Raw genomic sequence first — 72,089 nt, forward strand, 5'->3', positions numbered from 1 at the left:
AGGAAAGCCTAAGTTTAGATCCTATGTCACATAATATGCAATAATATATCCCAGACAGATTTCAGAAATTATTTTTTTAAGAATACTTTTGAAGTATTGAAAACACAAGGGGAACTTCTTTTGCTTCTAATTGGGGTGAAGAAGTCTTTACTGATAAAGAGCAACAACTCAACCATAAAGAAAGACTACAAGGCTGATTACATTAATATTGGGCAATTCTGTTTAAAAGCAGCTATAACAGAGTTAAAAAGCACGTAACAGACTGTAATACAATACTGCCAACATACCTAATCAACCAATAGTATATGTAAAAACAAAGTTGTCCATGACATACAGGAAAAGATTGCCCACCCAACTTATATTCAACAAAATGTAAAGCAATGCTACTGTTCACTGATAATTTCGACCAAAACGAAATTTTGACAAAAATGAAGTCCCCTGTGTAACCTCTTATTCCTAGTGTGTTTTTTTTTTTTTGTCAATTGATAACTTTATATTTCTTGTATAGAAACTGATATAACTAAACTTTCTTTTAGAGATTGATCTTGGGAATTATATTTTTATTAAGAAACCATCTATTACATTATGTTTTCAAATTTAATTAACGCTACAAAGTAATTTCTTTAAAAGTTTTAAACAGGGATCCCTGGGTGGCGCAGCGGTTTAGCGCCTGCCTTTGGCCCAGGGCATGATCTCGGAGACCCGGGATCAAATCCCACTTTGGGCTCCCAGTGCATGGAGCCTGCTTCTCCCTCTGCCTATGTCTCTGCCCCTCTCTCTCTCTCTCTGTGTGTGTGTGACTATCATAAATTTTTTTAAAAAGTTTTAAACAATTTTCTGACATTAAGTGGATTATTTTCTTATTATTTTATACATATGTTTCCTTCCCCTTCTTCTTGATTCAATTTCTCTAGGATTTTACATTTTAATGATTTTAAATTATTTCCGTTCAATTATTGGTTTGTTATGTTTCTTTTCCTAATATTTTATTTTTTATCATCTGTTTTGCTCACTTTTTATTTCTTTTAAAATATTTTATTTATGCATTAATCCATTTATTCACTTTTCCTATAAGCACTTAATACTATTGGTTTTCTTTTGTATTCTGCTTAATTGTATTCCCTAGATTGTGACACAAAGGCTTTCACTGTCATTATCTTTAGAACTTCCTCAATGTCGGTTTCTTTGATGCAAGCCTTAATAGACAGTTTCAAAGTTTTCTAGGGAGGGTTTGTTATCTGGTTTTGTTACTAATTTATGGTTTTATTACCACTTGGTCAACTCTCATTCTTAGTATTATTTCTACTTTAAAAAAGAATACTTGTTCTGAAAACTGAAAAAAAAAAAAAAACAGTTGGGGGAAATAAGAATTTTTTTTTTTTAAAAAATCTACTTACCTTTCATCTCCTCTACCCTCATCAGTGTATTAACACTCTAGCACCCCTCCATAGAAATATACACAAAGGGAAGCTAGAATCTTGTTTATTGCTTTAGTTTTTGTACTTAAATATTTGTAAAATTTTTACAACAATGGAGAATTTATAACCATAACATGATGACACTTTGTCTTGGAATATTATACAACTTTTACAAAGAGTGACATAAACCTCTATACTGGTAACAGTCCCCAAGCCACACTGAGAAAGTATTGAAAGCAAAATCTCAAGAAATATCTATACTAAATTTCATTAAATTTTAACAACATACTTACAAATACATACATAAATACAGCTAACAGAAATTAAGATTTCTTCACACCCCACCCTTAGTAGGAAATTGATGGATAGATGAGTGGGTAAAAGGCACAACTCTGGTTCATGGTCTAGTATCCTCTCCCTGCAGACCAGACTAAGGCTAGACTTTATCTGAAAATCATCATTCTTCAGTGTACATTTCCTTCCTTGCTTTACTGCTTCTTTACCCATTTTTCCAAAGAGTGTATCTTACTCTTAATATGCCACAGACCCTTGAATTCAAGTCTCAGTAATGTTGTAGGGACCTAATATGTCCTGACAGAGAGGAGTGTAAAGAGATATGGCTAAAGGACATTAAAGAGTCAAGTTTAAGAGAAGGATGAAATGTGGTTTGTAGAAGTTGTGCTTTTTGTTTTGGGTTGCTTTTTTGGTGAAATCAAGGGACACTTCCTCAATCATAAAGATTAGAAACAGGTTAGTTAATATTAGCTATAATCTCACAGACTGTTAATCATTTAAAATATTTTTATTTCTAGTATCTTTTAGAGAATGCATGAGCCTTACTAAATCAAATGTTTGTTCTCAGATTCCAGCTATTCAAATTGCCTTGAGAATTACTATAATTCTTTTGTGTAGCACTTTTCTTGTTAAAATAGTATCTTTAAATAGCTTGCTATGATAATTAACTGCTAGTCATTTTTTAAAATTAAAAGAATATGAATATCTCATTAAAAATATTAGAGAAAACTTCTGAAAGCTGAGACTTAGAAAAACAGTATAGTAATCCCATGTTTCTCTGGTTGTAAATGGGAATTGTTTTATTTTCCTTTTAAACTAAATGGAATAAAAATTTAATCAAATGGTGAGATGTCAGATAGAACACACACACACACACACATACACTGCCTGAGTGAATGCACTGAACAAGTTCTGATCACATTTTATTTTTTTAATTTATTATTCAATTTTTTAGAACTTCTAGAAATCACTAATAAAGGGTACTTAGTCCTATGGAAAAAGACATTAAAGGATATTTGCCATCGGAGATTACCTACCAGAACTATAAATCACATGTCACTTAGTGATATATCTATAACTACTTAGTTGACATGACAAAATCGGATAGTGATTACATGATTTATGAGGTATAGAGGAAGAGAACCCCTCAAGGGGAATATTCAGAGAGACCAAAATATTTGAACATGGAAAGAATGTTTTACTTCTCCTAATATCAATTCAGATTTACATAAGGGGGAAAAAAATCTAGTGAGTAATTTAAGCACAATTTTATGAAGTTAGATATAAAAAGGAATAGAATTTTATCAAGATGTTAAGAATAAAAATGCTTGCAGTATAAAAACAGGGTATAAATACTTTTCCATCTCAATATATTAAAAAAATAGGATCCAAAAGAAAAATATCCAGGATATTTTAATAGATAAAATATGAACATGTAGTCCTGGCTTAAATTCAAACTCTATAATTTATTATTTTTTAATCTTTGCACTATTATTTAACTTATCTGCACCTCAACTTATAAAATGGAGATTAACACACCCATTTCAAAAGGATGATCTGATCTGAAAATTAAACAAATTATCAAACATAAAATCTCTCAGAACCATATCACACACAGTTACTCAGTTTTAAATTGATAGCTCTCATTATTATTAGGAAATAGAAAATACTGACCAGGTAAAATTTGTTTTTCTGCTAAAATGGCTTTCATTTCAGCACAATTTCTGTTTAAAAGAATATGTGGGGTTTTCTAAATGAGGCACAGGTTCATTAGCAGTACTGTAATTCATGCAAATAGACAGTGACCTACAGAACTGATACTCTGTTCAATGCACTCCTATTTCCATTAGACTGGTTAAGACTAGGGAAGAAAGGGAAAACAAAAACCTTTTCAAACAGCTCTTTACATAGTAAACTCTTTTTTTTTAAGATTTTATTTATTGAGAGACAGAGAGAGAGAGACAGAGACACAGGCAGAGGGAGAAGCAGGCCCCGTGCAGGGAACCCGACATGGGACTCGATCCCAGGTCTCCAGGATCACACCCTGGGCTGCAGGTGGCACCAAACCACTGCGCCACTGGGGCTGCCCCCATAGTAAACTCCTTCATGAAGATAAAAGTTTCAATATGGTCAAGCAATCTAGGGAGAAGTGGATTTTGGACAATTCATCAGTTCTTTGTGGTCTAGTCAAAACAATGGCTAACCTTTATTAAGGTTTATGAGCCTCATATTATTCAAAATATGTTAAAGGAATTAATTTATTTAATCCTTACAACAATCCCAAAAGATAACAAATCTTCTTGTTCATAGTATAGAGATAAATGTTATATGACTCCCAACTCACAGTGTGTCAGAAATAGAGGCAGATGTGTGTAACAATAAACGAGCAAATAAATAAACCAATAAAAAGAACTATATAAAATAAAATGATACCATGTGTAAGTTTCAGAGAGGAATAAAATTGTAGATACTCCAGTCTACCTGAAGCCTCATACTATTTGCTTCCTATCTTGGAAGCTTATGCAAATTTCCACTTTGGGTCCAGTGTATTTTGGGATGTCTTTCAGGACACAGAATAGGAACTCAAGACGAGGTAGATATAAGGAGTCTCCTCTTTATTAGAGGAAAACGATTCTTGCTCAGGGAAAGTGGAGCAATGGCTCCACTTTTGTTTCAATGGCTTTAATTTCAGTTCATAACTTCCAAAGAGTGGACAGCAATTCTAAGCCATCTTTCCACCTTTCCACCCCAACTTTTACCTATGTATCTCTTACCTTCCCAGTACACTCGGCAATCAGTAATATTTGCTGGGACAAATAAGCTCTGACTTTCCCAACTTGGGGCATGTTGCATGCTGAGACAAGTCTGAATTCTGGGGTTAAGAATGAGAAGAAATTAAGATGAACTCTTTTCTGCCCAAACTATAGGGAGAAAATGGGCCATTTCATGGAAGGTAGGAAGTGCGGAGATATGGTTTGGAGAGAAACAGACAGGCACCAAATTTCATGAGTTTTGTAACAGGAAGGATAAAAGACTGGGGTTTCAGAGGTCTGAGGGCTTGACTGGCATAGAGACCTGAGAACACTGCTTTACTCCAGGAGCAGAGGAATGCAAACAATCCCGGAGCAGATTGTGCCATCTGAAAATTACCTAAACCTAAGTGACACAGGGAGAGAGTGTTTTTTTGTTTGTTTTATGAATTTTTGTTTTTGTTTTGTTTTGTTTTTTTTAGCACATCTGTGAGAGGTAGCTTTGCCTCTCCTGGGACAGAGGAACTGGCTGCAATGATTTCTCTCCCCTGCTTCTCAGCATAGACATAGAGACACCTGCTTAGAGTAGTTAACTGGGACACTGGCTGGTTAGCCAGCTAGCTCCAAATCTCACAGCCCTGAGCTCTGGCACATATGTTCTTCTGGGTAAGATCAGAAAGACTCATTCCCAAGGTACCATGGCAGGTGCCCCCCACACCAAGTCCCTGAAATTTAGAATTTTAAAAGGCAGGAGCTGGCTGCTCCAGGAAAGCAAGAGATGCAGAGACACACAGTGTGAAACCCACTATCTGAAAAATTCCTGTGATACACCAGGGGAAATTTTTCACTCCTCTGAAAGCACTTCCCTCAGAGCAGCAAGCGTGGACTACAGGTCCTCTATTAGTATAAAGGAACACACTGGCCCCACTTCCTCTCCCACCCCTCAGCATAAACCAACTTAAGTAGAAACACAGAGCCAACACTGGTGCCCTCACCTGGTTACACCAATCCAGGTGCTCTCTGCTGGTACCACTTTCCTCAGGCAAGTGTGCCTCACTACCAGTGCAGCAGGCCCCTTCCCCAGAAGACCAACACAAACCCCCACATCCACCACATCTACTGATGAGAGTTTTGCAACCTCCAATGTTAGTGGAAATAGCAACAGGTATCTCTTCCAAGCAGACAAGAACACACCCAGTTAAAACTTACCACATGCTGGCCAAAGGCCAAACACTGCCCACTGCAGACAAGGAGAAACTTTGCAGAGGACTGACTTGAGGGATAGAGCACCCATAACTCAGCAGCAGAGAGCATGCACCAGAGACAATTCCTGAAGTGCCAGGCCCTGAACAGTATATGACTTCTTCATAAAAAATATTACTCTCAGGATCAGGAAACAGGCTTTCCTAACACAGAGAAGAACAGAAACCTAGACAATATGCCAAGACAAAGGAATTAATCCCAAAAGAAAAGAAATGGTCATGGCCCAGTATCTAATCAAAACAGATACAAGTAATATGCCTGACCCAGAACTTAAAGCACCAACCATACAGATACTAGTTGGGCTTCAGAAAAGCATAGGAGACACTAGAGAGTCTCTTACTACAGAGATAAAGATCTGAAACTAATCAGGCCAAAAGGAAAAATGCAATAACCTAGATTCAAAACAGAATGGATATAATGACCACAAGGATGGAAGAAGCAGAGGAGCAAATAAGTGATACAAAGGACAGAACTATGGAAAATAATGAAGCCGACAAAGAGGGAAATAAAAGTATTGGATTATGAAAATAGGCTTAAGGAACTCCGTGACTGCATAAAGCATAACAACATTCATATGATACAAGTCTTGGAAGAAAAAGAGGGCAGAAGGTTTACTGCTGAAAACTTTCCTAATCTTGGGGAGAAAAGAGACATTCAAATCCAGGAGGCACAGAGAAATCCCATCAAAATCAACAAAAGCTGGTTGACACCGAGACATACTGTAGTTAAATTTATAAAATGTAAGGAAAAAAATCCTAAAAGCACCAAGGCAAAAGAAGTCCTTAACTTATAAGGGAAGACAAGTAAGGTTAGCACCAGATTTCTCCAGAGAAACTTGGCAAGCAAGAAGAAATGGTATGTTGTATTCAATGTGCTGAATGGGAAAAAAACTAGCACCAAAAATACTCTATCCAGCAAGGCTATTACTCGAATAGAAGAAGAGATAAAGAATTTCCCAGGCAAATAAAAACTAAAGGATTCTGTGACCACTAAACCATCCCTGAAAGAAATATTAAAGGGGACTGTTTCAGTGGGAAAGAAAGACCAAAAGTGTCAAACACTAGAAAGGAATCAAGAAAGTCTCCAGAAAAAAATGACAAAACAAGTAACAAAATGGCATTAAATACTTATCAATAATTACTCTGAACGTAAATGGAATAAAAGCTCTAGTCAAAAGACACAGGGTCGGGGCGGCCCCGGTGGCTCAGCGGTTTAGTGTCGCCTTCAGCCCAGGGCGTGATCCTGGAGACCCGGGATTGAGTCCCGCATCGGGCTCCCTGCATGGAGCCTGCTTCTCCCTCTGCCTGAGTCTGTGCCTCTCTCTCTCTCTCTGTGCATCTCTAATGAATAAATAAAAATCTTAAAAAAAAAAAAAAAAAGACACAGGGTGTCAGAATGGGTTAAAAAAAAACAACAAAACCCATCTATAAGCTGCCTAAAAGAGACTCATTTTATACCTTAAGACACCTGTAAACTGAAATAAGGGGATAGAGAAAAAGACACCATGCAATGGATGTCAAAAGAAAGCCAGAGCAGCAATATTTTTTATCAGACAAACTAGATTTTAAGCCAAAAGTGTAACAAGAAATGAAGAAGGACACTATATGATAATAAAGGGGTCAATCCAACAAGAAGATCTAACAATTGTAAATATTTATGCCCCAACTTGGAAGCACCCAATTATATAAAACAATTAATAACAAACATAAAGGAACTCAATAATAATAATACAATAATACTAGGGGATTTCAACATCCCCACTTACACCAATGGACAGATGGTCTAATCAACAAGGAAACAATGGCTTCGAATGACACACTAGACCAGATGGACTTAACAGATATATTCAGAACATTTCATCCCAAAGCAGCAGAATATACATTCTATTCAAGTGCACATGGGACATGCTTCAGAATAGATCACATACGAGGTCACAAATCAGGCCTCAACAAGTACAAAAATATTAAGATCATACTCTGCATGTTTTCTGACCACAGCACTATGAAACTTGAAATCAACCACAAGAAAAAATTTGAAAAGACCACAAATACATGGAGGCTAAAGAAGATCCTTCTAAAAAATAAATGAGTCAGCCAGGAAAATAAAGAAGAAATTTAAAAATTACATGGACAAATGAAAATGAAAAAATGATGGTTAAAAACCTTTCTGATGCAGCAAAAGCAGTCCTTAGAGGGAAATATATAGCAACATAGGGCCTCCTCAAAAAGCAAGAAAAATCTCAAATAAGCTACCTAAACTTACACCAAAAGGAGCTTGAAAAAGAACAAGTTAAGCCTAAAGCCAACAGAACAAAGAAAGTAATAACAATAAGAGTAGAAATAAATGATATAAAAACATACAAACAAAAACCAAGTACAAAATATCAATGAAGGGATGCCTGGCTGGCTCAGAGGTTTAGCGCCACCTTCAGCCCAGAGTGTGATCCTGGAGACCTGGGATCGAATTCCACATTGGGCTCCCTGCATGGAGCCTGCTTCTCCCTCTGCCTGTGTCTGTCTCCTCTCTCTCTGTGTCTCTCATGAATAAATAAATACATCTTTAAAAAAAATGAAACCAGGAAATGGTTATTTGAAAAACTTAACAAAACTTATAACCTCCCAGCTTTGCTTATCAAAAAGAAAAGAGAAAGGACTCAAATCAATAAAATCACAAACAGAGAACAAAGAAAAATATCATAGAAATACAAACAAGTATTAAGAGAATATTATTAAAAATTATATTCTAACAAATTGGAGAAACTGGAAGAAATGGAAACATACAAACTATACAAACTACCAAAACTGAAAGAGGAAGAAATAGAAAACTGGAACAGACCAATAACCAGCAAAGAAAATGAATCAGTAATCATAAACTCTCCCAATATACAAAAGCCCAGGGCCAGACAGCTTCACAGGGAAATCCTACCAAACATTTAACGAAGTGTTAACACCTGTTCTTCTCAAACTATTCTAAAAATTAGAAACGGAAGCAAAAATTTTAACTATTCTATGAGGCCAGAATTACCTGAGTCAAAAACCAAAGATTCCACTAAAAAAGAAAACTACAGGCCAAATATTCCTGATGAACATGGATAGAAAAATTCTCAATAAAATACTAGGAAACTTAATCCAAGATTAAATTAAAAGAATAATTCATTACCACCAAATGGGACTTATTCCTGAGACGCAAGCATTGTTCAATACTCACAAACCAATTAACATTAATTTCAACATTAACGAAAGAAAGGATAAGAGCCATTTGATCTTCTCAACAGATGCAGAAAAAGTATCTGGGAAAGTACAACATCCATTCATGATAAAAATCCTCAACAAAGTAGTGATAGAGGAAACTTATCTCAACTTAATAAACAACATATATGAAAAACACAGCTAATATCCTCCTCAATGGGGAAAAACAGAGCTTTTCCTCTATGGTCAGGAACAAGAGAGAGATGTCTACTCTCATCACTGTTACATAGCATAGGTATAGAAGGGAAGTCCTACCCTCAGCAATCAGACAACAAAAAGAAATAAAAGGCATCCAAATCCACAACGAAGAAGCCAAACTTTTATTTTGTAGATGACATGATATTCTATGTAGGAAACCCAAAAGACTAGACAAAAAAAAAAAATTGCCAGAACTGATTTTCAAATTCAGAAGAGTCACAGGATATAAAAATCAATGTTTAGAAATTTGTTGCATTTCTCTGCACAAAAGCATCAGAAAGTGAAATCAAGATATTAATCCCATTTATATTTACACCAAAAACTATAAGATATCTAGTAATAAATCTAACCAAATAAGTGAAAGATCTATACTCTGAAAACTACACAACACTGATTAAAGAAATTGATGAGGACACAAATAAATGGAAAGACATTCCATTCTCATGGATTGGAAGAACAAATACAGTTAAAATGTCTATACTATCCAGGGTAATCTACATATTCAATGCAATTCCTTTCAAAATACCGGCAGCATTTTTCACAGAGCTAGAACAAATAATCCTAAAATTTGTATGGAACCACAAGAGACAGTGAATAGCCAAAGTAATATTGAAAAAGAAAAGAAGGAGGGGTCACAATTCCGGACTTCAGCTGTATTACCAAGCTATAGTTATCAAGGCACTATGGTACTGGCACAAAAACAAACACACAGATGGATGGTCCTGAACAGAAAACCTAGAAATGGACCCAAAAATGTATGGTCAAGTAATCTTTGACAAAGCAAGAACAATATCCAATGGAAAAAGCACACAGAGGTCCCTGGGTGGCTCAGTAGGTTAACCATCTGCCTTTGGCTCTGGTCATGATCCTAGAGTCCTGTGATTGAGCCTCGTGTTGGGCTCCTTGCACGGCAGGGAGTCTGCTTCACTATCCCCTATGCCTCTCCTCCTGCTTGTGCTCTTTCTCACTCTGTCTCTCTCAAAAAAAAATATAATCTTTAAAAAAAAAAGGAAAAAGTACAGTCTCTTCAACAAATGGACAAATGGTGTGGGGAGAACTGGAAAATACAACCAGAAGAATGAAACTGGATCATTTCCTTACACCACACACAAAAATAAATTCACAATAGATGGAAGACCTAAATGTCAGACAGGAAACGTAAAAATCCTAGAGGACAACACAGGCAGCAACCTCTTCAACCTCGGCCACAGCACCTTTTTTTCTAGATACATCTCCAGAGGCAAGGGAAACAAAAGCAAAATAAACTGCTGGAATTTCATCAATATAAGAAGTTTCTGCAAAGGAAGAAAACAATCAACAAAACTAAAAGGCAGCCTACAGAATGGGAGACGGTATTTGCAGTGATATATCTGATAAAAGGTTAGTATCCAAAATGTATAAAGAACTTATAAAACTCAACGTCCAAAAAACAAACAATCCAGTTAAAAGATGAGATGACATGAATGGACATTTCTCCAAAGAAGACATACATCTGGCTCATAGACACGTGACAAGATCCTCAATATCATGTACCATCAGGGAAATACAAATCAAAACTACAATGAGATCATCTCACATATGTCACAATATCTAAAATGAACGACATGGGAAACAACAGATGTTGGCGAGGATGTGGAGAAAGGGGGACACTCTCAAACTTTTTGTGGGAATGTAAACTGATGCAGCCATGCTGGAAAACAATATGGACATTCTTCAAACAGTTAAAAATAGAACTACTCCATAATCCAGCTATTGTAATGCTAGATATTTACCCAAAGGAGACAAAAGTGCTGACTCAAAGGGACACATCCACCCTGATATTTATAAGCAGCATTATCCACAATAGCCAAATTATGAAGGATTCCAAATGTCTATCAACTGAAGAATGGATAAAGAAGAGGGTGTGGGGACGCCTGGGTGGCTCAGCGGTTGAGTGTCTGCCTTCAGCCCAGGACGTGATCCTGGAGTCCTGAGATCGAGTCCCACATCAGGCTCCCTGCTTGGAGCTTGCTTCTCCCTCTGCCTGTGTCTCTGCCTCTGTGTGTCTCTCATGAATAAATAAATAAAATCTTGTTTTAAAAAAAGAAGAAAAGGGTGCATGTGTATTATGGAATATTACTCCATGGAATATTACTCAGCCATAAAATAGAATGAAATCTTGCCATTTGCAAAGATATGGATGGGACTAGAGTATATTTTTCTAAGCGAAATAAATCAGTCAGAAAAAGACAAGCACATGTGATTTTACTCATATGGGGAATTTAAGAAACAAGACAGATGAACATAAGGGGGAGAAAGAGAGAGGCAAACCATAAAACAGACTTAACTATAGAGAGCAAAGTGAGAATTGCTGGAAGTGGGGGGATAGGTGAAATGGGTGATGGGGATTAACTTGTGATGAGCACTGCTGCTGTATGTAAGTGTTCAGTCACTAAATTCTACACCTAAAACTACTATTACACTCTATGTTAACTAACTGGAATTTATTTTTTAAATATACATTTTTTTCTTTAAAGGTTTTATTTATTTGAGAGAGAAAGCCAGAGTGGGGAGAGTGCACAAGCAACAGAGTGAGAGGGAGAAGCCAAGGTGGGGCTCAACCCCAGGACGCTGGGATCATGACCTGAGCCAAAGTCAGGCGCTTAACAAACTGAGCCACCCAGGCTCCCCTAACTGGAATTTAAATAAAAACTTGGAAATGAAAATAAAATAGTAAGTTTATTTTTCTATATCTTTTTTGAAATATTTTTGTATGTTTTTTAAATCTTAATTGCAAAATATTGACAATCTCCAAACATACTATAAATTGAAGAACAGATGACTATTACTTTTTTCACAGAATGTGTGCTATGCTTGTTGACATCATTTATAGAAGAGGTCAGATATTGTTCAAAGACCCACAATGTAATACCGCCTGTAGTTAATGAGGAGTATTTAAAGAATGTCAAGGCCAAGGAAGCTTTGCATCTTAAGTTCTTGAAAGAGACACAGTGTTTTCTAATATCTAATATGACTATCATGGATGACATAACATTTGAAATTTGGTACTACAAAGGTATGTTTTTTTTTTATTTGAAATAATCTTATTTAAAAATATATTGGAAAATATCTACCTTCATTTATAACACTAAATTTTAAAATAATCCATTTGAGACAAAAGTTATTAATTTAAAAGTTTAGTTAATTAAAAGTTAATTTAAAAATTATTAGAGAATAAAGTTCATAAATTTGGCAGGTGAATGAGTATAATTTGGTAAATGATGGGCTAGACAAACTTTTATCCAGAGCTGGACTGGATATTTTTTTTTATTTTTTATTTTTTGAGATTTTATTTATTCGTGAGAGACACAGAGAGGGAGGGAGGAGGGGAGGGAGGAGGAGAGAGAGAGAGAAAGAGAGAGACAGAGACAGAGGGAGAAGCAGGCTCCATGCTAGTTAGGTTGCAAATAGACAGATGAATGTAATTTCAGATTTAGAGATTAAAAATCTGCCTTTATGTTGCTATTCTCCAAACATGCACAGCTAACATTTTAGTGGCTACCAGGCAATGCCAGTTTTCTCATTTAACTTTTCTATTAAGTCAGCTATCTAAGTGGTAAGCATATACATTATCCTATCAAATAAAAATGATCTACCATTTTTGCACTTTCATTTTTGTCTTAATTTTACTCATTCAAAAAGTTTCTATTTTTATTTGGAGGAAAGCAAAAAGGTGCTGGAAAACTCTATATTCCTTAAGTGGATTACAGTAGCAGACATCTATCATTATGCCTGCTCTGAAATCTTCCCTGTTTGTCTTGTGCTTTTGGTGAGACTCAGTCCCTGCACCATTCAGATCATCACTGGGGTGGGCACATGATCTATGTCTGGACAATTAGAGCACTCCATCCCTCTGGCCACTGAGAATATTTCAAGCTGGATTTGAGAAAGTTATTTAACTTCTCTTATTTCAATTTCCTAACCATCTGTCTCATTGAAAATTAAACCTTAGAAATTAAGTAGTCAGAAATGCCCAGAAAATTGCCTGAAATACTCCGTAAGCACCCATAAATATTAGCTGTTATTATATTAGATATGAATTGGTATGGAGTTACCAACATATGGTAAGATTTGAGTCTCAGCTACTAGTATTCCCCTGAGCTCAACATAGAAACTTTTTTAGAACCCGCTATTCACAGTTAAGAAAGTCAATTAATTGTTCCTAATGCACTGATATTATTTTTTCCTAATGCATTGATTTTAAAGTAATATACAGTTTTCTACTCTTAAAACTAAGAAAAAGTCTTCACTGACACAAATGCTTAATCAACTCCTTCGATATATATTGTGATCCAACAATATCACTCATGCTTCAGAATAATGAAGCACAAGGATGCCTGGGTGGCTCAGTGGTTGTGCATCTGCCTTTGGCTCAGGGCATGGTCCCGGAGTCCTGGGATTGAGTCCCACATCGGGCTTCTCGCATGGAGCCTGCTTCTCCTGTCTCTGCCTCTCTCTGTTTGTCATGAATAAACAAATAAAATCTTAAAAAAAGAATAATAAATCTCATTTAAATATTAGGACATATACTAACTGGCATTGCCCTATTAGGACATATACTAGATCTTATACGTGTGTGTGTTTAAATGTGTGTATAAACATAGATGTATATATACACATATGTATTTACGAGATTCAGCATATAACAATTCAGTGACTTCAACTGCTGCATAGTATAGCAAGAGAAACATGCCACAGAGTGCTCAACTAACCAATAGTTTAAGAGTGATTTTTCACATTATCATAATGATAAAAATAGTATATTTCTCTGTGGATAAATGCTTGATAACGTAAAAGATGATAAAATAAACATTCATGACTAGAGTGGTGAGATTTCAGGTTAATATTTTCCATTTATATTAATTTTACCCGGTATACTTCTGTTAGGATTACCAAATCAGAAGAAAGAATATCAAGTTACAGTTATTTGCACTTTTCTAACACTATACCTCTATTCATGCCAATGCATTCACTTCATATGCCCCCTCCTTTCCTTCTTTCTCAAAATTCTATTCATCTTTAGGGCTTGCCTCAGACCCCTACTCTTTAATAAAGATCTATCTTAACCTGGAGTGAATTCTCCTAGCTCTGAGCTCTCCTGGATATTCTTGTCTGTACAATATATTTAGAGATTAATCATGGATTGTCTGGAGACACTGAAAACAGAGCCTGGACTTTGAAGTCAGATAGACTGGAGATAAATCCTGACCGTACTATAAAATAGCTATAAGACTTTGGGCAAGTTACTTGTTCTATAATAAACACAGTAACTATCTGGTCCTTACCATGTGTCAAATGCTGTTTAATAAGCTTTACATTTATTAACTTATTTATTCCATACAGTGGCCCTGTAAAATAGAGGGTGCTTTGAGTCCTTCCACCTGAAGGACTGATGCACAATACATGTATCTCTATCTCTTTCTCTTTAGCTCTTCAGTGAAGTGTGCAAGGTCACATCATATGTGGCATAAACAGGATTCCAACTCCAGCTTCTTGGCTTCAGAGTCTCTGTTCTTATACAGTATAGTATATTGCCTCTCGACTTCTGTGCCAGCAGTTCATGGTGGTTACCAAACCCATATCCTTATTAAGTGGGTTAAATTAAATAACAAGTGCAAAGTGCTTGGCACATAGTATGTGTATAGCAAATGCTATTTGGCATTTCTCTTGCTTGATTCCCCATTTATTGCTGCCTTAAACTGCCACTTATATCTGTTCCTAACTTTTCCTATGTTTATAGCTGATCTCTGGAGATGCATCATGCACTTTGGAGGCTCCCATAATACTTTGGCTCTTTGTTGAGCATACTTCTAAGCACAGTTTTCAAACATCTTTTGAGATCTTTTGTGTACTGTCAGCTTCACCTTTGCCTACTCCCTGACTTCTTCCTCCAGGAGTTTCCTGCAAAATTTGTTTTACCCACTTTAACCCTGAACCCCAACCCCCCCCCCCCCCCGCCCCGCCACCTACAATGCTATTGCTACTCCCACATGGCTAATGCCTACTCCTACACACTCAGGTCTTCCCAAAGCTATCGCTGAACACCCAGCTGGGCAAAGAGCCTCCTATCTGGGCTTCTAAAGCATCCTATGCATACTTGTGCTTATAGTACAGTAAACCACGTAAGCAGATATTGTTTTATTTTTTATTTTTTTTTTGCAGATATTGTTTTAATGCTCTGTGGAAAAAATCTGGAAGGCAGAGATTTTATTTAAGGCATCTTTATATTACTACTTTACATAATAACTGAGCTGTAGAAATTCAATGGATGCTTATTAAATTTTCCCTACAACAGACTTTTTTTTTTAATCAATTGGCTCTAGAGGAAGTTTGGGCAAAGTATTCCTAGTAATATCAGCTCTTCTTCCATGAATTATATCAACAATAGCATTTTTCAAAGTGTGTCTGTACAGCAAAAAAAACATGGTCCTGTGGCCAAACGTGTTTGGCAATGACTGCGTATTTTCACTCTCATTCTGGAAAATCACTTGCATTTTGGTATTTATTGATTAAAATAAAATTTACTGAGAATCTCACACTAAATGTATAAAGGTGAATAAAATAAAAACAATCTATGCCCCTTGGATTCTATGATCTGTCAGATTTCTGAGGTGGCTTGTAATAAAAAGTTTATTTTACCTTGTTCAAACCAGTACATTCCAACATACTTGATCAGAATTCCTTAATATTTCTCAACATTCCAGGCAACATATTATGGAAAATTTGCACATTAATGTCACCTAGATCAGACGATTTTTTCAATTCTTAACCTAAGTTTATTCAGAAGTTATATTTCTGATTGTCATAAGAGAAAATGGTGATTCTATAGTTAATGGCATACATTATCACAAATATTAAAACAAATAATTAAAATGTTGAAATTGTATCTCTATTTAAAGGTATTTTATGTTGTTAAAATGCTATGCAATTGATGTTAAGGCACTGATACTAAAGTCAGGAAAAAAGATGTCACCGAAAATTCCTACAACAAGCAAAAATAAACAGAGATTTGCTACTTTATCACTACTTTACTGATTTGCAGTTGTCTGATTAATACATGCTGGATTTATATAGTATTTCATTGAATCTATATTCCAGCTTTTGCCATCAGCCTATAACTTGGTTTCTATAACAATCTAGAATATCTTTGCCAGACTGAAATGAAAGAATTAGAAAATGGAAAAGAAAAATCAGGCATCATTTTTCTGTCACATGTAGTTATTTCTTAGGGAGAAAATAAAGTTGTCCTAAATTATTTGGTCAATTGTCTTGATTTTTTTTAATTTTCTCCTTACTTTCATGAGTTATTAGCCACAAAAAGTGTTATTAGACTTTGTCTTAATACCTCGTATCTTTTAAACATCTGTTTCATATTGAAATTTTTCTTGATATTAACAACTTTTTATCAGTTGTCTCCATCTACTGCCATGAATATTTATTCCACATTCTCTCCAAAAGTAACACCTACTGTTTTCATCTTTTCAGTGTGGGCATTAACTAAGATTTAATTTGAGGAGCTTTTCTGTATAGTCTTTTGTCTATATTTACCTCTGCATAACCAGAGATGAATACAGTGCTTGGAATATCCCAGGTGCTCAAAAATAGGTAGTAAATGAATGCATGAGACAAAGCTGAGTAAACTATGACAGATGTAGATGGAATAAAGCAAAAGAAAAGGGGACAGCCAGGGGAACAAAAGCCCACATGAAGTGCTCCGTGAGAGCACTTTTGCCACATGAGATATTGACATCATACAGGTTTGTAAGTCACAGCTCTACTAATAGTAAATGGAACCATAACCTGGTTAGAATTTACTCCAAAATATTCATGTTAGCAAGAGGAACCATGTCTTTTTTATTTATCCCTTTATTTCCAATGCCTTGAATAATGCGTAGAGACACAATATATGCTCAATAAATATTTGCCAATTAATAAGTAAAGCCTATAAATTAGACTGATCTATGAGTAAAAATATTGTCAATATCATGCCCTCAGAATCTACCACCAGGGTGGTGTAGAAAAATACCTATTAACAGTCAATTCATCAAATCACAATCACTACTCAGAAAATTAATTTTAGCTTTTTCATGTCTACATTTCTTACATGTATATGAATTTATTTACATTAACATTCCAGTCATAACAGCATTTCATAGGGGTGCCTAGGTGTCCCAGTCAGTTAAGCATCTGAATCTTGATTTTGGCTCCAGTCATGATCTCAGAGTCATGAGTTCAAGCCCCTGTTGGGCTCTCCACTCAGTGGGGAGTTGGCTTGGGATTCTCTCTCTCCCTCTCACTCTGCCCTGCCCTACACTCACTTATTCTCTCTCAAATAAATAGTCTTTAAAAACTAACAGATCTTCATAACTAATCCTAAGAATAAGCTAAATATATTTATCTTGAGGTCTGAATTTCCAGATGGACACACGAGACTGCTGCATACTGTGTTCATTAATTCCCTATGCATAATATAATACGCTAAAATTTTAACTTGTCATTCAGATCATATTTTAACATTCTTTAAAAATAGGAATGGTGTCACATCTTACCATATACACTATCTAGTTTTTCATTATTCACATAGTTGATGTTTTATTAATATTTGTTAATTAACAAATGATGAAATATGAAGGTTCACAGAGACCTTGAAGTCATTCTTTCCAGAGTTTTTTTAAAGTTAGAATGATTTTCTAGCTTGAATCAACTTAAAAAAATGGCAACACCAGTGTTCAGCACCTCTTGACCCTTTCTGACATGGTGGGCTCCTTATTCTTTCTCCTAACTCCTTATTAAGTAAGAGTTAAACCCAAACATGCCACTGACCTAAATAAAAATACATCTCTTCCTCACTTTTCCTAATGAAAAAATCAACCATATTGTTTCATTTCCTCGAAAACCAGCTCTCTGAAATAGGATGGTGAAGCCCAATTTTCCAAAATGGTTCTGTCTTTACCAATTCTCAAGTACAAGCAAGACACTGCACATGGATATTTTGTGTATAATAATACTTGACTGGGCTACACCAAAGCAAAAAAATCAACAAATATATAAACCATGTAATTGTACCAAGTAACTGAATGTTTTGAATAGTTTTTTCCTCTTTAGAATTTTTTCTTTGTTAAATACATTATTACTCCCATAAAGTAGATTAAGACACGAAAGAGTTAATAGATGAGAAATTTCAAGGTCACATTATATAATTGCATATAAGGGCTTTTGTCAGAATTCAACATTGATTTTTGCCAACAATGACAGGTGAAAAGAAATCAAAAGTTCATTCATTATGATTCTAAAATCAGTTGTCTAAAACTTAAAAAAATGACCTCATATCCAATTTTTAAGAATTGAGCTAGCATATTATAATGTTGATACAATTGAACCAAATATGCAGCTGTCTTCTTTGTCCATCTAAAAATTTGAAATTTCAAACAAATTTACTTGACAAGTTTACACATTTTTTATGTTTAGTTATAAAACTACAAATTGTGAAATTGTGTTTGGAATGTTAACATCAACAATTGCATAAGTTAACACAACCTTCTTTCTAGTGTCTTCTCTAGCCTTCTAAAAGTTCCTGGATGGGTAATAAAAATCTCTATTAATACTTTTATAACGAGCTCTCACTGTACGAAAAAATATGTAGCATTTTAAAGCTAGCTGTCATGTAATGTACAAAATAGTGAATACATTTGTTATTCATTACCTGATACTTTATAGTTATGAATTTTTCATATCCCTGTAGTGTCATCTTACCCCAGCTGCCCTGGCATACATCCTGGTTCAAATCAGGGCCAGCCAAACATAAATAAATAAATGAAGTTGAACAGGTAGCTCTTGGAGGTCCTTTTCCATGATAGAGAGAAAAACTTCATTTTGTTTTTAGAAAGGCTGTAGCCAGGTAGGTATTGTTAAAAGGGATAGTTGGTTGATATTAATAAATAATTAAAATTTATTCATATTTTAAAACCACTGTTGGATATTAACTCTAGAAAGCTCGATTGTCCATAGAACTAAATCATTTTCATATAGCAATAGAAATTAACAAATCCTTAGCTATCCATTCTGTTGTACATTAAGATATTACCTCCTAAATTCTAGAAGTCATGGTTTTATTACCTTAAGAAATGCATTAAAACACATTTCATAAAATCCTCTCATTGTCATTTACCTGGCAAAATATTCCTATCATAACATCTCAATATTTTAAATATCCTTTTCTAAAAGATAGGCAGGTTTAGAGGCATGCCTTAAATTGGGATGTCCTATACTAACAAATGAAGTATCCTGTTCAATAAGTTGGTTCTGTTTGCACTCTTATTTTCACCATGACACCAAGAGAAATAATATTACTTGCAAGATGCACTCAATCAATGCTCTGTACAATTCCCGAGTATTTACTGTAACTTGATCATCTACTTTCTTGTTCAAGAATAAGAAATCGTAATGTGAGAATAAGGACAGTTTATTTTTTTTCAAGATTTATTTATTTGATAGAGAGAACAGGAGGAGAGGCAGAGAACAAGGGAGACAAGCAGACTCCTGGCTGAGCAGGAAGCCAACCCAGGGTTCAATTCCAGGACCCTGAGATCATGACCTGAGCTGAAACCAAGACTGGGATGCTTAATTGACTGTGCCACCCAGGTGCTCCTAGGATAACTTTTAAAAAACAAAAACACAATTTTGAAACTTTTCTTTTTATGTAAAATAATCATTGACAAATTTTCATAATATAGTTTTTGTTAGTAGCAAACAATTTGGGACTGACCATCTCATGTGAGATTTTGCCCCATGCCTCCATATTTATTAATGTAATGTAGCTGTGTTCTAAGTTAACTGGACTTTTCTGAAACTAAAATAACTTGCTCTGATATTTTACTCAAATGGCTTCAATGTTAAAGTAGTGTTAATGCTAAAGTTCCACTGGCTCCTGTGTAGAAATGGGCCTAAGCCTGTTCTATTAAAGATGATCCAAAGAAGTTTCTTATCTCAACAATTAAATCAAAATCATACAGGCTTTCTCACATTTTAATAACTTCCAGATGGTGGATGAACTAAAATAAAACTATGATTTCAACAAAATTTTGGGAAAATATTAGCATAGTACAAAAGACTAAGAACACTAAGGAAGTTATTTTCAAACTAGTTTTTCCTTGCTTTAAAAAATGCCACTGGCAAGAATAATGATGCTTCCATAATGTTACTAGAGTGCTATATTTGTAAAGCAGCATGTAAGCCTCATAAAAGGGTAATGAGTTCCTTAAGTGATAGTAAAATAAGCTTTCATGTAGAGATATGCTGAGGTACTACTGTTCGTGGCCAGCAGTGGAGTTGCATTACCTATTTTGTATTGCAATTTTCACTAACAGAAAAAAAAGGAATTACAGTAATGGTCACATTTTCCTTCCACTGACATAAAAAAAGGACTATAGTGGAGTTCAACTAAGTAGAGAAAATGGTAAAATCTTATATAAAATTTATACTTATTTGGCCATTCTTCTTTATATAACCATATTGTTTGAATAGAGTAGGAATAAATTTCTCTAGCAGATCAGAGAATTATCCCCAGATAACTATTTTCAGTTGATTTGGTTTGCTACATTTATCAATTATTGCTTCATAAAATATGCATGGGTTCTTTGACATTCATATTAACACTTGTCTTCTCTCTTCCATGTTTACATGTAAAATAATCATCAAAAGAAGGACTCATTGAATATTGAAGTATTTATTTTTAATTCAAAAATATAGGGGATCCCTGGGTGGCTCAGCAGTTTAGCACTGCCTTCACCCTAGGGCGTGATCCTGGAGACTGGGGATCCAGTTCTTCATCAGGCTCCCTGCAAGGAGCCTGCTTCTCCCTCTGCCTACATCTCTGCCTCTCTCTCTCTCTGTGCCTCTCATGAATAAATAAATAAATAAATAAATAAATAAATAAATAAATAAATAATCTTTATGTGTCTGTGTGTGTGTGTGTGTATGTATATATAAATTTTTAATAATCCTTCAATTTACCTACTCCTTATAGAGAAAAATTTTGTGTATCACATAATTGAAATTCCCCAAGAATGGAAATTCCACATTGATTTTTACTGGCTAATTGCCTATAAATCAAGACAACTATTCCAACTTCTTTCACCATTCTTAATTGGATGGATTTCTTGCTCTTTATCAGTGACAGGAAACAGATGTCTCCAGAATTCAGAAACTTCAAGTGGCAGGTACATGAAATATCTTACAATTTTGTCATATTAAGTTTGGAAAGGCAACATGTAGAGTGAGGAAAGAGATTATATCTAAAAGCTTGTGTGCATGGTTCTAAAGGATTCAGATGGAAAATATGACTTCTGAAACAGACATTTAAACACAAATGCCTTTGAATGACAGACTGCAGATAAATATAGATGACTGTGGTGAGGGAAAACTCTCATTTTGATGTCTAAAGGATACATTTCCTCCAAAAAAAGCACAATCCAAAAGCTAAAGAACAAAACTTTCTATAGTTTCACAAAAAGCTAAGCCCATTGCACCAAATTATTCAGTGCTTTCTTCCAAATAGATAAACTTTGGCATGAGTGAAATTAAGACAAATGAAAGTGCCAAAATGGACATGTTATATATATAAATTTTAAATATATAATTTATTATATTAATAATAATATATAATATAAACTATATTATATGAATACTATATAATATATATTATATATTATAAATCCTATATTATATAAATCCTATATTATATAAATTATATATTATATATAATTTATATATATTATTTATATATAAATTACTTTTTAAATTACACACTTGATTAATAGAAAAGCTAAAATGCCAGAATCCCTATAATTAAAAAAATATTAAATCTTACCAAGGAAGGTACACTCAATGTCTATTTTCTTTATAGGATAGGGACAGAGAATAAGACATCTATGCTGAGCTCTTTCTCAAAAGTATGGATTTAAAAAAAAGAAGAAGAAAACTGTTTCTGGATGCAATCATAATTCTTCATGATATTCAAAACAGATTTTAACACCTTATATCAAAAAGCATATTATAAGCAATTCCCTAATAAATCATAATTTTAAACACACAAATGGCAACAGATATGAACACCAAGTTCAAGATAACAAAATTTTAAAAACAAAAAAAGAAACAAAACATTCTATAATGACATAAAACTTTTTTAAAACCTTGAATTAAGTCACATTGGAAGGTAGATATTAAGGTTGTAAAAATAATGCAGTAAAGAATGGTTTACCTTAAGGACAGAATGACTGAATTAATATTCAGTAATTACCCTCACAAAATAGCAAATAAATATAATGAGGCCCTTGTCTCTCATTTTACTGTTACTCATTTACTCATTTAAATACAATTTATGAAATGATTGTTTAGGCAAGCAACCATATATGCAAAGTAACACATAATGCATATGTTGGTATAATATTTTAAATTGTTTAACAGTGTTGCTTCCTGTGATTTTTATTACTCTAATTCTTCTCCATAGAAGCAACCCCTTTATCTTCACATATTTGTTGCCTGGATGTGATTTGCCCAATTCTAAAATAGTCTCCATGTCCTTTATCCACTGGTTTTAATCTTGTAACTATATTATGTGGCAAAGGAATTTTGTGAATATCATTATGGTTACTAGCTAGTGGACCTTAAGATAGGGAGATTATAGAATGTGCCTAATCTAATCACACACATTGTTTAAAAGAACTGGCAGAAGAAAAAAAAATCAGACTTTGGAAACTTGAGGGGTATTTGAAGCACTGTTGCCAGTAGGGAAATGGCAGGGCTATGTGGAAAGAACTTGAGAGAGGTCCTTAGAAACAGCAACCTTGAGCTGTCAGCCAGCAAGGAAAAGGGACCTTAGTCCCATAGTTGTGCAAAACTGGATTCTTCAACAAGGAAGAGCTTGGAAGAAGATTTTTCCCAAAGTCCTCAAATAGAAGCCCAGGTTACCTGACACCTTGATTTTGACTTTGTGAGATCCTAAACAGACAATCCATGGAGCCCACCTGGACTTTTAATCTATAGATCCATAAGCAAATAAATGGGCATTGTTAAGCTATTAATTAAATGTTACAGTCTAATAAAACAATAAAATCCTAATACATTGAGATAAAGGTGCTATAGCAAGCCAAGAAAATAATTTTTAGTTTAGAAACTATAGGCCCTGAGAAGATAAAAGCCATATAGTGAATGAATGAGTCAAATGTGGTTTTCCAAGCTCCCAGTCATTCCACCATGAGGAGATGAGATCAAGTTTCTCATGAGTATGGAAAGGAGGATTTCAAAGGACACTGGTAATAATTAATATGATATTTAAGAAAGATGTCCTCTCTATTACAAATGAGAAACTACGGTACAGAGTAGTTATATACTTTCCCAAGTCCCCACAGCGAACAGCTACAAGACCAAGTTTTCCAGGTCCTTTGTATGTGCCCTTGACCACTGACCTGCAGCTTTAAAATAGGTGGAAAAAACCCAACCAACCAAATGAAAAAATATTTTCATGATGGTTTTAGGCAAAACCAGGAAGAGTCTATCACACACCTGTTGCACCTATTTCAGTACAAGCAGTTCTCAATAGCATGATGACATTACAGTGATTCTTCTGTGTCCAAATATTCAACTAGTGTAGGATCACAGGTGGATAGAGCCCCACCACTTTTCCCGTATACAACAGCATCAACAGAATGATAAAATAGAGAACTGACTTAAAGATATTTTAAAATCAGGGAACAGGACAAGAAAGACCCAACAAACATTGTCAACACTGGGATCGAACTTTGCCCTGTTCCTACTCCATCAACATAAAACAGGTCTTTGAATGCATATCTCAAGTAATGTATTTTGATATTGAGACACAATGGTTATTTTACAATATACACATAGTTGTATACACTTGAGGGTTGTATTGAGATACAATGGTTATAATAGGATTTTGTCTATTCTCTCATTAGTCACTATGCATGGTTAGAGATTTTATATCTTTCTTTGCATTTATTATGGGCTAAATTTCTGCAAAAAGTTCCAAGGATTCAAAAATGATAAATTTTATATTATTTATTATTTCAGTTACATAACCATGGATGAATTAATGAATATCATCTGATACTGTAGCATAGGAGAAATAATCTAAAGATCTTAATAATTATTCAAAGTTTTTCAGAATTGCTTTGGTACATAAATAAAATTTTAACCTACTTTCATGGTGAGTTTTATATCTGCATATTCATTTGAAATTTTATATAATATGTACATACATTTATATTTATTTCCCCCTTATTGTCAATGTTATTTTTGTATATCTGTCAGCAAAAAAAAACAAAAAACAGATCAAGAGAACAATTATTTTCTGAGAAGACTACATAGGAACTGTGTATTACATTCATACTTCTTTTTTAAAAGAGCAGTTAAGAATGAGATCATATATTATCTCCATTTAATGATAAATGATGCCAGAATGTTTCTTACATTTAGTTTTAAAGTAAAACCTAGAAATTGTGGTTAAATCTAAACTTAGCTGTGCCTCTTCAGATACATCACTTGGTACCATATGCTATGTATCTGATCACAATTCTCATAATCTGTGGAGTGGCTACAGATGTCTGCTTTTAAATAAAAAGTGATCATTTTGTTAAAGATGGACATGGGCCACTTTTCTAATTTTAAGTTGACAAATTTGTTCCATTTTATAGATTTTAAAGCATTTTATATACCTGACTATTCTATTTCAAGTAATACTATTCAAAAATCCATCCTGAGGTTTTATTTTAAATTTTTATTCAGTAGTTACTTTCACTCAATATTAAAAATTTTTTTTGAGTTTAAGTAAATTTGTAATTTCCTCTTTCCTGACCACAATCAGACACTGATGAAATCAAAACATTTTCACTCTTTACTCTCAGGTACGTAAATCTAACAATGAAGTGAAAAGGTAGATTTTATGTTTTATATTAACTCCAGGCATTTTACATTAATTCCAGGCTTTCCTAGGAATTTAATCCCACATGTTAGGAATTATTACTGATAATTTGATGATTGTTATTGAATAATTTATCCCACTTGTGGATAAAGAAACTAAGGCTCAGAAATATTGAGCTGGGTCACAGCACTAGCAAGTAACAGATACAGAGCTAAATCCAAGAAATGATCCACTCAACTAAATTAAAGAAGCTGTGTCTGGCATTTATAGACAGTGTTATTTTACACAGGCATATTTTGTATTTCCAGGTTGTCACACACTTTGTTATTCTACATATAACCTCTTCCTTGAAGCTTATCAGACATTAAGTGATGTTCCATATTTAAGGAAAACCCTCAAGTGTATACAACTATGTGTATATGTAGAATCTAATGAATCTTTCCAAAGCATAACATTCAGAAGGCATGACCCACACAGCCATTTATAGATAAAGGTTTAATGAAAGTAAATGAATGCTGTCCTATTTCTAAATACTTTGATTTTACCTAATTTTATTGGAGTTCCATAGTAGTTATCTTTTAATAATTGATTTAGGATCTCTCTTTTTGTTAAATTTTTTTTTTAATTTTTCCTTAGGAATAGATTTCCTTCTGGAAATTTCCAATTCACATTTTTTAAATGGTGCATGAATAGGTAAAAATTAACTCCAGAGGGTATATATTAACTGGTCTAGGACCTATCTAATATCCAACACTCCATAAGAAATCAAGATATGTACTAGGTTGCATTATGCTACCTGTTACTTTATATAAAAGAACTCTTGGCATGGTGATCATTATTAGCATGACTACATCATTATTATAAGAATAGAACTACGAGTAGTGCTTTTGCAGGTTCTATTTATTGCTCACTTACCTTTCTTCTTTATTTATATAAAGAAATAAAGGGCATTTGATTTGCGAATTTGTGATAATCTTATTAATGTATCACCTTGTAAACTAGGACCACATTGACTGTGAGATTTCTACTGCAGGGTTGTTTTACTAAGCTGGTTAAATAATAATTTGAAATATGCAGTAAACTTTCCTTAATTGTGCCATTTTACAATGTATGAGTTTATTGATAAAATGAAAGGCCATTAGACTCAAAACTAATTTACTATTATTTGTTACCTGTGCCATTTAATTTGAGAATCCTCCTTACAAGGTCTTTCATTTTATCAAGACAATAATGATTATGATGGTATAAGTAATATTTTTTATATTTTAAATGTAAAACTACATTGAGGTGCCCAACACTGCATTAATAATACATTATGGCAAAATTAGACATGTCCCAGAATTGTAAAAGTGGTTTAACATTAGGAAATATACCAATGTGATTTTTTTCATATTTTATTTTCATATTTTAAATAAAGAAAATTTTGGAGAAAACATTCCAAAAACTGCAATATTCATTCGTGCTAAAAGTCTTAGTGAACTAGTTCAACACAAAACTTTTTTAAATTCTTAAAAGTTGTAAGTCTAGATATAATTTATACTCATCCAATCTCTTCAAAATTAGAATCTAGTAAAAGAAACCCATTGTTATTGCTTCTACTTAATATTGAATGAAGAAGTTCTGTGTAAACAATGGAAAGTAAGAAATTTTCACATTTGGAAGTGACATGAGTGAAATAAGTTATAAAATATTATCAGGGATTTCAGCAGTAATACTGGACACAAAATCTATATAAATAATGCACTGTATTTATTATACACCAGTAATAGAACATATAATAGCAATAATACTAACAACAAATATTTTGAAGGAAAATAACATGTTTAGGAATGAAATGTCCACAACAAAATCAACTTCGCCTAGTCTGCAATCAGTGTAATTCTAAACAAAATCTCATCGACCATCACAATGTGATAAAAAAAAAAAAAAGGACCAAGAACACAAGATAATTTTGAATAACAAAATGGAGATACCAGATCCCTAACTAAGAAAACAACAGTAATTAATATTACTTACGTATTATACTTCTAATATAATTATTATATAATTAATACTAAAAGTTAATATTACTATAGTTTTAGTCATTAAACATGGAGTGCAATCAAATCAATGGAATGTAATCAAGAACCTGGAGACTGACCTATTTAACATGGAAATCATATTTATGAAAAATGTTGCCTTATGTATTGGTGGGAAATACTTAGTATTTTTGCTTCTGTAAGTGTAAGTAAAAAGATTATAACTTAGTGTTGCCCTGATCTGAACTTGCCAGAGTTACTTAAAATTAAAATTCCCTTTATTTTGCTATAAAAAGTAGGTAGATTACTTACTTTTTAAGTCTTCAATACTTCATAACAACTGGATAGAACTCATAGGCGTTGTTTATGTAAGTAGTCATGAATTATTAAATATTGATTTTATTTGTTCAATGACTTTAGGTACTTTTGGGAATTTTATTTCTGCTATGCAGAAAAGCTAATTTTTGTTCTAAAAATTATCATATTTACCTAAATTCTCCTTTTTGGAAAAAATTTCTCAAATGTTCTACTTTTCTCAATCAGTGCTTGTATCACTTTTGCCATTCTACTAACATTTGTGTCTACTCTAAATCACCTTATTTTTTTGTCAGTGATTTTTCTGTTTCATTCATTTTTTATAAAGAACTAGTTTTTTGGCCTTATGTTTCCTTTCTATTAATATATTTCCTATTTATATTCTTAAATTTTGTTCTTTTTCCCTATCAATACCTCCATTGTATATCATTTGGGCTTGTTCTGTCATATTTTTAATTCTTAGTAACTTTTTCTAGTTTTATTCTTTTCTAATCATTTAAGGTATTAATTTTCTGAAGCACCACTTGAGTTTCATTCTGTAAGTTTTTATATGCTGTGATTACATTTTTGTTTGCCTCTATCTTCCATGAAAATGTATTTTTCAGTAAGTTTAAAGGTACGTATTTCCAAATATTGAAGTGCTTAAAGGTTTTAATATATACTGCATACTAAGGTAATTTATATTGTACTTACAGGGAGTTATCTATGTGATATAGATTCTTTGACTTTTATTGATATTCACTGTATGCAACAGCATGTAATCAAAATACAGGAATATTCTAAGTGTACTTGAAGTTAATGGGTATCTTAATTAGGATGTTATTCAAATATTCTAAGTCTCATCCAAATATTGATTTCTTGATCGACAAGTACCAAAAAAGAACTTAAATCTTCCAATCTGATGGTGAATTTGTCAATATCTGTGTAATTATCTTAACCTTCTCTATATATATTGGTATTATTTGATATGTGCATTTTGTGATGCTCTCACAGGTGAGTTGTATTGTGCCTTTAATCATCAATTAAGAAGGCTTAGTAAGGTTTTCTTTTCTTGAAGTACATTTATTTTAATGCTAATATACATGAAATAATTATCTTTAGGTTAGTGTTTGCTTGGGTATTGCTTTCTCTTTTTTCCAACCTTTTTGTTTTTTAACTTTCTTGAAAGGTTTCTATAAAAAGCAGGTAAGCTGAGTTTGGAACACAGCAGGGACGTCGACTCTCACCACTGTTGTTCAACATACTACTGGAAGTCTTTGCTTCAGCAATCAGACAACAAAAGAAATAAAAGGCATCCAAATCATCAAGGAAGAAGCCAAACTTTAATTCTTCGCAGATGACATGATACTCTATGTGGAAAACCCAAAAGATTCCACAAAAAATTGCTAAAACTGACACATTAATTCAGCAAAGTCACAGGATTTAAAATTAACATACAGAAATCTGTTACATTTCTATATGCCAATAAGGAAGCAGTGAAAAGAGAAATTAAGGAAATGATCCCATTTACAATTGCACCAAAAACTATAAGATACTAGGAATAAACCTAACCAAAGAGGTAAAAGATCTGTACTCTGAAAACTACAGAACACTGATGAAAGAAATTGAAGAGGACACAAAGAAATGGAAAGACAAAAAAAAAAAAAAAAAAAAGAAATGGAAAGACATTCCATGCTCATGGATTGGAAGAACAAATACAATTAAAATGTCTATACTACCCAGAGCAATCTATATATTCAGTGCAATCACTATCAAAATACCATCAGCATTTTTCACAGAGCTGGAACAAAACATTCTAAAATTTGTATGGAACCACAAGAGACAATGGATAGCCAAAGTAATGTGTGATGGAGGCATCACAATTCCAGACTTCAAGCTGTATACAAAGCCATAAAGCTATAATCATCAAGGCAGTATGGTACTGGCACAAAAACAGACACACAGATCAATGGTACTAAACAGAAAGCCTAGAAATGGACCATAACCGTATGCTCAACTAATCTTTGACAAAGCAAGAACAATATCCAATGGAAAACGGACAGTCTCTTCAACAAATGGTGTGGGGAAACCTTGACAACTATATCCAGAAGACTGAAACAGGACCATTTACTTACACCACACACAAAAATAAATTTAAAATGGATGAAAATATCTAAATGTGAGACAGAAAAAACTCAAAATCCTAGAGGAGAATACAGACAGCAACCTCTTCGACCTTGGCCATAGCACCTTCTTTCTAGATACATCTCCAGAGGCAAGGGAAACAAAAGCAAAAATAAACTGCTGGGATTTCATCAATATAAGAAGTTTCTGCAAAAGGAAGAAAACAATCAACAAAACTAAAAGGCAGCCAACAAATGGGAGACAATATTCGAAAGTGACATATTTGATAAAAGGTTAGTATCCAAAATGTATAAAGAAAACTTACAGAACTCAACACTGCCCCCTCCCCCCAAAATAATCCAGTTAAAAGATGGGCAGAAAATATGAATAGACATTTTTCCAAAGAAGACAAATGATTAACAGACACATGAAAAGATCCTTAACATCAGCCATCATAAGGGAAATACAACTGAAAACCTTGATGAGATACCACCTCACACCATCAGAAAGGCTAAAATTAATGACTTAGGAAACAGATGTTGGCAAGGATATGAATAGGCAACTCTCTTATGCTGTTGGTAGCAATGCAAACCTGTACAGCCACTATGCAAAATAGTATGGGGGTTCCTCAAAAAGTTAAAAATAGAACTCCTGTAGGACCCAGCAATTGCACTATTAGATATTTATCCAAAGGATACAAAAATATAGATTTGAAGGCTACACAAACCCTAATGTTTAGAGCAGCATTATCACCAATAGTAAGACTATGGAAAGAGCCCAAATAGCCATCAAGGGATCAATAGATAAAGAATATGTGGAATATTACTCAGCTGGGAAAATAATGAATTCTTGCTATTTGCAATGACATGGATGGAACTAGAGTGTATTATGCTAAGTGAGGTAAGTCAGAGAAAGACAATCACCATGTGACTCACTCATATATGGAATTTAGGAAACAAAATAGATAACATAGAGGAAGGGAAGAAAAAAATCAGAGAGAGAAGCAAACCATAGGAGATTTTTTTTAAAAAGATTTTATTTATTCACTACAGTCACAGAGAGAGTGAGGGAGAAACACAGAGAGATAAGCAGGATCCATGCAGGAAGCCTGATGTGGAACTTGATCCCAGGACTCCAGGATCATGCCCTAGGCCAAAGGCAGGGTGCTCAACCGCTGAGCCACCCAGGCATCCCCCAACCCATAGGAGATTTAAAAATAGAGAACAAACTGAGGGTTGCTGGAGGGGAAGTAGGTGGGGGAGATGAGTTAAATGGGTGATGGGCATTAAGGAGGGCACTTGTGATGAGCACTGGGTGTTAAAATTAAGTGATCAATCAGTAAATTCTATTCCTAAAACCAGTACTATAGTATATGTTAACTGCCTTGAATTTAAATAAAATAGTGGAAGAAAAAAGTGAGATAAAGGGAAAAAAAAGTTTTTTTTTTCCTCCAGGTTTTTTAACCTGGAATATATAAATAGATATTTTATAGGGCATTATTATGATTCCTAATAGAGTTTTAAAACCATCTAATTTCAATCTGGTTATAGCTCATGATTTTTCTATTTATTTTCCCTTTTTAATGTCTTCTTTTGAGTTCATTTGCTTTAAAAAATATTTAATCATTTTTTAAAGTAATCTCTGCCCTCAACATGGGGCACAAACTTACAACCTTAAGATTAAGAGTTTCATGTTCTACTGACTGAGCCAGTCAGGTGCCCACAAGTTCATTCGTTTTTAATCCATTAATTCCCTATAATGGGCCAGTAGTTAATACTCTATTTTGTCCTTTTGTATAGTTACTGCTAAAATTTTTAATGCCTACCACAAAAATTAAAATTCACCCATATCTCTACATTTTCTACCCTAAAACAATACAGGGGCCTTAGAATAGTTTTACTTTATTATAGCTCTGTATTTGTGACTATTCTTTAAAATTTATTTTGCTTTATTGTGAAGTTAAAACATATAACTTCGCCATACATTTACTAATTCTATTGCCTATATTTCTCCTTGCATTAGATACCTTTTAGGGGATCATTTTACTTCGGCTTGCAGTTTAGGAATTCCTTTAATTACAGCTTGCTTATAGACTTTTTTGTTTGGTTTGCTCGAAAAAAATGTCTGTATTTCCCAAAAAATCCAGATTGCCAATCATTATCCCTCTGGTTTTTGAAGCTACTGTTTTGTCTATTGGTTACTAAAATTATTGAAGTAAAGTGGGTTATTGGGTGCTAATTATTTTTTATTTTTAGGAATTTGTATTTTTACTGCGACTTAGAGTTTAAGGTTAAAATGTTTTATGGTTTTGTGAAGAAGAATTTATGATTCTTTGCTTTTGCCCTGTTTTGGTATTTTAAATACTTCCTGAACCTAAAAAGCTAGGACTATTAAAGGTTCTGGAAAATTAGCATCATTCTATTTCCTTCCCATATAAAACTAAATACACATGTGTTTCATTTTATTCTATTATCCATGTATTTTATCCTCTAAAACTTTCCTTTCTTATCCTCCGTGAATTATATTCTGGGTAATTTCTTCAGATAGATCTTCAATATCCTAACTTTCTCTTTTGCTATGTCTAGATGTTCAACTTGTATATCGATTCTAAAGATTATTTTAATTATTTTCTTTCTACACACCTAGTTTTTTTCAAACTTTATCGTGACTAGAAAATTCCTAACAGGCATCTGTACTTTCAGCTTGAACTTACACAACAGGTTCTATCGCATTATTTACCAATGGCTACTTAGCCCTATTTGAGAAACTTTAGAAATCTTTCTAATTGCTTGAGAGCTTTATTAGGTTATCACATTTTTCTTATGTATCCAGATGTGCTCTACCATTAAAACAGTAACAGGAACATTTTGGCATTATTTAGCACATCAATTTGTCAGAAGCAAGCCTGTTATCTTTTAAGAGCTAATATCTATATTCCAAAATGGTATCAGGCCATAATTTTAATAATTTTTTCTAGATTCTGGTTTACTACTAATATTAATGATAATATTTATATAACTATCTCAAGGACTACAAACTATTTTAATTGCTTTAAGATATTTATTCCTAAAAAAAAAAAAAAGAAAAAAAAAAGATATTTATTCCTACCATACATACTATGAATGCAATTTTTTTTAACCAATTAAAAAGGTGAGGCACAAACACTAAAACAATCTGTGAATGATCATATACTTTCTAAGCAGCAGAGGCAGTATTGAAACATAGGCACTCAAGCTTGACAGTCATTATTTCCAAATTTTAGATTCTATTTTTTTAAGAGGTTTTCTATCCTGGTGATATAATACATGTCACTTATATTTGTCTTAGAAAATTATTCATCTTATCTCAAGTCTTAAATTTATGACTAAAACATCTTTCACAATATTCTTACCTAATTTTCATATCTTCCTCACTTCCGTACTATATTTATCACCTAAAATTAACTTTTTTGGTTTTTTCCTCTATTTTCCCATTACACTTGCAAAAGATCTTTTGACAATTTTACTGTTTCTTTTATATGTTGGCTTTTCTATTTTAATAATTAGATTTTCTGCTTTATAATTTTTGTTCCTGTATTTTTGTTATGTTCCTCATTCTGTTCTTTTCCAGCATTTAAACAGAATGCTTAATTTTAAATGGTTAGAAAAATGGTAACCAAAAGCATTCAACATAAATGAAGCTTATGTTCATAAATTTTTCAGACTGAGAGATACAGGGTAAGTCAAAATCATTCATATAAGTGACATGAGTAATTGGATAGAAACATTATCATAGTTAAGATTTTTAAGCCACTAATAATCCTTGATTTTAATATTCTCTTCTCTGTATCTAACTACAAAATGGACTCCGTGATAATACTGACTTTATTCTCTACTGGCTTTTTATTATAACTCCTACTCAAATCTCTTCTTTAAATGTTCAGTAAAGGTTTACAATTTTCTGAGAAGCAGTATGAAAACATTCAGAACCTGAGTAATTTGAAGCAAATTAGTTTCACACAAATTTGAACGTTAGGGCTACAGAAAAAGGAGGTTGTTTTTGTTTTTATTTTTAATGACTACCTTCTGCAGAGAAATCATTTCTAGCTAGAAACCATTTCTAGCTCAACGTTACAGGGAATTCCTTCGACATTTTGATTTTCCCCTTTTCCCCTTGATTTCTCTTTTTAAATGAAGTATAATTAACATACAGTATTAGTTTCAGATGTACAATATAATGATTCAATAATTCATTACATTATTCAGTGCTTTTCATAAGTGTACTTTTAATCCCTTTTATTTTATTCATCATTCCCACCCCAAAATCCCACCCCACCCCACCCCTACCCTGCTGCCAAACATTCCTTTCCCATCTGGCAATGACCAGTTTGTTTTCTGTATTTAAGGGTCTGTTTTTTGTCCTTTTTCCTTTATTATTATTTGTTTTGTTCATTTAATTCTACAAATGGATGAAATCATATGATATGTCTATGATATTTGTCTTTCTCTGACTTATTTCACTGGCCTTATACTCTCTAAGACCAACCATGTTGTTGTACATGGCAAGATCTCTTGAATTTTGTGGCTTAGTAATTTATCCCCCCCTCCCCCTAAAAAGGCCCACTAGTTTGCAAAGATACATGCACTCCTATGTTTATTGCAGCATTATCTATAAAAAGCCAAGATATGGAAGCAATTCAAATGCCTATCAATAGATGAATGGATAAAGAAGATATTATATGTATTTTCTTTTGATTGCTGAGATTTAGAATTTTTCAACATGGAAAGGAAAGATGAAGGAATTTTCAGTATAGGCAAATGCAACTTACATATTGCCTACGGAGATAAAGATTTCTCTTCACAGCCAGGGACCAATTTAAATCCTCTTGGGTCATGAAAAGATGACCATCGTTCTGATGGGAATAAGTAGATACAACAAGCTTTTTGTGGTACATGAGCAGTAAACTTAAGGGAAATCATTGATATATGCTTTCCTGCCCTCTGAAGCACTATGTGCCGATAGTTTTCTCCTTAGCTCAATGTAAGAAATAGTAAGATTGGTAAAACAGTGATTAAGCGCAACTGCAATTTAGTAAATTATTTAACTTGCACCCAGGTCATTAGATTTAAGAATTTGTTTAGATTGTGTGAACACTTAAAAATGTTATAAAAATGTTTTTTTTTAAGAAAAGAAATGGAAAAGAATAGAGTACTATTATTGAAAAAGGAATGTCCCTTAATTTTCTACATGATTAATAGAAACCAACATTAACTATGTTCAAAATTATATTTGTAAATTTTCTCTTTTTGTGGGAAGAACATAACATGCAATACAATCTCATCAAAATTTTAAATGTATTTTATTTTTATAATAAGTACAATGTTATATAGTAAATTCTAAAGCTTATTCATCTCAATAATTGAAACTTTATGCCTGTTTACTAGTAACTCTTCATTTCTTCCTTCTCCTAATCCCTGGCAATCTTCATCTCACTCTATGATTTTTACTATTTTAGATACCTCACATAAGTGGAATCATGTAGCATTTGTCTGTCACCAGCTTATTTCATTTAGCATAAAATCCTTGAGGCTCATCCATGCCACCTATTATAGATTTCCCCTTTTTTAAAGGCTGAATTATTTATCATTCTATGTATTTATCACATTTTCCTTGGATATTTATCCTCGATGAATATTTATTTCCATAACTTGGCTATTTTAAATAGAGCTACAGTAAACCTAGGAGTGTTAATACCTTTTCAAAATCCTGATTTCAATTATTTTGTATAAATGCTCAGAAACGTGATTGCTAAATCACATGTTCTATTTTTTAATAACTGAGGAACTTCTATACCATTTCCTATGGGAACTGCATCATTTTCCACTTCCAATAACAATGAACAAGAGTTCCACTCTCTTTACATCTTTGTCAACACTTGTTTTTTTTTTTATTTTTTTAATTGTACTAATTTATTAATTTTTATTTTTTTTTTAATTAATTTTTATTGGTGTTCAATTTACCAACATACAGAAAAACACCCAGTGCTCATCCCGTCAAGTGTCCACCTCAGTGCCCGTCACCGATTCCCCTCCAACACCCGCCCTCCTCCCCTTCCACCACCCCTAGTTCATTTCCCCGAGTTAGGAGTCTTTATGTTCTGTCTCCCTTCCTGATATTTCCCAACATTTCTTTTCCCTTCCTTTATATTCCCTTTCACTATTATTCATATTCCCCAAATGAATGAGAACATACACTGTTTGTCCTTCTCCGATTGACTTATTTCACTCAGCATAATACCCTCCAGTTCCATCCACGTTGAAGCAAATGGTGGGTATTTGTCGTTTCTAATGGCTGAGTAATATTCCATTGTATACATAAACCACATCTTCTTTATCCATTCATCTTTCGATGGACACCGAGGCTCCTTCCACAGTTTGGCTATTGTGGCCATTGCTGATAGAAACATCGGAGTGCAGGTGTCCCGACGTTTCATTGCATCTGAATCTTTGGGGTAAATCCCCAACAGTGCAATTGCTGGGTCGTAGGGCAGGTCTATTTTTAACTCTTTGAGGAACCTCCACACAGTTTTCCAGAGTGGCTGCACCAGTTCACATTCCCACCAACAGTGTAAGAGGGTTCCCTTTTCTCCGCATCCTCTCCAACATTTGTGGTTTCCTGCCTTGTTAATTTTCCCCATTCTCACTGGTGTGAGGTGGTATCTCATTGTGGTTTTGATTTGTATTTCCCTGATGGCAAGTGATGCAGAGCATTTTCTCATGTGCATGTTGGCCATGTCCATGTCTTCCTCTGTGAGATTTCTCTTCATGTCTTTTGCCCATTTCATGATTGGATTGTTTGTTTCTTTGGTGTTGAGTTTAATAAGTTCTTTATAGATTTTGGAAACTAGCCCTTTATCTGATATGTCATTTGCAAATATCTTCTCCCATTCTGTAGGTTGCCTTTTAGTTTTGTTGACTGTACAGCAATTTGGTAGCGTGGCAGGATACAAAGTCAATGCCCAGAAATCAATGGCATTTCTATACACTAACAATGAGACTGAAGAAAGAGAAATTAAGGAGTCAATCCCATTTACAATTGCACCCAAAAGCATAAGATACCTAGGAATAAACCTAACCAAAGAGGTAAAAGATCTATACCCTAAAAACTATAGAACACTTCTGAAAGAAATTGAGGAAGACACAAAGAGATGGAAAAATATTCCATGCTCATGGATTGGCAGAATTAATATTGTAAAAATGTCAATGTTACCCAGGGCAATTTACACGTTTAATGCAATCCCTATCAAAATACCATGGACTTTCTTCAGAGAGTTAGAACAAATTATTTTAAGATTTGTGTGGAATCAGAAAAGGCCCCGAATAGCCAGGGGAATTTTAAAAAAGAAAACCATAGCTGGGGGCATCACAATGCCAGATTTCAGGTTGTACTACAAAGCTGTGGTCATCAAGACAGTGTGGTACTGGCACAAAAACAGACACATAGATCAATGGAACAGAATAGAGAACCCAGAAGTGGACCCTGAAATGTATGGTCATCTAATATTCGATAAAGGAGGAAAGACTATCCATTGGAAGAAAGACAGTCTCTTCAATAAATGGTGCTGGGAAAATTGGACATCCACATGCAGAAGAATGAAACTGGACCACTCTCTTTCACCATACACAAAGATAAACTCAAAATGGATGAGAGATCTAAATGTGAGACAAGAGTCCATCAAAATCATAGAAGAGAACACAGGCAACACCCTCTTTGAACTCGGCCACAGTAACTTCTTGCAAGATACATCCACAAAGGCAAAAGGAACAAAAGCAAAAATGAACTATTGGGACTTCATCAAGATAAGAAGCTTTTGCACAGCAACACTTGTTTGTTTATAATAATAGTCATCCTGACCGGGAGTGACAATGAAGTGATAGAACATTGTAGTTTTAATTTGTATTTCCTGATTATTCGTAGCACTGAACCTTTTTTTTCATACAGCTGTTAGCCATTTGTAGGTCTTCTTTGGAGAAATATATACTGAAGTCCTTAGCTCATTTATCAGGTTTATCAAGGTTTTCTGTTATTTAAGTTTATGAGTTGTGGGATTTTCTTACATATTTTGGAGATTAAACCTTCATCGACTATACATGGTTTACAAATAATTCTTCCTATTCCAAAATTGCCTTTTTACTCTTTTGACTGTTTCCTTTGCTGTGGAGCTTTTTAGTTTGATATAGTCTCTTGCTTTTGTTTTTGTTGCCTTTGTTTTTGGTGTCATATCCATTAAATCATTGCTAAGACCAAGGTTATGAAGCTTTTCCCTTATACTTTCTTCTAGAAGTTTAAGTTCTAGGTCTTTGATTTAAATCTTCAATCATTTTGAGTTGATTTTTGTGTATGGCATCTATCAGAGCAAGTCACCATGTGTGTTCTCCTCTAAGGCAGCTATACTGTGCTGAATTCCATAGGAGCCTCAGGAGTGTCAAGACAGAAGTTGAGCCTCTAGAAGTCTCCATCAGAAAAGTTGGGTACTGTATATGCATACTAACTTTTCCTTTCCCCTGGGTGAAGCTAGGAGTTAGGGGGATTCTTCATCATATGGCACTACACGAGAGGTAGGGGCACTGGTGGGAGAGTGTCAAGAGTCTAACTACAGATCCAATGAGTCTGGTTTCATTTTTTTCCCCCAGGTGTAGGAGCCTTTTAATTAGTTTCTGATCTTTTACAAAAGGGATTTGTCTATGAGTTACTACTAAATTGGTATATTTATCAGAGAAAAAATAGTCCTTGGCTTCCTACTACACCATATCACTGATGTCACTTTTATTTTGCTTTCTACTTTTTAATACTTCTTTAACTGAATCTTCATTTCTGCTCTACATTTTAGTTATGAAAGAATGAAGGGCAACATAGTATGTCAATCAGAAAGTATTTGAATGCATCCATTGAATTTTTCAAGTAGTTAATTCCTAAGTAATCCCCTGGCTTTCTTAATATTATTCGCTGATTTTGTCTCAATGCATTCTTATCAATGTAGGAAGGAATTACGATGAATTATCAATCGCTGAAATAAATCCATAGGAACTTCAAAACCTTTTCTTCAGAATTTTGTAGGAAATACTCTCTAGAATTTCTAGACAACTCCATTTAAAGCTTTCTGCCTTACTATCTCATTATGTATTATGCCTATGAATCTAAGGTTTAATTCAAAAAAAATACAGTCACCTGTTTTGCAGAGTTAATGAATGGTGAACCATTCAATGGTGAATGAATGGCCAGGTGAACCATCCTGGCCAAATTATAGCACTCTGGTCCTATGTACACAGGGTATCAGGTCCATAAAAATGAAAGTGCTATTCAATTTTTCTATATGTATGGAATTATTTAGTTCTAATTGATATATTTTTCTAAGTTTTTATTTAAATTCCAGCTGGTTAACATACAGTATAATATTAGTTTTAGGTGTAGAATTTTGTGATTCATTAATGATATACAACACCCATTTTTCATCACTACTAGTATTTCCTTAACTCATCATCCATTTAAAGAACTTATAAACTGAACACCTAAAAAAACAAATAATCCAGGGATCCCTGGGTGGCGCAGCGGTTTGGCGCCTGCCTTTGGCCCGGGGCGCGATCCTGGAGACCCGGGATCGAGTCCCGCGTCGGGCTCCCGGTGCATGGAGCCTGCTTCTCCCTCTGCCTGTGTCTCTGCCTCTCTCTCGCTCTCTGTGTGACTATCATAAATGATTAAAAAAAAAAAAAAAACAAATAATCCAGTTTAAGCATATAGGCAGAAGACATCGATAGACAATTATTCAAAGACATACAGATGACTAACAAACCCATAAGAAGGTGCTCAACATCACTTATCATCAAGGAAATATAAATTAAAACTACAATGAGATATTACCTCACAGAAGTCAGAGTGGCTAAAATGAACATCACAGGAAACCCAGGTGTTGGTGAGGATGTGGAGAAAGGGAAACCTTATGTAGGTGTTAAGAATGCAAACTCGTGCAACCACTCTGGAAAACAGTATGAAGTTTCCTCCAAAAGTTAAAAATAGAACTACTCCTACAATCCAGTGATTGAACTACTAGGTACTTACCCAAAGGAAACAAAAATACTGATTGGAATAAATACATGCACCCCAATCGTTTTTTTTTTTTTAGTTTTCTAAAAGATTTTATGTATTTATTCATGAGACACACACGCACACAGAGAGGGAGAGAGAGAGAGAGAGAGAGAGAGAGAGAGAGAGAGGCAGAGACACAGGCAGAGGGAGAAGCAGGCTCCCTGCAAGGAGCCCGATGTGGGACTCGATTCCAGATCCTGGGATCATGCCCTGAAAGCAGATGTTCAACTGCTGAGCCACCCCGGTGTCCCAACACACTGATGTTTATAGCAGATTATCAACAATACCTAAATTATGGTTCTAGCCAATTTCTTAATGGTTTCCAAATTACAGCAACTTAAAACATTTAAATTGATGAGTTTGCTTAGTTCATGTCTTTAAAAGAAAATAAAAAGATTAGTTTATACCAAAATACAATTACTGACAAAAATAAAACTTTCTAGATTAGAAGTAAGCATTCTATTACAAGGTATTCTACTGGCATTATACACAACTATTGAGAGAATTTCTCTAATCTGAGATCTAAGAAACATATTTAAGAGTTTTATATCTTTCATGCTGAATTCTGCTACAGAATCAGATAAAGTTTAGCAGGATTTTCTAATTTCCAAGAGGAACTGATCCACTGGAAATAATTTGGAAAATTCCTGGATGATTTTATAAATTTTGAAACCATACTGGATCATCTCTTGCTCTAGGCCTTTTTGGTTTTCAGAGGAAATGTAGTTCTTCTTTGAGTGTTCCATCCTGGCCAATTTACCATATGACCTAAAAAAAAAAAAAAAACTGCTATTTTTCATCAGGTATCGGTACAGAAGGGTATGAAACAAATCTCGGCTACCAAATAAGCTACTCTGCCACTTAGGCCACACGATGCAGCTGATCGAATGGTTCTTGAAGTGTCAGTGTCAGATAGGGATGCTGTTTGTGACTTTGGTACATGAATCACAGTCTAAGCCCTTAGAATTTTGGGGCAAAGTCCTGCCATTCTCCATGGATAACTACTCTCCTTAAGAAATAGCTTTTGGTCTACTACTGGAACTTAGAAGAGATGAATACTTAATGATGGGCCACCAAGTATCATGTGCCTCGAGCCACCCATCATAAACTGGAAGGTTCTTTCACCCACTGAGCCACAGAATTAGGCATATGCGGCAGGAATCCATCATCAAATGGAAGTGGTATATAAAGATTAGGCCCATACAATCCCTGAAGGCACAAGCTACATGAAAAAGTGGCCCAAATTATTATTGTTCTCACTCCTGCTAACCTCTCTTCTCTCTCCCAGCCTGGACATATGGTCTTATGGAAATTTCCCTACAATCAACTGACAGGAAGAGAAAACTTAGACCTGGCTTACAACGGTTCTGCATAAAATGCAATCACCTTGTAAAAGTAGACAGTAGCAGCACTAGAACATCTTTTGGGGATATTCCTGAAAGACAGTGGTAAATGGGAATCCTCCAAGTGGGCAGAATTTTAAGCAGTGAACCTGGTTGCTTACTTGGGGGAAAAATGGCTGTACATGTGACTATGAGCTATGGAAAGCAGAATGCCTTTGGACTTGAACTGCAACTCTGTCTTGAGTATGCAGCCTGCTAGCCTACTACACAGATTTTGTGTTTTACCAGGTCTCCATAACTACATGAGTCAGTTCCTTAAACTCAATCTCTTTTATATATACAATATACTCACACAAATATATGCACACACATACATAAATATGTATATAACTTCTTTGAAAGATAATTGAGTATTTAAAGCAAAAATAGAAGCAATATATTTTAAAATTTACGATATACATTAGAAGTAATATGCATGACAATAGCACAGATGATGGAAGGGGAAAATGGAAATATACTTCTGAAAGGGTTCTACATTAAGCAAAATACTAGATATTACTATTACAGACTATGAAAAATCAATGATGCATATCAAAACTTTACAGAAGCCATTAAATTATCTTACAAATAATTCTAATAAGACAATATGAGATACAAAAAGAAAATACGAAAAATACAAAAGGAGAAAGTGAAAAAAAAGAAATAAGAATATGGGATGAAAAGTGCCTGGGTGATTCCGTCCGTTAAGCAACTGATTCTTGGTTTCAGCTCAGGTCATGATCTCAGGGTCCCAAGATCAAGCCCTGCACCAGGCTCCATGCTAGGTGTGGCACCTACTTAAAGTTCTTTCTCACCCTCTCCCCCATTTTTACATGCTCTCTCTCTCTCAAAAAACCACCAAACAAGCAAAACAGAAACAAAATCACATGGGATGAATAGAGAATAAAAACCAGCAGACTTAAGCCTGAGAATATTATTATGGCAAATGTAAATTATCTAATTATTCTATTAAAAGGTAGAGCTTTGCAGAATGAATGAAAGGCAAAACCCAACTATATCCTGCCTTTAAAAAACACTATAACCAAAAATAAAAAAATAAAAAATAAAAAAACACTATAACCATAAATACACAGAAAGTTTAAAGTCATGCTATAGGAAAACATGTAGCATGCAAATATAAATCATGAGACAGAATGTATTGATAATATGTAAAGCTAGTTTCAGAAAAAGGAGTATTCCTAAATGTTTAGAAGGAAATACCCTAATGATAAGGGATAAGTTAATGAACACATATCAAAACTAAATATTTATGCATGGCAAAAATACATACACACAAATATGTATTTATGTAAATGAACATATAGCAAATGCTACAAACCTAAAAGACACAGACAATTTCGTGATAATAATGGAGATTAAACTTTCCTCTCAGTACTTGATACTATAAGTAGACAAAAAAATAATAGTAAGAACATGGAAGACTTGAAGTTCAAGAAAGTGTGAAAATCATAAAATACCATATTTAGCAACAGAATATACATTATATATACATAAAATATTCACCAGGGATCCCTGGGTGGCGCAGCGGTTTGGCTCCTGCCTTTGGCCCAGGGCGCGATCCTGGAGACCCAGGATCGAATCCCACTTGAAGTTCAAGAAAGTGTGAAAATCATAAAATACCATATTTAGCAACAGAATATACATTATATATACATAAAATATTCACCAATGTAAAACATATGCTGAGCCACAAAATAACCCAAATTTCTAAAGACTGAAATTGCAGAAAGCATTTTCTCTGACCACAATGGTTTATATGAAAAATAAACCACAAGAAAAAAACCTCCACAGACCTAAATTTGTAAATTAAGCACCATACATCAAAACCCATGGTAGGAGAAATCACATTAAATTTAGAAAATATTTTAAAAAAATATTTTTACAAATGATTAGGAAAGCATGACTTATGAAATATGTGGGGAAAAAGCTATAACAATGCTTTAAGGAAAATTTTTATCTTGGAGTGATTAAAAAAGAAATGAATAAATGACAAAAAATCTATAATTCAAGAAATAATGTATAATTTTATTTTAACATATAAAATTACCTTAAGGGATTATGTAGAAGAGAGAAAAATCTCAAAGGAAATAAAAAGACACAAATAATAAAGAAAAGAGCAGAAGGCAAAGACCTGACAGTGGGACAACAGGAAAAATAAATTAAACGAAATCAAAAGTCAGTTTTTTGAAAGGAACAAACGAATGAATTTTTCATCTGAGAAGTAAAGCATAGAAACAACAAAAGTTACCATTGTCAAGAATGAAAAGGCACTATCCTAAATAGTGTGTGGATGTTACAATGATATAGGAAGAATATAATAAATAATTATCACCAATAAATTCAACAATTTAAATGGAATAGGTGAATACTTGGAGAGATACAAGTTACTAAAAATGGCAAAAGAATATTTTGAACTTATGATTTAGGAACTTTTCCACAAATAAAACCCTTGGACCACATGATGCCAGTGGTGAAGTCTGTCAAATATTAAAAGATTATTCCAGGTTTATATAGATCTGTTCAAGAAACAGAGGATAAAGCACTTTTCCAGTCATTTTTGGAGACCAGCATTACCACCTTGATACACCAGTCAGAGAAGACATGCTTGAAACAAAGAGGTGACAAAGACATTTTCTAAAAAGAAAAGTGTATAACAAGAAGCCTTATGAATGCAGATGCAGAAATTCCCAGAAAAATATTGGCAAATGGAATCAACAAAAAACTTTTAAAATATATGTCACTCCCAAATGAGTTTTACCTCAAGGTCTGCACCCTGAAAGTTTAAAAATATCATTGAGAGAACTTTAAAAATATCAATTCCACTCCTATTCACCTACCCTATGTTAATGAAGACATTTATTACACATATGCTCAATAATGCTCATAGCAGCATTATTCCTAATGACTAAAATGTGAAAAGCTTAATTTCTATTCACAGATGAATTTTGATATATGATACAATATAAACTCAGAAATAAAAGAAAAACTATGGATACATGCAACAGTTTGGATCATTCTGATCAAGTAAGGCCAAACCACCAACCAACCAGCCAGCAAACAAAAACCCTGCTTGGAAAAAAAAAAAAAAAAAAACCTGCTTGGTTTCATTATTTAAAATTTCAGAATAGGCATAAATACTCCTAAGACATCCCTGTTTGACAGCTGATTCTGAGGTTGGGAAGACTGCATGCCAAGAGTGACAGGGATGGTTTTAGTGGTGGTACAACTGTTCAGCATTTTGATTGTGATGATGGTTACCCTGATGAATATATATGTGAAAACTCATCAAACTATTTACATAAGAAGCATGCACTTTTGTTATCACATCAATAAAGCTCATGTCAAAAGAAGAAAAAATGAAATTAGTTAATTTCTTCTTTTTATTTTGGAAAAATCATTAGAAAATACTTAAGGTAAAATTCTTGAGTAAATAGAGAACTCACACATTAAAAAAAATCCCTCTCCACTAAAAAGTCAAACATGAAAAATTGTTTACTATGATTTTATCAATAAAGTCCTTCAAGTCAAAAAAAAAAAAAAAAGTCCTTCAAGTCATAAAGACAGATATGAAAAACTAATTGAATATGAACAAGTTTTATGACTCTTTTCCTTACATGACGTCAACTTTTTCTTTAACATCTGAAATTCTGGAACTAGATGAATTAACTCTCCAAAGGGGATCTGCATAAATTCTAATATTTACATAGACTTCACCAGCTTTGATTGGATACCTTAAGAAAAATGATCATCAATTCTCACTTAGAAGATTTAGTTAGAAAAATTAATGTTTAAAGTTGTCTAGATTCTTAATGGCTTTAGGGAAAACTAACCTAGTTTACAAACCGCTGTTATAAAAATCAAACATTTATTTTATTCAGACATGATATATTTTAGAAAAGCATGGTAATTTTCTTTTCAAGTTTATTTAAGACTTCCTAATCCCTAAATGAGGTTTATAGCATTAGTATGCCCAATTGAAATGTGTTTTTATGACCTGGCCTATGTTAAATACATATTTATATATATATAAACTGTTACATGTTTATGCACATATAGATACATGAACATTTACAAATTTAATACAGTCACTCTGAGGAATAGAACCGTAAGCTAGATCTTGTTAACTTAAGGAGAAAAATATACAGTATGTTTCTAGTCAACTAATGGACTTTAAATAATCCTTCTAAGACTTCTCAAATATTACAAACTTAATGAAAATTAACACAATATGAAACAGCAGAAGTGGAACCTGTCCAGCAAAAATCAATGTTAAGTCTAGAAATTCTAAAAAGATTTTATTGTAATTCTGAAAACAATTATCTTAAGAGGTCTTAATAACAAAAAGGCAATAAATCTATGGCGGTCACTCTAAGGAGTGTTCCCCTTCACCTTATTATTGAACTGTTAAAATAAAACACCACAACTGTGCTGTAAGCTCAGTGACCTCTCCATCAGTTAACACGAATGCTTTGTGTTTTGAGGCAAGGTCAAAACTCCAAGTCAACAGAAGATCAAAAAGGTCTTGTGGCATAAGTAACATATATCATGTAATTTTCAAAAAGGTTGTGACCTGACTCAATTATAAACAAGATATAAAAATGGATTTTTTATTTTCTTTCACAATATTGTGAATTTAAATATAGCAACTATAATCTCTTTTCCCTTATGTAGTCCCATCGCATTTCAATTTTCAAAATTTTTGTCAGTAAACACTTGACTCACATAAATAAAATAGTACATACATTCTAGTGATTATATGCTTAATAAAGGCCTTTCGATTGCAAATGAACATTTTCTTTTCGTTTAATTTTGGACAATTGCTATTCATGGTCCCTATTCCTCCAGATAGCACATTGCTCACTTAAAGTATCATGAATTTTCTGAGAATAAAGATCTTAGCTATTCAGGATTAATGTATTTACTACTCTTGCTTATTAAGAGTTGCTTATTTAAAAAATGATATATATATATATTCTATTTTTCTCTGAAAGATATGTGTATCTTAATAAGTTATGTTCAATTTAAGAAAAAAAACTTCACATATTAGTTTTTGGGTGTTCCGACATGAATACATTTTATTTTCAACAGCAAAATATTCAGTCCTGGTTTTACACTTTAGCGAGAAACTATGATAATGCACAGTATCATTTATAAAGTGAGGTTTAAGATGTTAGATGAGTGAGCAAAACTGGACAAATTGTGCCTAAGGAGTGCTCTTTCATACTCTGAAGCAAAATTAGCTAAAATTGAAATTTCATAAAACTTACCTCTATAAATATTAATACTGTCTTTTTTTTCCAGACCACTATTTTGCTTTCTTTCCTATGTGTCACACATATTACCTTAATAACAATCTAAAAATAGAGTAAAAATTGGCTGGTAAAATTGCCTATAAGCTGACATTATTTTGAAAGTATCAAGAATGAAATGCTGAATCAGGGGATGTGGGAGAGTGTCTTCTAGAAATTAAGTCCAGTTGAGACTTTGTGAAATCTTAATCTCATAATCCTGATTTACCAAAAATCATTCTTTAGAGAATTTAGCGCTCAAGATAACTTCTGGGAATAAAATTTTATGATAATCTTTAAGACAGGCAAAGGCAACGTAAGATGCACAAGCTTTTCCTCTCTGAGCCTCAAAAACTTTAATAATATGGTTCCAGGACCAAGAAAGTAATTTTATTTCCTTATCCACGCAGTTTGTGGCCTCTGTAAAAATTGCTAGTTAATACCAATTGAGGTTTTCTTAAGATTACCCTTTTGTTCACTGAGAAGGGCACTTTAAATTCATACTATTAACTGAAAACTCTAGTTTCCATTTACTTGGAAATTCGGGTATAAATGGACCATGGACTATGATAACCTGTTCTACTTATACTATATTGTCACCCAATTTTTCATTGGGGAAAAAAATCACATTAAGAATTAAGTCCATACACATACACAAATAGGTGACAAACTCAACAAAATGACACTAAAATTGTGATATTTCTTTTTTTTTTTAATTTTTATTTATTTATGATAGTCACACACACAGAGAGAGAGAGAGAGAGAGAGAGGCAGAGACACAGGCAGAGGGAGAAGCAGGCTCCATGCACCGGGAGCCCGATGTGGGATTCGATCCCGGGTCTCCAGGATCGCGCCCTGGGCCAAAGGCAGGCGCCGAACCGCTGCGCCACCCAGGGATCCCCAAATTGTGATATTTCTATGAGCCTGAGAAAATGCTTCTTCAGTCTCAAATATGGTTTGAACTACAGGGTTAAATATCACTTTAACAACTTAACTCACCTTATTTTACTTAATTCAGTGGTTGACTTCAACAGTTTGGGTATTTTTAAAATGGCAGCACTTTGGAAGACAATTTGTCTTCATAGAGTAGTAATGTGTGTAAAGGAAGTTTGAATAAAAATTCTTTCTTGAGGAGTAGGAACTCTTTAGTTCAGCTGGAATTATTATGAGCTTCTGGAGGTTGAGAACCTCATCTGATATAGTTGAATCTTCTTTATTGCCTAGCAGAGTATGTGGCATCCTTGGGGTACTCAATATTCTGATTTAATTTCCTTAGTTTTAGGGGGAAGGCTTTGTCTGAAATACAATACAATATCATCATCTAGCTATAGCATTTGTTGAAAAATGTGATAGGAAGCAATTTGCAAGCAAGCTACTCATGGAGAGTTTTTTTCTGGTTAGAGCTGCAACACTGCTCAAGTATGGTTTGGTGCATAGTTTGCATCGTTTTATTTACTACCGGTCTTCTTTAATACTTTCACTTCCGTTTTCAAATAGAGCAAATTCCTACTTTTCTCATTTTGTAAATTATCTCTTCTTCTCTCTGTAAGTAAGTCTGAAATTTTAAGGGCATTTTAATCTAATTTGAGAAGGAAAATATAAATAAATAAATTCCTATCTATAAGCATGTGCATATAACATACAGATCATATGCCTGTCTATACACAGGTGTAACCTTAAGTTTCCAATAGAAATCTTTTGAGAAATATACAGAATATATTAAATATAGGCATAATTACTTAAAAGCCCTACATAACTTTGGCATATAAGATCTCATCATTAGTTTGGGTAACTTTTGTGGATCGCTAATGAATTATTAAGGGCACATAAAAATGCAAATATCTCATTTGAATTCTTATTCATTTAATTTTGATTGGGAGAAAACTTCCTAACAAAAGCTGAACTTTAGGGAAAAAATGAGATAAAGACAACATATGTGTGTTCCTCACTTTGAGGAAGAGAAAAAAAAATTAAAAATCTAACTTATTTCCAAATATCTTTTAAAAGTTGGGTTATAGCTCTGCCAATATCTACTGCTTGCGGAGCACAGCTCTGGTTCTTATTTGAAATACCAGATTTCAAACTTAATATATGTAACTCAAAAGATGTGTGTATACACATTCATACATACAATATATGAAATGTAGATCTCTGTACATTCACTTTGGTATGTTTACAACGAAAATAATTTGCATAAGATTTTACAAACATAGCTAGTATTTTTTTTTTAATCTGGCAAGACACAGTATTTTGTTGACTACTATTAGCCTTTTTGGATAAATTTAACATCTATAAATTCACAAGGATGAGTTAGCCAGGAACAATTTGCCTTAAACAGTTAGATATTTGGTAACTGTCATTTTACAGAGTTGCATTTTTAATTCTTGCTATCGTCTGATGTTTCAGCGTCAAAAATTGGTGCTGACAATAACCCAGAAATCTGACACTCAATTCTACTTTTCTCTCACTTAAAAACATCAGCATTTTAAAAAATGTATGTGAATCTTTGGGTGCAATTTTATGTAAGGAGATTAATATAAAGGACCTTACTACCCAGTATTGTCAGTCTAATAGTTTCCACAGATCACTACAAACAAGAACGACTTCTATGAGTCTCATTAAAATAAAAGAGAAAATGACAAAGTAAAATATCCTAGGTTTAATATTCCTCTGCACATTCTACTATGTAATTTTGGGAAGGTTTCCATAATATTACTAATAAAATGTTAGGATTCTTCATGACATCAGAAAAAAATGGCCTACTCTTCATGGATTGCTTTGATTGTTAAAGGTGATTTGGAAGAAATAACCAAATATCTGACTCAAGGCTTTCAAAACAAAAACGGGTGAGAAATTCCATATAACACTCAAGCTTTAAAAAAATGTAACCTGCTTTTCATCCTTTCTATAGTTAAACTAAGTGTCCATTTATATTTGCTGTTACTAATATGATGTATATCTAATTGGGTAAGAAAACTTACCACGTCCAATTATCATAACAACATAATTATGGAGTTAGTTATACTGTGACGGGGGTAGAACCCTGGAGAATTCATTTTGAGAACATCAGCTCAATCACTTCCTTTGAACTACACTGCAACCCCAAATTTCAGGGAGAAGGAAGTATTTTATTCCAGAGTTTTCCTTTTTGAATGAGAGGAGAAAGACATCCCACCCACCAATTTACTGTTCCCTTAAAGTTGTTCCTGAGCATATCAGAGTATCATCACAATCTGGTATTCCTTCTTAGAAGAGGGAAAGTATCATGAGGATGTTTATTAAATTATGAATCCTGAATGATAATAAGGTATCATGATATAATAGAGATGATTTCCGGGGAGAAAGAAATATGTTGCTAGCATATTAGACAAGTGTCCTCACTCAGGCAGTGATCTCATCCCATAACACTCCTTACTTTACTGCAAAGTTTAAATGTTTCCTCTGGAGTGTTAATACTATTGTGGCATCAATTTCTAACAAATATAAAGTACCCTACCTTTAAAAAAATGGATTAATATAAGGCATAATGCTGAAGTATGTGTCAAGTGTAACCTTTATAACTTTGCTTGTCAGGTTTTTCCATTAGAGACCTCATAAGCAGCCCCTGCATATCAGTCACGGTGTTCCCTGACAGGTTTAACCTTCCCAAGTGGCTGAATACACCATCTTCACTGCAGCCTATTGACCAAGGCAATAAGCCATTCTATATAGTGTATTAAAGTCATTTTCCACATGCTACCTCAGCACGACCCATTGTTCATGCCGGCTCCTGCTGACCATGGAAAACCTGCACTCCACACTAAATTGCTACACTTTACACCGTTACACCAGTTAAGCAATAAGCCCCCAACTGAATTGTTTTTTTCCTTCATAGTCTAAAAAGCACAGCGATTATCACAAGTGCTCAAGATGCAATTTTAGACTGTCAAAAAACCCTGCAAATAATTTAAACACTTAAAATATATGCTGACTGTGGAAACTTTATTTTTGTTATAATTCACCAATTCTTTGTTCCTAGATGCCTAAGGGTGGCAGGCCATCTGTGCAACTCCGAGCAGCCCTGGGCACTCAGTGTCAAAGGTTGTGTTTCAGCCCCATGAAATTCACCCCGTCTCTGCTGAAATCAGCTTTGTTGCTAGACCCTGTGACAAATGAGTCCAATCTAGGCTGGGTGCCCTTGACTTGACCCTGGCCAAGGCAAACAATAGGGCAGACTCAGCCAGTGGAAAAGATGTTCTGCACTAATGAACCCAGCGGTGGCCACAGGTCAGTTAAAAAAGAGGGGATAATGTTCAATCTTTTCAGGTGCACATTCATAATGAGCGAAGCACACCATCTCTTTCAGGATGGAGCACATATAACAAAGAACGTATTTGTACACTCATCAAGGCTAATGGACCCTGAGGGTGCAATAGGAATATGTTTTTAATTTAATCTTTATTGAATGACCTTACACACTTCATTTTCTCTGCACGGCACCATGAAATGGACACACTCTTATCAAGTTGAGAACGGAAAACAGATGAATATATAAATGACCGATACCTGCTGGGTATGTAGATGAATTCTCTTCCCTGATTTTCACCTCTGTCCATCCTGCTGCTGGCTCTCAGCACCTCCTAGGGACAGCTGCCCTAAACTCTTGTCTAGATCAGCTAATCATGTAAATAAGAGAAGAGCCTCCCTCAAAACCTGGCCAGACTAATCTTGAAAATATTAACTGATGAAAGAACGAAAGAGCTACGATCATTATACTAAAAGAAAATACCTTTTTTTTTTCCTTCCAGAGCAAAGGCTGCCTATGATTAAGTCTCAGGGATGGAGGGACAATTGTATGTCCTGTCCAGGTCCAAAACACTTTAGAGTAACTAGCATTCACAATTAGAAATGCTTTTTTAGCCGAACAACAAAGAGATCGATTTGAACCTTCCTCTAGAAACCTGCTTCCCAATCCATTTTGTAATTTTTTTTTTAGGTGAACAGAACAATAACAAAGCACATTCTGTATTCCCCTTTTAAAATAAAAGGAACCACTTCCTGCAGGTTTCTGATGCAGGCAACTACAGTGTAAAAACTTGGGGCTCTAAGCATTACTCTGCAAAACTGGGCAACAGTTTAAATGGAAAAGATAAGCTTTTCTTTAACATATCCATGGGAGCGTAGCTTCATGAAAATATTCAGAATAGTGTGATATGGATACCAAAACTCTCCTAGAATTTTATGATACTTTCATTTTATTTTCTTATTGCTGGTAATAATTCATAAAGAAAACCAAATCAATCCTTTGATTAACAACAAAAGGAGGGAGATAAAATGCTTTATAGATTTCTATTTTCATCTCCTTAGCCCCTGCTAAGGGACTACAAAATCTCATTTGTAGGATGCATCACATTTCAAACACACAATTAGAAAATTGTCTTCAGTGATGCAGGTGGTGGTACAGGTAGGTAGGTAGGTAGGCAGGCAGGTGTGACAAAAATCAAGTTTGTGATTTGTTCCTCCTACTAAAATGATACCTCTTATTTATGGTCTTCATCAATCTTACAGCATGTTTCATTCATATTAAACACTCAGGCCTTGGCCAATGGTTAATTGCTAGCCCAAGGCAAGTAACTTCAAGCTAGCTAGGCATATAGAAGTTCAGTTTACCCTGTTGAGAAACTAATGGGTAAGTTGTAAATCATGGCAAGAGTTATTTGCATCCTATTCCTTTTTGCTCAACTGCCAGTTGATGAGAAACTTTAATAGACCTCTCTGCAAAAGTGCTTTAGCTTGGATGCATTCAGAAGCAATTCAGATACAGTTTTAGAAATTGTTATAGAAAGTTTAAAATCATATTTATTTTTTTAAAAGGGTTAGGTATTTGGTTAGGAGATAAAATCAAATTGAAGTTATTTAAAAAGTTATCATGGATCATGTGACAAATTTTATATTTTATGTTTATATGTAACATTTCAGGGTTAGTTAATTGGCCATGGTAACAAATGATCTATAAGAAGAAATTTAGCTATTTTTCTCCAAACTTATAAATACCAACATATTTATCCTTACAAAACCTATGACAAAGTGACTGTTACTGTTGGAAAATTAAAGTCACATATTAGAAAGAAAAAGGGTAACGGAATTCAGATAACCCTACTAATTTTTTTTTTACCACATTTAGAAAACTCATGTGTACTTAATCTGGGATACCACCAAGTTCCCACAGCATATGTCTCTGTATTGTTTCACTTTTTCATCTTAACATAGGAAAAAAAAGTCTGGAGACTAGTGATCAATAAATGACAACCTCGAAAGCCATGTTCTTTGGCACAGGGTCCTGTTCTCTAACAGATCCATGGTTTTCAGAGAGTGCTTCCAAACTTACAGGCCTCCTTCTATACACTGTGCCAAATGTGAAGGCCATTATTTCCATTTCAAAACTATGGAAATAATGCTTCTTCTCTTGGCAAAAGTTCAGATAATCTACACCTGTGGGCTGTAAAAGAGCATGATTTCTCCAGTAAGGAATAAGGGCCTGGGTGACAGGAGAGCCTCACAACAGGTAGTCATAATGCCCTGGATTTGCCTCAAGCAGAAGATGTGAGCTTGGTTGGGTACTTGTATTACATGCTCTGCCAGAAAGGAAATAGCCGTATGTCAGTTTAGTTATTCACACAACCCAGCAATCTCTCACACTCCCAGCAATTTCTCTACCTCCTACTACTCGGAGGAAAAAAGTCAACAGACACTCTTCAATCTACCTTTTATGGTTTCTATCTGTATTATCCCATGGCAGAAACATCTTGAACTCAAGTCCCTAATGACTTCCTTGACATTAAATCAAACACACTGTTTTCATGGTATAACAAAAAAGTGGAGACCACCTAAGTTCATATCTGTAATGCTCCATTTACTAGCTCTGTGACCTGGGGATTTTATTTCATCTCTGTTCTTCAGGGTCCTTAGGTACAAAATTATGACATAATAGTATTCATCTCATGGGATTCCTGTATTAAATTAATTAATCCATACCAGGAGCTAAGGAGAGAGCTTGGCAACCTAGAAGCACTAAAGAGAGGTTCTTTTTAATTGTAGATACACTGATTCTTCCAGCATTGTAGGCTGATCACCATGCTTCTTAAAACACTCTCTTGCCTGACTTCACATCAAATTAATTCAGGAATTCAGTGTTTCCTGAATTGTATCCACATTCATATGTACTTACATTAAACATCAGACTGCAGTCATCTCTGATGGAGTTAGAGCAAGCCTACGTGTCTCCCTATACCCACATTGCTAGCCCTAAAGACAGTGCTCCTGTTGCTGTGCAAATCTGATTATTCGTCCCCTTTTCAGAACTGTTCGATGCTCTTCAGCAAGTCTTACAATAATGCAAAATCTCTTGAAGTGGCCTTCAAGGGTCTAACCCAAATCTGTATGCATTCAGCCTCTGCTCACCACCAACTAACACCTCTTACCTCCATTCACCCAGAACTTCCTTTTCATTTACCATCTTCTTCCTGCCATGGAGCTTATTGTGCTTGAAATGCTTTTCTCTTTCTCCTTTTACTCAATAAGCCTTACTCATTCTTCAGACCTCAGCTCAATGACCACATTTTGAAGTCTTCGGGGGCCTTCCTATCTATTTCAAATGCCATTATATGCTCTAAGAAACATATATCTTTTCTTCAAGTAGGCTATCCTATTTTCAGATTTATATTTTATTTGTGTGAACTTGTATTCATTCAGCTGCATGAGGCTCTAAGTCCCATGAGGCCAGAATGGTGTGGAGTTTTGATTGTTATTATATACTGGAAATTAGCTTAATACATTTACCCCTGGTCTTTGGATTTAGTAGAAATTCAGTAGATATTACATAATCTCCTTTTATACATTTATCATATTCTACGTTGCACAATTTAAACATTTTTCTAGTAAAACATAACTTCTAATCCTCATCTTTGTTTTTCTTGTAAATCTTTTATTATTATTTTAATTTCTTTTCAATTATTTCATGTATACCTTTATGAGGCAACTTAAATTGTTCTAAAAATACTAATATCAAATAGGATAGGTGTGTATCACTGAAATCTTCTTACATGTGACTAGAAGCTCACTGAGAATGTATATCATATACTATTATTTTCTATTATCTAATGCCTTCACAAGGAATACTCTTTATACAACACAAATACACAAAAAGGTTTTCTCCCTTATTCATTTAAATTATATCCATGAGGCTTTTGAAATATAAACATAATTTTTTATATAATGACTAATATCTGTAAAAGGCTAATGTTTCCCTTCAAAAATTATTAGGTTTGGGCACCAAGTTATTTTCAACAAATTGGTATATTATCTCTTGATACTCTAGCTAGTTCTAGTGCTCAGTGCCCCAGTGAACAGTAACTACTCTTTAAAGATATGGGACAATGCAAATGCAACCTCTCCCAAGTCTTACTTTTTTCTTTTCAGTTAGAGCCTCTATCTTAGAGGCAAATTATCTGATTCTTATTATTTGCTTAATGAATATAAAATGCTAATCAGGTGGATTTATGTTGTCACTTTTTCGGACTTTTTATGTTTCTTCATCAATAGCTTTTGTCTTAGATGTCTGTATGTGATAGCAAAGCATCTTGTCATAGCTTTTTTCTATCCTCCACTCTCCTCTCTGATGAGGTATTCTGACTTATTTTGTCAGCTCCCACTAAGAGTACTATGAGAGCTATTTTTTATCCTCATAGAACAAAAGTATATTAAAATTGTAAAGTTTTAGTTTTAATATTTAATTATTTATTTGAGAGAGAAAGAGAACATGAGCTGGTGGGGTGGGGATCTTAAGCATCTCTGAGCTGTGTGAAGCCTGACATGGGGCCTGATACCATGACTCCAAAATGATGACCCCAGCCAAAATCAAGAGCCCGATGCTTAACTGACTGTGCCAGCAGGGCACCCCCAAATTATAAAGTTTTAAGGAAAGGAATCTGAAAATGTCTGAATTGGATCATTATATTTCTGCATAATTGGTATATTACTTTTTGACTGAGTGCTATATAAGTGTGATTAAAGAGTTTAAAATAAACTGTTCCATTTATCTCTTTCTGTGTAACAAAGTACTCCAAAACTTTGTGGGGCTTAAATCAATGCCCATTTCACTATCTCTTGAAGGGCAGCAGTCAGCTGAGCCATTCTGCTCTTAATGGTGCTGAGATCATGTTATCAATTTCAACTGATAAACTCACCTAGGGAGCCTGTTATCTTGTGGGGAGCCCTAAAAAGCTAGCCTCAGCACTAGAGGCCTCTCCCAATGGCAGGGTCAAGAACTTGAAGGGTCTGAGATTTTACCCACCTTTTATGACAGGAAGTCAGCTTGTTACAGTCTAATGGATACCTGAAGATGACAGGAAACTCTTGGACCATAGATGAATGACTTAATTACTCATAGACAGGAAGCAGGATCATCAGCATATTTGAGACAGTTCTCCATGCCTCCGAACCCCCACAGGGTCAGGCAGGTAGGCCAAAACACTCATTGTGCTGTGTTCCAGGAGAAAAACCCTAAGCTTGGACAACCTTAATTTTTATAATGGTTGGTAAAACATGCCTTCCTGTCCTTTGAAGGCAGACACTCTCTGTATTTGTCAAGACTCTTCTTCCAACAAACATCCTGGAAAAGATAATTCCTCTCAACAATGATAATTAGTGACTCTGCTTACAAGATAGGCAGATATACTAGAGTTCCATGGCTATTTTTCCCCCAATAGATGGTCTCAGGATAGTCAGATTTTTTACATGGCTACTCAGGGACAACAGAGAGAGTGTTCAAGATGCCCTGGTAGAAGCTGCAAGGCTTTTTATGTTCTAGTCTTGGAGATCCCATAATTTCACTTTTCTGTCATATAATGAAATGAGTCACCAAATGCACTGCAGATTCAAGGGGAAGGAAACTGGATTCCACTTTCAACTCAGTGAATAGCTAAGTATTTGTACCATTTTTTTAATTATCCCACAGGATATATTGTAACACAGCACATAGTTCTCATTTTTTTAAATCTCAAAACATCATAATCAACACATTTACCTACTATTTTTCTTAGTACTATGGATTTTTTCCAACTTTACCTATACACAAATAGCAATCTTAACATTATAAACATGCCAGACAACATTAAAAATTACGGTATTACTGATTTCTTCCTCAGCATATAACTGTTACTTGGTTTAAACATCAAACATCAAAACTATAAAATCAGATAAAATATGTAAGGGAAATTGACTAGTATCAAAAAGACAAAACATACCACCTCTTGGCAAGCATATGGATAAAAGAGAACTCTCCGCACTTTTGGTGGAAATGTAAATTGATTGCAATGTTGTGTAAAACAGAATGGAGGTTTCTCAAAAAAGTTAAAAGCAGGGCAGCCCCTGTGGTGCAGCGGTTTAGCACCGCCTGCAGCCCAGGGCATGATCCTGGAGACCCTGGATCGAATCCCACATCAGGCTCTCTGTATGATGCCTGCTTCTCCCTCTCCTGTGTCTCTGCCTCTCTCTGTCTCTATGAATAAACAAAATCTTAAAAAAAAAAAAAGTTAAAAGCAGAAATACCAAAAAAAAAAAAAAAACCCCTCACAAAAATCCAAAACACTTGATGATTCAGTATTTTCACTACTGGGCATTTACCCCAAGAAAATAAATACACTAATTTAAGATATATGCACCCTTTTTATTTACTGCAGCCATATTTACAATAGTCAAGATATTGAAGGAATCCAAGTGTGCATTGATAGATGAATGGATTAAAAAAGATGCAAGGTAAGTAGATACAGATATATTATATCTAGGTATGGTAATATATACACATCTATATATCTACCTCGCATATGTACATACATATATACACACATACACATATATGTGGCATATGTATGTGTATATATATATACATACATACACAATGAAATATTACTGAGCCATAAAAAAGAATAAGATCTTGCCATATGGAATGACATGAATAGACTGAGATGATATTAACTAAGTGAATTAAGTCAGACAAATAAATTCAAATACCATATGATTTTATACAGACACTTAAATACAGAGAACAAACTGATGATGGTTGCCAGAGGGGAGGTAGGTGAATGAACGGTGAAAGATGTAAGGTAGATTGATAAGTACAAGCTTTTAGTTATAAAATAATTAAGTCACAGAGAGGAAAAAGAAATATAGTCAATAAAATTGTAATAAAATCATATAATGATAGGTGATGACTATACTTACTAAGTAATGTGAGATTTGTCATATCAATATTGTATACCTGAAAATAACCTTGTGTATCAATTATAGTTCAATAATCAGAAAAATATTTATAAGGAAACTGTTTCCAGACAGTGGACAAACAACAGAGTATTATTATCTTTGAGATAAAAGAAACAGGTAAAACCCATACTCTCCACACAATACGTGGTATCAGTGATTTATTAGATGTGACAAACACCCAACTGAAGACCAGAGAAGAAAGGGCCAAAAACTTGAAGACAGAGTAGTAAATGCTATCTAACCTGAAGAGATAAAAAATATGAGGGTGAGGGAGCCTTAGTAACATAGTAGCAAGTGATCAAAATTATATATACTGGAGTTTTAGGGAAAGAGAGAATGAGACAAACACATGCAAACACCACACATATACCATCAAAGGAGAAAAAAAATTGAACTTAAAAAGTGGATAAAATTTCCCTAAAATTTGGAAAATAGAATACAAAGAAAATCACATCTAGTTGCATCACAACAAATTCCTCCAAAGTAAACACAAGGGAAAAAAAATCTTTAAAAAAAATAAAAAAAATCCAGTCAATATTATATTAGCAATGTAATGGGACAGATGGAAGCTACAGTTGTGGTGAATATAATGTATAAACCTTGTCAAATCACACACACACAAAAAGGCATCAAAACAATGTTACGTGATTGCTAACTTCTTATGACAAACAATGTTTAGAAAAAAACGGAACACAATTCCAAAGTGTTGAATAAATAAAATGATGTCCTAAAACTTTGTAGCTACTGAAAATATCCTTTCAAAATAAGAGTGCGACTAAATATATTTTCAGATGAAAAAAGTTTAGAAATTCAGTTGAAAATTCAGATTTAAGAACACTGGGAATGGTAAATATATGGGTAAGTATAAGAGACTGTATTTAGTACCAAAGTAAACTGTAATACATCAAGGAAGCATATTATGCATCTCGGCAACCACAAAAAGACAAACACAAATAGACACAGCTAAAAACAAATCGAGTAATTAAAATAAAACTGTGAAACAGATTAGATCACCTAAATGAAAGCAAAAATGAAGAACCAAAGAACAGAAAAGATTGTTAAAAAAGAAACAGAAAAATAGCTAACACAAACCCAATATCTAAGTACTACATTTTATTTGCAAAACACTCATAATAAAAGCAGTATTTTAAGAATTAAAAAAAAAACATAACATATAATTAAAAGTAGTTTATAAGAGATATAGCCTAAAGACACAGATAGGCAGGTTTAAAGAATGAAAAAAATGTATCACTGAAACTTAAGAAAGGTTAAATGGCTTTACTAATATCAAACAAATTAAACTTAAATACAAGGGTTTTGGTGATTGCTTAGATTTGTCAATGCAGTGATCAATTGTAACAAACGTACTCTGATGAGTGATGTTAGTATAAGAGGTGACTAATCAGGTGTAGGGCCAGGAGGTATGTGGAACATCTCTATATCCTCCTCACAATTTTCTGTGAACCTAAGACACCTCTGAAAAAAAAAAAATTAAGTTTAAAAAATTGGAAAATAAATAACGTGTACAGTACCTTCCCAAACGAAGTTAAACAAATGACCAATAAGCACATGGGAAAGTATTCAGTATCTCCAGTGATCAAGAATATAGTTGAAATTGCATTAAAATACCATGACACACATTAAAATGGCTAAATTTTACAAACTGAGAATTCCAAAATTTGGCAAGGTGGTGAAGCAAGCAGAATGTTGCTGGTGGGATTTTAAAATAGTACAACCACTTTGAAAAACTATTTGGCAGATTCTCATAAAGCTAAATTAACACCAACATGATGACCCACTCCTGGAGATTTAGGTAAAAGAATTAAAAGAGCAACCAAAGTATTTGCATGCACATTTTTAAAACTCTTTTATTAATAATAGCTAAAAACTAGAAACCACCCAACTATATCACCATAAAAGGATAAACAAATTGCAGTTTATGTATACAGTGGAGTATCATTCAGTAATAAAAGGGATAAATATGGATTCACGCAATACCATAAATGGTTTTTACTCAGTAGGCAGCTTATGAGAATAAGTCTATGAACACAAGAAAAAAAATGACAACTATTTTGAAAACCTGGGTGCTACTGTCAACTAGGTATATCATAAGCTCTGTGGGCAAAATTCTATATGTTCTAAAATAACCTTATAGGGATGCCTGGTTGGCTCAGTGGTTTAGCCTCTGCATTCAGCTCAGGATGTGATCCCAGAGTCCCGGGATTGAGTCCCACATCCAGCTCCTTGTGTGGAGCCTGCTTCTCCCCATCCTGTCTTTGCCTCTCTGTCTGTCTCTCAGGTCTCTCATTTTATTTATTTATAATTAAAATAAATTAAATAAATTAAAATATATTTATTTTATAAATAAAATCTAAAAAATAAAGTAAAATAAAATAAAATAAAAATAAAAATATTTTCATAAAACTATTTTTTTTTAATTTTTTTATTTATTTATGATAGTCACAGAGAGAGAGAGAGAGAGAGAGAGGCAGAGGCAGAAGCAGGCTCCATACACTGGGAGCCCGATGTGGGATTCGATCCCGGGTCTCCAGGATCGCGCCCTGGGCCAAAGGCAGGGGCCAAACCGCTGCGCCACCCAGGGATCCCCCATAAAACTATTTTAAACTTTACCTTCAGTCTTAGCATATTTCAGAGCCATTCTTCAAAAAATAACATACTAACCATACTAACCACATATGTGAAAAAAAAAATATGTTGAGTGAAATAAACCAGATAAATGACAATCTACTGTTTGATTTCATTTAAGTGACATTCAACAACAGTGAAACTAACATACCGTAATAGAAATCCAAGCAATCGCTGCCAATGGAGGGGTAGAGATTCACTGTTGGGAAACAATATATTTTTTTAAAACAATATTCTATCTTGATTGATGTATTGGTTACAAGGTTGTATAGATTTGTCAGAACTCAAGATGGTACCCTAAAGAACTGTGCATTTCAAAATGCTCAAATTTTACCTCAGAATGTAAGATTTAACAAAGCAACAACTCCTTCCTGACCACTGATTTGCAAATGTAGCATAAATATCTGAAATATTAATGATCAGTGGATACATTTTTCACTGCATGTGGCTTAACTTTGGAACCAGTATTTATTGACCAACTTTATCCAAATCCTTGTGATATAAAAAGTTTTAACAGAACTGTTCCTAGTGTGTGTTGGCCCAGAGAATAGTTGGCCAGTAAAAGGATCTTCCTTTCTTCAACCTTTCCTTTGCTACACATTTTAGTAAAATTCTAAAACTCTTCTTACAACTCCCAGTTGCTGGTACATAGCAGCACAACAAAAATTTTCCAACACAAATACACACTGAGTTGAGACATGACTCTATACGAGAAGTTGCTTTGTAAATATTACTGTATAAGACTTTCCAACTTATCCCACTATTTACCCAAGAGAGTTTTTAAGAAGTCCTTAAAACTCTGGGGGGAAAAAACTGACACACAACCTAGGACAGAATTATTTTCCAGAGGCTTCTGGCTTACATGCTGCAAGGAAAAAGCAGCAGTTGTCCAAACTCATACGGTACATTTTAAAGTCAATAGATTTAAATAGACATATTAATATGCTTATTTCTGTATTAGTATATGTGATACTAACCTCATTTGAGGAAGGAATTTTTATCTCTTAACTGTAGAAGTCATTCTCTTGGGTCATTGTATTCATTAGACTGATGTGGATCTGTTTTATGTTCAGATCTGAATTTTCAACAGAAATCACAGACCACTTAAAAGTCGATATTCCCTCAAAGCAATGCAAAACAGCTGCTTGTCATTTATTCATTAGTGGATAGATTTATTGAGATATTACATAAATATTAATAGAATTCAGTGAAGTCATTCACCTTTCTGAGAAAGAATATTTACAGCCTTCGTTTTATAACTTCAAACTACTGAGATTTTGAGAAGACTTAAAGAATAAATAGATGTTTCCATACCTGTTTCCCCATTTGGAGAACACATTTGTTTTCCAGGTCTAGTCCCAAAGTAAGCTCTGATATAGATAGTAAAATAATGGGAATCTGAATTCCTAGTACAATTAAAAAAAGAAAAAAGCTACCAAGTTTTCTTTGACTTCTAAAACAGTAAATACTTGATCTTATCACTTCTATGAATATTATTTTTATTATACTTGCTTTTACCATATTTTTGGTACAGTAAGCCAGGATATAAATAAAATTTAACAGCCCTACATCCACATAGACATGCCCTCAATAACAACCTCTAATATTTCATGTGTAATTACCGATATTTCATTTGTATGTATTTACCATTTTAAATAAAGTTGCTTTTCTTTTAACCATTAAGATCTTTCAATATGCTTTTATTTTTTTTAAATTTTTTCCAGTTAAGATCTTTCAATATGCTTTTAAAATGTTCTTTCTTGGGGATCCCTGGATTGCTCAGCAGTTTAGAGCCTGCCTTCAGCTCAGAGCGTGATCCGGGGTCCCAGAATCGAGTCCCACGTTGAGCTCCCTGCATGGAGCCTGCTTCTCCCTCTGCCTGTGTCTGCCTGTTCCCATTTATGCCTGTTCCCATTTATTTGCCTCTTTCTCTGTGTCTCTCATGAATAAATAAATAAAGTCTTTAAAAAATAAATAAATAAAATTTTCTGTCTTGTGAATACAGAAGTCTCCACGTTATAAGATTGCAAAAAACATTTCCTATACACTTTCTTTGTAATTCCATTTTTTAATATTTTTCCACATGTCCATTTTTAATTGTTAAATATTTTGGTTCTGTACTTTTTAGGCAAAAGTAGAATATCTCAGAGACAAATCTATAGCTACGTTTACCTAATGGTCTTTTATGTTATTTTTTTATAGAAAAAATATGAAAGGATAACAAGGCTACAGACATTTATTGACAGGAATACTATAATTAAGTTCAATCATCTCCTTCATATTGTCAGTATCGTTGATACCTTCTATGTACCTGATACAGTGCAATCTGAAGTAATCCTTATAACATACCCCCCATTAACAGTTCACTTTCTGAATCTTATCCTATCTTATCCTCTGAGGTACTGAAAAAACTGGAGAAAGTATTATTACTCTTCATGGAGACTTCAAGTTTGTTCACACAGCAATTCAGAAATGGGGTTTTTGGGCTGGAGAATAAGGTAGAAAATAAATTCACAATTATGGTCTTTACTGGCATGGTATATAGTACAAGCCAAACAGTTTTCTAGGGCAGCTATTAAATACGCTCATTCTAAAATACAAAATAATAGCTATAAACCTATAAAATTTCTAAAAAGAAAGCTGCATTTTGAGATATTCTCTCAAAACCAAGAATGGTACTGTGAATTTCATTCATCCTAAGTATTAAGTAAATGCTATTTCCATAATTAAATATGGCAGACACTTAAAACCAATAAAGTGGCATTTACAACAAATTTTTTAATTACATGTTATAAATATGCAGAAATTTGTGGACACAAATGCAAGTTTCCTAAAACTTTTAAAAATTAAAACCAGTTTTTATCACATTGTAAAGTTCAATTTTCTTAAGTTATTTTTGAAATTTTCATTTGTTTTTGTCTGCTTGGCTTTGGGGGTCATTATGTCTTTTTAATTACTAAATAGTTCCAGCTAAACCACCTGCCAACTAGATATTGGTATTTCTCTAATTAAAACTGTGTAATTAAATTTGTGATAAAATATAATTAACTGAAATTTTAGGCCAGATTTGAACCTTCCACTTTGCCCAGCAGCCCCAACGACTAAGGATTCATGCAAAATTCTAATGGTTAATAAGCATGGGTTTCATCCTCCTCTAGTTACTTCATACTCTATGAGTTTGCATATTATTAAAAAACAGTGCTAGAGTTGTTTTGTTGTTTGCTTTCTCTCTAAAGTATTATCTGATGATCTTCCATTGCCTGTAAGCTACCTGAAGGCTTATTTTCTTCAATTCTTCTTTCCTTTTTTTTTTTTTTCAATTCCTCTTTCCACACTGCACATTCATGCCAATAAAAGATAAAATCCTCTTATGAGTAGGAAAACACATAATTGGTATCCTTTGGTCAAATTGTAGATACAATAGATATAGAAAGAAACCATTTTTAAAGCCACACAACATCCTTAATATGATGAAACCTCATACAACCTTTTCTCAAGTGGAACAAAAATTAAGTACTGATAATAAGGACCATTTTGAGATACTCATCTATCTGTACAGCAAGTTCAAAATCTCAACACTTAGAATGCACTTATTAATCTTTATAATTAGTAGTTATAAAACTATAGTTAATATTTGAATGATTTTGATAGTTTATTTTTTTTAATACCACTTGCCTATCAGAAGTACAAGAGCATAAAGAGACTGAGAGTCCTAAATGAAAAATAGATAAGGGATTTGAAAGTGTGATCAAAGAAAGAAGGAAAAACAGGTATAAGTTTAAGAAAAAAAGCTTTAAGTAATATCACTTAAAAACCTTGAATTCCACACGGATGAATATATTTTATTTTTTAAGTTTTTTTTTAATTCCTGATAACCTATAGTGCAATGTTTGTTAAAGTGTACAATATACCAATTCGGCACTTCCATACAACACCCAGTGCTCATCACAAGTGCATTTCTTATCCCATCAGTCGTTTAACCCCCCACCCCACCCCCCGCCGCCGCCACCTAGCCACCTCCCTTCTGGAAAACATCCATCTGTTCTCTTAAGAGTCTGTTTCTCTTAAGAGTCTGTTACCTCTCTCTCGCTTTTCTCATCTCTTTGCTTGTTTTCTTTCTTAAATTCCACATATTTTAATTTTTAATTTAACCAAAACTGAGTTTGGAGACACTATAAACATCTCATGGACAGTATGCATGATTTGGCTCTCTCAGAGGAACCCTGATGAAGTCACCCTGATGAAGCCCCCTGAAGCATGTCCAGTAAGTTCTCCAGTGATTTAGATATAAAACATATAGGAGAAAGAGAGGTGAGACATGGAGGATTGATATTAGAAATATGGGAATAATTATTATTCTGGAAGAAGAAATCATAAAAATACTATTGAAGACAATACTCATTAGCTGGAAGTATACACTTAATGGCATTTCTAATTCACAGTCATAATCAATGAAAAGCAGTCTGTTCTATGACCATATTGCTAATCTAGCTTATGTTACAAAAACAAAGGAGAATCCAGTAAACATTAAGAAAATAATACAGATGAGATTTGAAAACCTGAATAAGATATTTCGGACATGAGATTTTTCTCCTGCAGTTTCAAAGTCCAGAAGTTGATAGAGAAATGGGTAGCAAATTTTGAAAGAAAAAGTTTGTAAACAATTTTACAGCAATGTTGTTTGTTTGGTTTTCTTCATGTGAGGGTCACAGCAACTGTCCTGAAACAACCAGAAAACTGTATCACACATATAAATGTGAAAATGTTGGTGGGTAGAATAGTTCACCCAAGATACAGAAAGGTAAAATTAATAATCAACAATTGTTTAAATCATAGCAACAACACTACATCTTAATTATACAAGTCCCAAAAGTGCCATAAAAATATTAGTAAGAACCATTATTTCAGCAAACCATAACTGACTGGTTATTCTAATATACTTTTATACTATTCTAATGCACCTTTCTAATGCTAGCTCTCTGTTGCTTAAAAGCTAACTATTTTATTGTCATCCCTTATTACGGAAATCAAAAGTAATTCACTGTAGCTATTTTCCTGTAAGAACACTTCAGCCATCAGAGTTTATTACTGTTCAGTATCATAGCAAAGAAATGCTCAGAAATGTTGTATCCATATATACCTATTTATAGATATATAATTATATGTAATATAAATATAGCATACCTTATGTTTAATTATAAACTAATGTACAATTAGGAAAGTAAATCATAGATAAAAGTGAAAATATTGGTGGGAAAATGTAGAAAAATATAAATTCATATGTAAAACCAAAAAGAAATTGTACATGAAAAAATAAAACCGCTATTGTTGGTATCTTTTCTATATTTCTACATTTGCTAATTTTTCTTTGATGAACACATACTACTTTTACATTTTAAAAAATAGCAATTTATAAAACTATCAGTTTTGGCCAGTGCCTTCTATTTGTTCATAGAATTTTATCCTTATTGATTTGATTGGTTTTTAGAATTAGTAAAGGATAATGTTGACTTTTTATTCCATTAGATTTGGTTCATGTTCTAGTAGCCAAACTTTTTCAAACAGATCTTATTAGTAGTTCATGCATCCAGCTCCTTGTCCAGCTTTGAATCATCCATACTGTTAGAGACAAAGACAGAACCAAGGCCTTTCATTCTAACTTAAAATAAACTCATTCATTAGAATCTTTGATTCCCATTATTGAATAATTCACCTAATTGCCCCTGATTTTTATTCATATTTTCACCTCTTATTCGTAACTGTCATGAGAATTTAACATGAAATACTTTGTTGAATTTCATCTGTGTCCTGAGAATTACTATGCTCTCATTTACTCATTTGATGTATACATCAAAAAAGACCAGGTTAATTTTTTTTAAAAGATTTTATTTATTCATGAGATACACACACACACACACACACACACACACACAGAGAGAGAGAGAGAGAGAGAGAAGCAGAGACCCAGGCAGAGGCAGAAGCAGGCTCCATGCAGGGAGCCGGACCCAGGACTTGATCCCTGGTCTCCAGGATCACGCCCTAGGCCAAAGGCGGCACTAAACCGCTGAGTCACCGGAGCTGCCCAAGACCAGGTTAATCTCATGTATCTTGTTCATATTTGAGTATCTACATGAAAACTTTACTGATAGGCTTAATAAAGTATCAGAAATATGTAAAAATATCAGTTTGTTCTTAATATCCATTAAAATACAACTATTCTTATTTCAAAATACTAAAAATCAGCATTTTATTGATTGAATAAACAGTATAAATGGAAAACATAAAATGCAATTATAATTCACAAAATACTTAAGCAACTTTTACAATTTTCATATATTAAAATGAAAAGATTAAAGAGTAAACCTGCAAACTACAAACATGATTAAACTGTTGCCAGTGAAAACATATTCTGCAAAAAACTTTTTTTAATCAAGTCATAGGATTTGGTTTAATTGATCCACGAGTGCCGTAAGAATCAAAGCCAATAGGACAAGAATAAGAGAGTCAGGGCCTTAAAACAAGGAAATTGAAACCATTTAAGCTTAACAAGCTGCATTGTCAAGGGACCCACAGGCTTATCAGAAATCAACAAATACCAGAGGCTTGTTCCAATTACAGATTATACAACATAAAGTGGCCACCACAGGCATGCATCATTCCTTTGTGCACTAAAGATGTGCTATTTATACATATATTAGAAGTACTAATACTTAGAAGTGATCATTATTCCAAAACAGTGTTTTTTACATTTTTAATGATTAAATTATAGCTTACCATTTTTTTATCGTTATACTTTAACACAATTTTCAAATAATTCTTAGTCAGATAGGCACATGACTACTTTGATGTTTTCTCAAGGCTGAAAAATAGCAAATTAATTCTACCTTTCCAATTCTATAATGCCAGATGTTGCCCCAGCTTAACATTTTCCAATGAAGAATTTCAAAGGAATAGCTGAATTCTGGGTAACTTACAAAGGTCTATACTTTTATCTCTGGCTAGGGGCTTATAGAAATTAATGTATTCCTTGACTTAATAAAAGGTAAATGGACAAATGCATAGAACATAAGCAAATGATTAGTTCTTCACCAAGGGTTAAAGAAAAGGATTAAGTGGAGAAAAAGGAGAATGTATACTATTCTAGACAAAATGCTTAACTCAATCATAAATTAATATGATTAGGTAAGGTCCTGGAGGAATTTACCTATCCTAAGAGCAAACACATAGGGATATCCTAGGGTAAAACACAAGTGAGATTTGTTTGGTTTGATACTCTACTATTTTTACTAAGTAAAATTACCTATCTTTCATATTTTCATTGCTGATGCATTAAACATGCTGAGAATATTTTAGTCACATTAAAAAAGCTATCTGTTTGGGATCCATCAGATTGTACTTAGAGTAAGGACAAGAGTAAAGGAGGCATTTTTTACTAGTATATATCCTAGCAACTGTAAAACATTGGCTTTAAAGTAGATAGACCAGGATTTAAAAATCAAATGCAGGACTTAGTAACTGTGAGACCTCTAACAAGTATCTTTTTTATCAGTGAAATAAATTTACTGCAGTATTTCAATACAATAATGTAAAAAAACGCAAGCACATTTTAGTAGGGCTTACTAAATGTTTTTCTCTATATTTGATTCATACAGTTTATCATGAATATACACAATTTATTTAGACCATCAGTTTATTTGTAATTACATATACTGGCCCCTTGCTAATTTAAAGAGTAAAATATTATCCAGGCACTCAGCAAGTGAGAAAGAAGCCCATGAATGTATATACTAATCACACCGCTTAAAAGGACCTCCTATAATATGGTTTGTTTTTAGCCAGTTGGTATGCGAGCATTGCCCTTGCCAAACTAGAGCAGGTTGGAAGACTGTCATTTTGCAATGGCTCAATTAAAGGAAAAAAATATGCTTCTATATCTACAGCTAATCCTGTTATAGCATTACCCAGGGACAAATGAGCTGTGGCTTCCCAGCAATGCTAGCATTAGAAATTATTCCACCCAACTCAATCCTCTGTGTATGTGCTATGGATTTCTTATTTGACCTCTCTGTCCCATGTCAACTTCAACTTCTGTAAAAGTGGGCTGTCTATCCATAATTTCATTTGCCTTTTTAAGTAAGTTCTTTGGGCCTGCTTTCATGTATCTCTTCATGATATCTCTGGCTAGTGTTTGAAGAAGACAGGCTTAAATCCACATACTTCTGGTTTTATTAAGCCAAAGGTACTTAATCAGAGGCAGTGTGGACATGTCCCTCTCCCCAAATCTGCGGACATGTCTTTAGTTACAACTTAGAGTGGGGCTGCCACTGACAACCAGAGGGTGGAGGCCAAGATGTTGCTAAACATCCCATAATGCACAGGGCAGTCCCCCACAACAGAGGTATATCTATCTCAGAATGTTAGTAGTGCTGTAGTTAAAAATACATACTTTGAGTCATTGAGTACTGTTCTAGGTAATAAAAATAGAGTGACCGAGAGAGAAAGTCCCTGCTCTCATAGAACTTACATTCAAATAAGAAATACACACATACAGCGCCCCCCCCGCCCCAGGTAATATAGTTTAAGAATTGGCAAGTACCATAAAGATAAAACAGCATAAATGTAGGAAACATGAGTGATAGCAGAAGTAGGGGTGGATATAGTAACTAGAATATATGCTTAGTAGAAAAACATAAAATTGCCATGTAACCTTGTCACCGGCCTTACCTTCTTTTATACAATTACCACGGTCATAAATTAAGCAGTAAAAAATCCAAAGGGGGCAGGGAACAACAACAGAGCAAAGATGACAAAAAGCTTATCTATTAAACTCTCATATTTGCTAGTCTTCAGGCTATCTTTTGGTAAGCCTTCAGCCTTACAGTAGGCTTGATTTCATAAAGAATGAAAAATAGTTTTTAATTTAAGTGGTTGCCCACATAGATTAACACACTTAGCTCTTCTTTAAGATTGCTTTTATATAAACTTTCAAAAAATAAGAACCACTTGAAAAGAGTGTCATCAAAGGTAAAGAGTAAAGGCTGAAAAGCAATGTTATCTAAAAAGGTAGGTCAAAAAACAGTTAAGACAAGGGTAAGGGAAATCCAAAAACACTCAGGACAAAATGCTCTACTCCATGTAATTGTTGTTGATCAAAATCCACATAATAGAGATTGGAGCCGGAAAACCCTTTATAAAGTAACTCGACCTGCATTGTGATTTAGAAACAGGTAATTCATGAGATTAAGGTGCCCTTTATATATCATCAGGAAGCAGTCAACCTAAAATGTAATCAATGCAAAATAAGCTATAAATTTAGAAAAGTTGTGAAAGTATATTAAAAAAGGAATGGATGAGGTTGTAAAGATGAGTACAAATGGACAATGGTCAGCAAGGAGCCTGTCCAGAGAGCTGCTGGAGGAGAAGAAGTTGTCAATGTGTCTCACTCACAGTGGATTCATCTCCTACCTTTCCACAGAGTAGGGCATCAGTTCAGCCTACAAATCTTAACAAACTTTTCCATTAGAGTTTATTAAGAAGAAGGAAAATGAACCCTTGGTGCACAATCTGGTCAGCAAAAGGCTCTCTAAAAATGGAAGGATCTTTTTATGTTTCATCTAAAAATAACTAACTGCATTCTGCATTCCCAGGCATACTCCATAACATAATTCTGTTTTAATACAAATATTTTTAAATGGCTTAACTATTCCTAATAAAAAATAAAATCTTACTGTAAAATTGGTGCTCTGAGGTAATGTGCCATGTCCTCACACATACTCCAAAAGTACTCTAGTTTGGAAATCACAATTTAAGCTGCCAGCTGGAATAAAAAATATAGATTCTCCTAAAGCTACATTCACCCAGTAGATTTTTCCATATTAATTAGTTTTTCAATTGCCTCCAATCTTGGAACAGGATCCCCCTAACCACGGGACACCAATGTTTTATCATTATGGCAGGCTGATTCCCAATACAAATTAGTAAACTGGCAATTTCATTTACAAACCAATCTGAAAATGTTGGTTATGAGTTGCACATTTGTCTCTACTAATTATAATTTTGGTCTTTCACAGGGCTAAACTATCAGATACCATACCCCCTGGTTTTGATTTAAGAACAAACACCTCATTCAATCCATCTTTAAACAGGCTACTAGCTTGCATCTATGTCTGGTTGGTTTATTCTTTATATGAGAGGAAACCCAGTGAAAGAGATGAGAAACACAGAAGGGAGCTAATACATTTTCTTCTTCTCCCTGACAAGCCTTCAGAACTTGAAACCTAAAACTATATCATTCTCTCATCCAAACAAAATTGTACACATCTAATCCAACACCTTACTCTTAATCTGACACAGAGGGAGAATATATATAGTCTGTAACCAAGAGATCTAAACAAAGATTACTTTTACACATGAAGACTCAAAACATACACAAAACATGTGTAATTGAAGGTCTGCATCATGAATATGAGCCAGAGAATTAGAATAAGTGAAAATCCAGGTGTATTGTATGAATTATATACCATGGAATCTCTTGTTGTCTCATGGCCTTATGCTGTGAGACCCTTTGCCTGGTTGCTTTTATATCTCTGCTCTACCCATTCACTATTTCAGGACCCATCAGCTCCTTCATATCTTTTAAGTTCCCTGGTTTCTTCTCCTCTTCCCCTGCAACTCAGTGGTTTTGTTTCATTTCATGCTTGGTCCTCAGATTACATGAATGTTATTCAAGGACTTCTGATTCTGTCCTGGAAGGAGATCTTGAGGCTATGGACCCTATTGACAGAGAAATCTTAAAGGGAAGAGGTCCTGCCCTCACTACCCTTAACAAAGTCTTCTTTTTATTATCTTATGTTTAACATGTATTGAAAAATGTAGGCATTTTATTCCTTGGAATAAAATTTGCAACAAACTTTGACATACAGATTCCTAATCAGGCTTTCAAGGGGCAAAGACTGAGAAAGAAGAGATTGCCTTGTCTATTCCCACCATGAGGTAACTGTGAGAAATGGTTGCTTAGGGGAAGGAAATGCAAAATCAGGAGTGTCTTCTCAACTCTTGAGCCAGTCTTTGACAATACATTCTGGAACTACGGAATGTAGGAATTATTCATTAATTTAAAATGAATTCTAAGGACATGTGGCACAAATATATTATACATTACTATTAGCTAATAGATCAAAACTAAAGCACAAACTCAATTTTGATATTGAGGGTGTTAGTGACTATTTTTATTATTCTACTCTTGCTTTTCTTCCTTAGTACATCATTTGTTTCTCCATTTTAAAAAGTCTCTTGGGCAGCCCCGGTGGCCTAGCAGTTTAGTGCCTCCTTCAGTCCAGGGACTGATCCTGGAGACCCGGGATGGAGTCCCACGTCGGGCTCCCTGCATGGAGCCTGCTTCTCCCTCTGCCTGTGTCTCTGCCAATCTCTCTCTCTATGTCTCTCATGAATAAATAAATCTTTAAGAAATACATAAATAAATAAAAATAAGTCTCTTGCTCCGTATCTCATGTTTTCTTTCTTTGTATACGCATACTATATATTTATATTTGTATTTCCTTTATGATCATTGTTTTCTTGAGAACTTCTAAAAATATTCCAAGTAATAAAATGACGCCTCCTTATGCATGAAAGATGTTAATAGTAATTTTTTTTTAAGAGAGAAAGATAGTGTATAATCTGGGGAAGAGGAGCAGAGGAAGAGAGAGAATCTCAAGGAGACTCCCTGCTGAGTGGAAGCCGAATGTGG

The sequence above is a fragment of the Vulpes lagopus genome, chromosome 4, assembly GCF_018345385.1.
Source record: "Vulpes lagopus strain Blue_001 chromosome 4, ASM1834538v1, whole genome shotgun sequence".
Classification (NCBI taxonomy): Eukaryota; Metazoa; Chordata; class Mammalia; order Carnivora; family Canidae; genus Vulpes; species Vulpes lagopus.